Genomic DNA, 72,089 nt, shown 5'->3' with positions numbered 1-72,089 from the left:
GTCCAAGTAAATAGTTGTATATATTTTTTTAATTTTATAAAAATTATGTTGTTGGTTCAGTGGTGGGAAAGGGGAAGCCACTAATACAAGTTGCATAAACAAATGCGCAGGTTTTTAATGCAAACTGGGACAATTTTCAGGTGAAGACTTACGTATTTTCCTTTCCGGCAACAGTTGTTATTATCAACGCTATTGTGAACAAAGTTTATGATTCATATCCGGACATTACTCCCGTTTGTGAGCAAGGTAAACAAAATAACCAAACACAAACTTTATTAATTTAGGCTAATTTTGTTTCAAATGGTTTATCAATCAGAATCAAACTTAGTTTTGCTTAACTAACTGATCAATACTTTGTACACACAGGGTAAACAATCATTTGATTTGACCAGACCCAGCACGCGACTATCTTTTCACTATTCGTGATTTGATGAATGTTTACTAATCTAGGTTGAAAAGTATTTATTATTTTATTTTACAGGTACACAAAATTTTGAACAGTGACAAGAACAAATTAACGACTCTCACTCTAACGTTTTATATTTCCCAATTTTGCTAATTTTACAGCCGCAACATCTTGTTTTGCCCATACGATGCTTGCGTCAAGTGCTGGATCAAAGGCTACTCCTTCTACTTTGCTTTTCTTTTCCCGGTTGGCTGTCTTCTTTTATTGAACGTCGTAACTTTTGTTGTGGTTATTGCCAGCCTCACTTGTAAAAAACAAAACGTAAGTGTAAAACAAACTTTTTTGGTGTTGGTAATTGGATTGTTCAAACCAGTAACACGAAAGGTGCAGGAAAGCCACCGTTATCTACTTTCCGAGGCCACTCGTCACATTGACTTACGCTAATTCTATCCAAAACAAGTGCTTTGAATTATTTTTAGTTACCGGTATTATATTTTTTTTGTTACTTCTTTTTTAACCTTGAATATCTTCTATTAAAAATGATAGACTTTATACAATTTTTCGTCTTTTGCTGTAATCTCTAATTTAAACAAGTTTGTTTATCATAAGTGCTTCTTTCCACAGACAAACAGCCATCCAACCTCCACAATCTCTCCATTGCTATTACAATTGGCAGCACTCTTGGAATGGTTTGGTTCTTTGGTTATTTCATGATGATTTCTGACAACATTCAGTATTTGCAGACAATGAGTTGGCTGTTTACAATTGTTACTTCGCTCCAGGTATAACAATAGATCAGTGTTTCTCAACCTTTTTACCCCAGGGCGCACTCGTAAACCTTTCAAAACGCGGCGGCGCACCTGACGAGCGAGTCGACTGCTAACTCCTACTTTTATTATCTATAAAGAAGCCTGCGGAGTCGGTTAAAAATAACCCGACTCCAACTCTCGAGTTCGGCCAAATGTGCGATTTCGTCAAATTCTGAGTCCGGCTGCCACTCTACAGCCTTTATTTCACCCATGTACGCAACTAAATTAAAGTGGATTTTCAACTATCCCCTCATAGGAGTGTCATATATCTCATCCACCCACAAACCATTGCTGGAAAATATCTACCATATGCTATTCCGCCTTTTCAATTTGCAGTTGGCGGCATTATCAGTTTTAAAATTGTTACTGCGCACGTCGGACTCGGGATTCCGCACTCAGGCAGTCCGACTTTAGCAAAACAAATCGACTACGGTACGTAGAGTCCCAAATCTGACTCCGACTCCACAGCCCTGCTTTAAAATACGATGTGCTTAATAAGACAGGCCTAAATAAAAAAATAAAAAATAAAATAGGCCTTTTATGTTGTAAATTATAAAAACACACGGTATGTTGTTCGATGGAAACACAGAATAAGCCCCCAAAGCAACAACATCTAACTCAAAATAAATCCAAAATTTAACGGAATAAGACATAAATGGGCAAAATAACGCCCAAAACAGTAAAAACAGGGTATGGCCTGGGACGGTTAAGGGACATCTTCTTGGCATCGGCCGTTTTGGTGTCAATGTTTGGGTGCCCTAGTTTAAAATGCCGTTAGGGCGCCGCTGTTTTGGCACTGCATTGGTTGCCTCTGTTTGGGGTTAGGCGCGAGTAATGGGTAGAATAAGAATTTGGTTTATGGTTCAAATTATTAGGGGAGTTAGTGTTGATATTATGGGTGGAGTTTGGGGTTAAGTAAAAGGTTGTAAAGGCCTTATTCTTGCAATTTAGGCTTTATTCGGACAAATTTAGGTCTTATTTTGATTTAAACGTTATTACGAGTATTAGGTATTAGTCCTATTTTGTTCTTATTCCGAACTGCTTTTTCTGCCGAAGTTGATGTTGTTTTAATTGCGGTCTTATGGCGAAAGCCCCGCTAGTTACATGTTGCAATAGTTCCTCTTTTTCTTTGTTAGCGAACATCAACCATTGGAACTTCAATAGGGGCTACGAATCTAGTCATATTGCTCAGTGTTTATTCACAGAAAATAGTGACTAGAGTTTATTTACAAACAAAGTCCTTTATTAAAAAAGATGAATGGTCATCTTTGATTAAAGAATCATCTCCAAATAGCCTAATTTAACTTTCCCTCTTCAAATCCCTAATTTTTTACGAAAAGCTTTAATTTTATCTGTGGATGAGTGTTTTCAATTTGATTCTGCATTAACAATTTTAAACTATTCAAATGTTGGAATATGTCATTTAAATTCTTAACTTTGAATTCCAGAATTGACCAACGCCATAATAAAACCCAATACATTTTCGGTATAAGATCCAAGTGGCCTAAATAACCACCTCATCCGCAGGAAATGGATATAAAACGATTAGGCGCCGCCACCACCTTATAAGGGCCATGTTTTTTAAACGGCGGTGTTTGTAGACTCTGTTTTGAAACTGGACTGTTGGTCCGATAGGGGTTTGGGTATGTTATCTATTGGTCCGTTTTCGATCTTATTCCGAACTGTGTTTTATTCCGATGTTGATGTTATTCTTATTTTGGTCTTATTGCTGGAATCCAATTTTAGTCGCAAATTCTAAAATAATACAGAATTTTTGTAACATTTTTCCCATTTTATCGCGGCGCACCTGGCAACCTTCCGCGGCGCACCGGTTGAGAAACGCTGCAATAGATTGTAGTTTAGTGTACGGTAGCTTATATACGTTGAACTCAACCGTCCGTCAGAAATTAGCGCAGTTCTAACCAAAAAGGTCTACGACAATTAGTGCATCCTAAGGATCAAAAAGTTCGACTTTTAGACTTTAAGGTATTGGACAATGCACTAAGTTGACTTAACAAAGCTGCATAAAAAGATTAAGTTTAATAATACTTGACCCACCCTAAACCAAACGCTAACCATTACCCTAACACAAATAATGTGCGTTGATTTAATAATTACATAAACGCTTTAGGTCCCAATACATCAATTTGTGACGTAACAATCCTATAAACCCTGGACTAGAAATTATTTTATCATGCCCACCAGAGTTTGGACTTTTTTCCCAGCGTTCAAATAATTATTAATTTAACGCACATTATTTGGGTTAGGGTTCGGGTTAGCGTTTGGGTTTTGGTGGGTCAAGTGTTATTATTTCTATCTCACATTCTTTTGTCTTCTTTTGCGAATTTTTAGGGAATATTTTCAATTTATCTACGCCAGGAGTTTACCTAAAGGTCTAAAATCAGTTTATTGCCACGACCTCAAAGTCTAAAAGTCAGACTTTTCTGCCCTTGGATGCCCTAATTGTCGTAGACGTAGACCTTTTTTCTTAGAACTGCAATAATTTCTAACGGATCGGGTGGGCGAACGGGTCAACTCCTTGTATAGAAATGTCATTATCTTTTTTGTAGATGATTTTATTTTATTTCAGGGTTTTTGGGTGTTTAGTCTGACATGCTTTCGACAAGGTGACGTGAGGCGTCTATGGTGCCTCGTTTTTGCAGTGCTGTAAAGATGAATGACTCCACTCAACAAGAACAGCTTGACTCGAAGTTATAACGAAACCAATTGAGGAGTAACCGGGGTTGGTGCCCCTGGTCCCGAAACTTTGTACATACAAAGCTTTTCTTATTGTGTAAACAAGATAAACCATCTTTCTATAGAGATACTTTTCTTCCACATTTGTAATAAACACGTATGGTTTATCCGAGTGGTTTTAACCTTTCATAATTGATGGCCCATTTTAAAGACCAAAGGCTAGTCAGCTAAAAATTTCTGGCTGATAATTTAACGCGAAAATAAACATATTTACGTATAATTTGTTTTAAAAAAGGGTTTAATTCTGCCAAAACCGATATTATTTTTTATAACATAACATATCGCGATACTTTTCCAAAGTACCTAGAGGGGAGGTGCGGGACCCATGGAACGGATTTGTTTTTTGGACAATATCTTTCGAATTACAACTCAAAAACACTCGCGGTTATTTTCTTTGAAAAGCTTACAGCTATGGGTACTTACATGGAAAAAATAATTGAAATCTGACATATCCTTTTTTTTTTAATATGAAAAACGTAACTTTTTGTTCCATTGGTTAATGGTGTAGAAACAATAGCACAAGAAAAATGTATTTTGAGAAATAAAATAAAAACACATGGAAACAAGCATGAAATGCTAAAATGATTTTTTTTTATTTTCGTTATAATTTGCAACCCAGGTTTATGATATAAATTGTTTTTCTTTTGAGGAGAACAAACCGGCAAATATAATAATAGTCTAATGTGCGATTTCGTCGAGTCCCGAGTGCGACGCTGACTCTAGACTCTAGAGCTTGTATTCCGCCAATTAACGTAACTAAATATGGATATGCAGCACTCCACTTGGATATGCAGCACTCCACTTGGATATGCAGCACTCCACTTACAGCAGGGATTCCCAACCTTTTTACGATCTCGTACCACTTGGACGCTCTGTACTGCCACGCGTACCACTTCTTGCAGAACAACTAATTTGATCCAAGCATATTTTTGTCGTACAACTAGCATTTTGTAGTAGTTGATATCTATCAAGAGCAATCGTTTGACATAACTAACGGCCACTGTCCCACAGCGTTGTACCGCTTTTCAAAGCAAATGTACTCCTTGTTGACAATTGACTTGACCTTTATTTTGAAGATCGTAATGATACGACAACAGGGATAGATACGTAACAATGAATAGGCTTCGGGAGAATTTTAAACAAAATACAAAGTTGTGTTGTGAATGCAGGTTTTTGTGAAAAAAAGAAGCTACTCGCGTACCACCTGAAAACCCTTCGCGTACCAGGTTGGGAACCCCTGACTTACAGGGATGTCATATAATTCATCCACTCACAATAAATGGTTCGAAAATATCCACCATATGCTATTTCGCAATTACAAACTGCAATTGACGGCAATATCAGTTTTTGGTACTGCGCATGCGCACGCCAGACTCGGAACTCTGGTAGTTTTACGTGGTCTTACTCGAGTCCGACTCTTTCGAGTCCCGAGTCCGATTCCGCAGCTCTGGCCATCAGTGAACAACCCCGTATTAGATGTTCTTGCCTTAAAAGTTGGTATACCAATATCCGTAAAATCTAAGAATATGATAACAAAATGATGGAGAGACCAATGCAGACTGTTCCAAAGGTCCTCTAATCGCCATTTTTAATAAAAACACTTGGCTAGCCAGCACTCTGAACCAAATTAAAACTTTCAACATGTACCTAGATATCCTCTCTCTCCACAAAAAAATATTCACTGCCTTACGATTACCTAAAGACTGACAAAACACCTTGGGAATATCAAGCTAAAATGTAAATTTTTCACCTAGTAAAGTGAAAAATTGAAATAAAACAACCATTTCGAAAAGCACGCTGTAGAACTTTTTGAACAAAGTTCTGTACACAAAATCTCACTCCCACAACCAAAATTTTATTTAGTTCCTCCAACAGGGGGCGCAATATGCCAGTGTTCCATTGGTCCCCATGTTCCATGGGTCCCGCACTTTCCCTACGCTCAATATAAATCATAATCCAACAAAACTTTCACACGCTCTCTTTGTAAGGCGTAGTTTGCCGAAGAACAAATAAATTAAAAGATTCAACAGTTTTAAAAATTTAATATTTGTATATTGATATGCGAAATATCGCGTCTTTTAACCCAAAAATATCCGACCAAAATGAGTGGAAGAAATCGTTTTCTCTGTTTGAAACCAAAAACATTGCATAGGCCTCTATCTTAGCTTTCTAGCGATGCCCCGCTTGTATAAATTAGTTGGGAAGTAAGGGTCTACCCACATTTATCGCCTAACTATTTTGGAATATTACTGAAACTCTTAAGCAATGGCATAAGCATGATGCTATTGGTAATCGTCAAGTAAAATATATTATGTAAGAATTAGTAAGGTCGTTGATGTTTGATAATTAATGTAGGTTTTAAATTATTTTTATGCCAGTAAAAATGTAACCAAAATATAACAAAATTATCTCGACCGGCGACCTATAGCAAGAGAGAAAGAGAAAAAAAAGTCTCTTTCTTTAAGAGAGTCTGCACATTAAGCACGCGTCTCAAGCGAGCATCATCGCAATACTAAAAATGGCCATAACAATTTTTATTTTTGAACGTTGGTCACCGGTGAAAGGTTTTCTGCTTCTTACAGTGTGCCTAACCGCGAAAAAGTCAGGCAAAATTTGCAGTATTTTCCATTTAGTGCGGCGGTTAAGTAATCAATTTTTTGGATTAAGTTTGGTAGCCAGATAACTGTTTTTTTTTGACAAACCGCAATTTGACTGCAACCATACGGGTCAACATAATTTGATTATGCAACAGGAAACTTATACGGATATCGTATAACAAACATTCCCGAGAATAATTTGACAGTGATTTAGGCCAAAACTTAATGGCTTCTTTTAGTGCATTTAACCACGCAAAATTTGGGCAGATTTCCAAAATTTTGCGTTTATGGAGGTGGTTTTACTTGGGGGGCATTTATAGTTAAACCATTTTAGACACAATTAGCGGCAAACGGTCAAGGGGGACAACCAGCGCGTTTTGTGTTTTACAATGCTAAATGCAGGCTACATGTTCTCCGATCACCGAGAAATGCAAAAAAGGTTCACATGTTAAATTTATAACAACAGAATGTGTATAGCGCAACGAAGTGTAACATCAAAGCATAAGAAAAAATGTCATGAGATTTAAAAATATTTTTATGCGATTTAAAAAGTAAAAATTTAGTATAATTTAGCTCCATGACGAAGATGTTACGCTAGTGATAACATCACTTGTTGATTGCATGTGAATTGTCAAATTACTTTTGATAAACATGGTCCACCAACAAGTTAGCAAATTTACACGGACACATTACAACGTAATATGCAACAGTGATCCCACAGCATTATGAATTGTTTCGTTTTGTTTACCCACGCGAAAGTTTAAACCTGCCTTCTATATGCTTTTCATTTAGGTATACCTAGATTAATTGAGCTATGTTTTTGCGTCTGAACTTTCTGCTTTAAAGTAAAAAATATTGAAACGTCATAAACTCTACATTACATAGAACTAGGATCGCGACCCAGTCGCACAACGGATTTAGGGGTCGCTCGTAGGGCTACAGTATAACTGAACCGACTCCGTCGTTTTGTTTAAAATAAAGTTCCGATTAGTTAGGTCTTGCACACGTTTTTTTTTATTGAAACAGCTGTTACAAAAGGTTAGGCAATTTTTTTTCATCAATGATATTTGTATTTTCCTTGACCATTTTTTCCCATCTTTTCAATAATCCGTTCTCTCCATCCACGCTTGTGTTGCTGTATGATCGGTCTGCAAAGTGGAATTAGATTAAGTTTTAAAAGCGATTTATTGAATCATGAACTGTTTCCAATCTACCTTATTTCAATAAATTTCCATCTAGAAATGTTTATAGCATTAAAAGAGCACCTGCCGTTTTTCATAAATGAGTCCACAAGCGCAAATGGACACAATTTGTAACAATGCGATTGGAATATTTGAAGCAAATGAGTTAATAGGCCAATGGAATCTTTAGTTATTATGAAAAACATTTCTGTAAACAGTGGTTCGATAGCTATTCTTTTTAAAAGTGGTGCCAATTGCATTCATGTTAAGTCGACATTTTGGACAAAATATTATAAAATTATCGCTCTTTTTAGACCAGGAGTCATCTTTTTAGACCAGGAGTCACCAAACTATGCCTCGCGTGCATAGGCGTAGCCAGGGGGGGCTGAGGGGCCATGGCCCCCCAAAAATTTATAAAAATTTATTCTTAATAATTTGTTTTTAGCATTTATGAGCAGTACCGTAACATTCGATCACAGACATACAACACCTTTAATTGTCATGTATTGTTACGTCACAAACGATATAGTTAATATTACGTTTTCTATACATTAATATAGTTTTAATACTTTTAGACAGTATTTGCTCTTTTAATGGTTTTGGGTATTGCGTTCACACTCATTCAGTTGCTGCTCGAAAAGGTTTGCCAGCATTGTTTTTGTGTTCGTTACAGGAGTTAATACAATGACAAAAGCTAAACAAAAAAGTCCAAACTTTTTGCCCCCCCCAAAAAAAATTTTCGGCTGCCTACGCCACTGCTCGCGTGCCAAATCCGCCCTTATTACTCCAAATTTCGACATCACTGAGCTTAAACCAGTTTGGCAGTCACTCAACTACACACGTGCTAACTTGCTTATTTTGGTTTACTGATTTCATTACGACTTTCTATCCAAAAAAAAAATATTGTGCACTTATAAGTATGACGTTACAATAGAAAATTGACTTCAAGTAAACTCGAAAAGTAGCGGGAATAAACAAAATGAATTGATTTACATTTTATTGTCTCAAAGTAAAGTGGTCGTAATATAGATTAAGAATATCTTTCATAGAAGTATTTTATATGAAAGGTTTTATACAGGGAGTCGAACCGGAACCGAACCGGAACTTTATGAACCGGTTTTGGGTCAATTCTTTCCGAACCTGAACCGGTTTTTATAAGATTTTAAGGAGCCGAACCGGAACTGAACCGATTAATTTGAAAGTACCTGAACCTTAACCGAACCCGAACCTGTAAACAAAAGCGGTTCGCTCCAGCATGACGTCACAACTTCTATTTTACAGAGTCAAGTTACGCCATGTTCGAAATTTTATGAAAAAAATATGAATATTAAATAAAAAAATCGTTCATTTTTTATTTTTTAGATATTTCAATATTGAGTTGCTGTTTTTTTAATAAGTCACGGAACTTAGATTAAATGACTACAATTCAAAGATTATTCTCTACATTTATTGACCCACATTTTGAGATTTAACGCAAATTATATTGTATCTGAACCGGAACTTTATGAACCGGTTTTGAAATAACGATATTCGAACCGGAGCTGAACCGGAACTTTCAAATTACTCCGAACCGAAACCAGAACTGAACCGGATTCCGAAAAAAATCCTTGAACCCGAACCGAACCTGAACCGGAAAAGTCAAGCGGTTCGACTCCCTGGTTTTATATTATTATCTCAATTTTTTTATTATGAATTGTTCAGGTGGGGAAAAATAATATTTCAAATGTGCATAAATGCTGTATAAATGCTGTGGAGTTTACCTAGTCTCGCAAAACGGATCTTCGGTGGATGAATGGTTCATATTATACAAGGTAAAACTATACGTTTTGACCATTAATCGAAAACAAGAGACTGACTGACTGCAGTAAAATGCAATTACTAGGGCCATTTAAAGTCATTAAAGTCATATTTTTTTCTGTGCATCAGTAAGTAGTGAAATCAATTTTAACGCAAAAACCGCATCCTTATGGGGTATATTAAGAAAGTTAAGTTGCAACACAATCTGTTCTACTTCTGTGCATTCAAGTGTGACGTCATGTGAATTTCAGTCAGTGGGTAGGCAAGCTAAAAAGCTCAACCTTGGTCTACTTATATACAAATACAGTACAACTAGTAGCAAACTGAAGAATATAACAGTTAAATATATACAGAGACTTAGACATAGAGAGAATATCTGGTTCAGCATGCCAAAAGTGAAAGAATCAAATGCAGCGAAAGTCAAAGCGATAGTAAATTAATTTAAGGACTTCACAATCTCCCCTACAGAGAAACTGTTCTGTCAGGTATGCAGTTGCATTGTGATTTGTGAAGCACGAGAAACGTTTTTTTGTTAAACAACATCTTGCAACACTCAAGCTTAAGAAAGGGATAGAAGCAAGAACGACCCGCTCCTCAGCTCTGCAACAAGCATTCATTCACCCGGTGCAACTAAACGATTTTACCAGTCAACTTGTTCGGGCATTTGCATCAAGTGACATACCATTGGTAAAAGTACAACATCCATCAATTAGAAAGCTGTTTGTAGATTTGGGAAAAACTGTACCCTCTGAATCAGCCTGTCGCCAAAAAGTATTTGAATTGAGTGAAAAATATATGTTTTTTGTGATGGATGAAACAGATTTAAGAGGCAAAGAATTTATGCACATGCTTTGTGGTACACTGAACAAGCCTGAATCTTGTTTTCTGGTTAAATGCTCTGTGCTAGACAGATCGCCAAATAGTCAGAAGATAATACATGAACTTAACGATGTGGTGAAAGAACTTAAAATTAACAGAGAGCAAGTAAATTTATTGATATCTGACGCAGCAGCTTACGTGTGCTGCGCTGGAAAAGTCTTAAAAGAGGTATATCCTAAACTGCTGCATGTAACATGTGTTGCGCATCTACTGCACAATTGCGCCTTGAAAATAAAAGCCTCCTACCCCGAATGTGGCATACCACCACAGCCCATAGTTACTCGTTTTACATTAAGAAGCGATTGGACAAAAACGATGTGAAACAAATTATGGAGCTACAAAGACAAGACATTTCACCAGCGCTTTATGCAAAACTGCAGAAGTGTCAACCCACATCTGCGTCTGTGGAGCGCTCATTTTCCTTACTAAAGTCATTTTTACGTCCAAATCGTAACTTCAAAGACTCTAACATTCCACACTACATAAAACTGTACTACAACAGTGGTTCAAAATAAAAATGGATGTGTATTACTGTTATGTTGGGTATGTTTTACTCTTTAGTTCCGTGAGTGACGTTGTTCGCATGTAAAAATACACGATTTTCACATAAAGTCATATAAAGTCATATTTTTCAAAAAATAAAGTCATATTATTGTTTTTTTAAGGTCATATAAAAACGGCCCTAGTAATTACCACAATTATTAGACTGGTGTTTGCTCCATTTTTTAGTTGAATTGTTCTTTTTTCTTGCAAATGATGGCAACCCCCCCGGTTTGGAACCACTGACCCTAACCAAGTCGTTTTACAAGCTATACCTTGATTTAACGAATATCGAGCAGCTAACCACACCATTATGCCGATGACGACATTTTATCGACCGTTCGGACTAATCGATAATATGATTTCTAATAATTTAAACTATAAATAAAACTTGTTACGTTTAGCCACCGAGAAACGTCACTTACGCATGCTTGCCCACAGAGAAATAAAAAAATGTCGCCTTTCTGCAGTAATATACATAGTTGGTACCGTTTCTGACCTCTTCTAACGAACTGATCCGTTGTATAAAATAGACATTTAACCGTCTTTATGATACAATATAAATCAAAACCAAACATAGTTACGTGTCGTTAGATGATAAGACTTTCTCCAATACCTTATTGAAAAATTAAGATAGTTTGGTGTTACAACATGGCTTCTTGGGCAAAGAAGTTTGACAAGTTCCAATAAACCCATAGACTCCAGAATGATACTGTCGGTTGCTGCTGTTCCTTTATTCTTATTCACTCGTGACAGGATTGCGTTCATGAAGTTGCAGGTCTCCCAGTCCTTGGCAATCTTATCGGAGGCTTGTAAAAGTAGTTCTTCGTCAGGTTCTTTAACAAGTTCGCCTATAAATGGCAAAAGTACATACAGTTCATTGCATTGCAGGGGTGAAACTACAATATTGTTCTTCCTGAAACGTATGAAAGAGATAATGAAAAAACAAAAAAAACAACAAAAAAAACAAGGTTATCGTTCGATCCTCAAAGAGACGGCGGGATGAACTAGTGATACCAGGGCCTGGTAAAAAAAGAACATTTTTGTAGCGGTACGGCCTATCCACAAAAATAATTTTTACCTGAACGCAGTATCGTCATATGGTAAATTATCTTTGTTTTAACATGGTCGATGTTCTTTATAAGTTTAAAATCCACACTGAAACTAAAACGCAGTGTTGTAATAACATAAGTCAATTACTTCAATAAAGTTCACTTTTTAACTTGAACTGGGACACGAGGTCATGCCCTTACTAAATTATATTTTTGCAATGCAAAAATTCTGTTAGTCCCGATTTAAGTTTAAATGCATTTAAACAAATTGTTTTCAGAATCTGCACTTGTTTTAAACTGTCTTTTAAGATACGCGCACTTTTCCACTAATGTGTAGCCTACATGCCAATGTTAGCAGGATTAGAGTTAGAATATTAAAGTCAGAACATTTAATGTTTGGAGAAAGAGTCTAAGAGTCAGAATTGGATAAAAAATTGGGGGAATAAAGTAGGAGGAACAGTCGGAGAGAAGGGATAGAGTTGGAAGAAGAATTCGATTGAAATTCTGAGAAACTGTCGGATGAAGAGTTGCTGGGAGAGTTGAAGGAACACTGGGAGGAAGAGTGCGTAGAAAAGCAACGATATTCCAGGAAAAGCAACAATATCTTTAGTGGAATTATGTTTAATACCATAGTATTAAAGTAAGACATAATAACAAACCAAACGCGTAATAATATTTTGCGGAATTTCGACCCGTTGGAGTAGGATCGAAGAATTTTATGGAAATTTTCAAAATGGCGTCAAACAGTTACGTGATGAAGTGACGTCATAATCAACTGATATTTCAAAGCACTCATGCGCAAATATGTGTCTAAAGATGTTAGTCTATTTGCGCAATGCATAAGAACGTACCGTAATTTTTAAAAATTAAACGGTAAAAATTTGAAGTAAAAATAGACTAAGCATAAAAAGATATTTGCATATGGATCATCGATTAAATGTCATATATTCACAATTTGCAGAAACTCTAGCCTACTTTCAAATAGCCTATATGAGTACAAATAGCGCAATTTGCCACAGCAGGGTGTTTTCGTACTACTTGAATCGGTCATCCGGAATAATGACAGGAGGATTTTTTTGCATTTAGGCCTATAAACAGTAGGCCCCTAGTAAAAGTTAGCAAAACCATACATCGGGACCATTGCCTGGTGCCACCCAGGAATTCGCCCATTGTCCGTTTGGGTCCAAAACTGGACCGAATTCAGGTCATAAATGCAGGGAAAGTTCTTAACTTGCGAAAATAAGTCCTAAGCCAATAAGAATGAAGCCTTAAAAGAGATATGTTATTGGTGAAGTTAGTAAAGAAGTTCGCATGGGGTTTAATTGATGTTATTCTAATTGCGATAGTATTTCTTTAGTTCGTAATACGTCCGCAAACGTTTGTTGACAGTAGAGAGATTATATCATTCTTAGCATGATACCACGCCTGTTTGAATATTGACGTTTATACTTATGGAGGCTTCATTAATATTAAATGAGAAGAATTATTTTAAGGTGTCTGATCGAGGATACGCTTGTTTAGCATTCATTAAAAAAGTAATAGGGCTTAAGATGAATTCTAGAGACTAAAATTATATATTATACGTATTATTTATTAATATTCGACATTAAAGGTTAGGCCTTATGCGAAAATGAAACGCAAGACTTCGTATGCTTAGTTTATGAATCTTTATTTGTATTTGTTTTTTGCAACACCTTGCCTTTGTAAGTAGGAAAACCGAAGGTTGAAATTTTTTTCTGAAAATGTAACCTATAAACATTCAATCGACTTTTGCAAGAATTTGAAACACTAATAATTAGACAGGTTTTCTTAATTTTTAGCTAAAAAGCATCCTTAACAGGACTTTGTTATTCCAAAAGGATCACCAGATGCAATCGAGGCTTTAAGTAGGCTACTACTACGTCAAACTAGTGTGGATTTTAGTTACTACCACTAAAACCATTTTTTTAATTTAAAATAACATACCAGTACTGAACCAATCAATAAAATCTACGAAAATATTTTATTGACGTGAATGTCCCAACCTATTTATTTTTATATTATTCATTGATCAATACGTTAAACAATTGATTGCACACATCTTAAACCAAATGCATTAAGTTTTGTGCTATTCTTATCGTTCACTTTCTTCGTCTAGAAATCAACCTACCTTTCTATATTTTTCAAAAGTACGCTAAATCAAATAATATAGTTTGTTTCAGGCCTGCAATCCTGCATAGCGTAACAAACCAACTATTTTTCTTCTTTCGTTTTCTCCCATACCGGTACGTTTAGTTTTTAAAACGTTCTCTTACCTTTCGCAAATAACGGAATGACGCAGATTAAGCAGAGCAGCAACTTCAAAGTCTTCATTTTTTCAAGTGGCCTTAACATGACTAAAGATTGCGATATATCCTCGCGCTGTGACAGTTATATCAAATACACGATGAAAACGATGGTTTCGTCAGGAAGAAAATACAACGGTAGATTAACCCTTGAACCCGATGAAAAAAAACTCACGACCTCGTCTAATGAGGTTTCTGAAGACGTCGCTGTAAATCTGATTAAATATTTATGCTTACTAGCCTATTACGCCGCAAATGATGCCTTTATTGGGCGATACGACAACACATGCATTCAAAGAAGAGAAAGGGAATTGAACGTCAATTAAAACCTAAAACGACGTGCGGACGAACGCGATAAGGTCGTTAAGCCTCACAAAGTAGGTTAGCTGATTAATGCTTCTTCTTAGCGGGTTACAACTTTTTGACAACCATAACGTTGTTGTCTGCATAATGGCAACTAGCGCTTAATCCTAATCTTAATGCAGGTAAATCTTTTAGAGGATAGATTAAGAAATAATTATTGAATAAATATGGCATACCAATGTCGAATAAACAATTTACGCCGTTTATTGCATATTTTTAAATTTTGGAAAACAATTTTTTTTCTTGTTTCGGTAAGATCATCTTTAATACGCTAGGGTTTTAAAGCCCTATGCAACGTTGATGCATATGACACCCTTAAGCCGTAATAGCCGTCTGTTATTATGCAAAAGCTAGAAAATCGGCAACCACAGAATCTCGTTCAGCTGTTATAGCGGCAGCCAAGAACAATGTAAAACCCAACGATCAAATAGCGTCAAATGACAAACAAAGAATAAAGAGTAAATCACAACAAACAGAATTGAAGACACAAAAAGTGATTACATTTAACCTAGAGTGACACTGCAGTGATAGGGTGCAACAGAAACATCGTGCTAACTTCACAGTAAATGTCTGCCAATTTTCTTTGCGAGTAAAAAGTACAGTTAATGACAAAACAAAACTCTGGTAAAACGCACGTGTGTGAAAGCATATATAGGTAGGCGATTAATTGGGGGCCGCATAGCACGTTGATAATAATTCATGTACAATGTCTACATGAAACTGCTTTATACGAGGCAGAAAAAACAACGTACAATTTACCTCATCTTTCATTGTACCTGCTTTTAAAATCTTGCTCAAGAGCAGACGCACGTGGGGCGTCCTACTGATAGTGGTTCATGTGAAGCAAGCTGAGCTGGTTGAGGTCCCACGTGTCAGGGTATCTTAACACCGTATTCTGTACTTTTTCCCGTTGGCCAGGAAAGATACGCAGCAGCTCCTCTACCAGATGTTGGCGATCTGACAGAGAGCATTTTGAGGCGGTCAACTCTAAAAACTAAACGTCTAAATACCAAAGTTGAACCAAGTGCGATTTCGTTTTTGTCGATGTTTTTTAGCATTACTCAAACACATTTTTCAACGTTTAGAAAAAGGAAACGTTGAATATTGAGACCGGCTTTTGTTCTACACATTTTATTCGATGCTACAAGCAGTCTCATTGCAAAATTCTTGGCAGCCACAATGGGCCTTGCGAATGCATTGTACTTTCCATAGGTTTACTGTAAACAAAGATGAATTGCAATAGCACACGTGAAGTTTTTTTTTATAAAATTGGCGACTAAAACAATAAAATCGCGTAAATGCGTATTTCAAAGAACAAACCTAAGTATTACAGAAAGTGATTTGTGAAAAGAAATCGTGCCTTGACAAGCCACACAAGTGAAGTTATAATGCAACTTGGTAAAAACGCCACTTTATCGAAAAGCCAGTTAATCTTTTTCAACCACGAATCTTAGTCAAGAATGAGATTTTGAAAAAGTTTTATTAAATGTCATTGCCTTTTCATCGCTGTTTCTTTTACATGGCGACGCATTAATCGCCGGGTTTTTCTTTTAGTTTCATTCTTTACTTTGTTTTTAACATCTTTTTAAGAAAGGCCCTATGCCTCCCTGCGCGGTGTTTCGGGCGGATTGCCGACTTCTGTTGATCGGCAAGTCCGGATTCGAGGGAAATGGATCGCCTTCGCTTTTTACCTTTAGCTGCAGAGCGTGGCGGAGCTCTCCGCGGCTTACCAGCGGCAGGCCTCGTAACGGGAACAAGGACAGGGTTTCTGCGTTGATCGACATCCAGAAATGGACGGTGGCCAGAATTTTGCATATGCGGTGCTCTAAAAATCAACAACAAAACATCGATCTGGTATCTATAGGAACTAATAAAAACGTAGTGCATTGCACACGCGGTATTATATGATGCACACCTCGCAAACGAGACGGGAGCTGGGTTTCTGCGCTGATCGGCATCCATAGTGTGGCGATAGAAAGGGTTCTGCGGCGACGGTGCTCTGAAAGTTGAAAAAAACTTCACATAGCACTGGCCAAAATGTTTTTTAAATATACGGATCGATAAAAAAAGTTTTACTGCGGCTGCTGATGGAAGAAGGTCGTCCATTGCTTATATTTTAAATTGTTTATTTGAATTAGGTTTGATTTGATTGTATCATATCATGTCTTTATAGTGTAATGCAGTAACAGTTAAAACAAATGCGGTGCTCTAAAAATCAACAACAAAACATCGATCTGGTATCTATAGGAACTAATAAAAACGTGGTGCATTGCACACGCGGTATTATATGATGCACACCTCGCAAACGAGACGGGAACTGGGTTTCTGCGCTGATCGGCATCCAAAGTGTGGCGATAGACAGGGTTCTGCGGCGACGGTGCTCTGAAAGTTGAAAAAAACTTCACATAGCACCAAAATGTTTTTTAAATATACGGATCGATAAAAAAAGTTTTACTGCGGCTGCTGATGGAAGAAGGTCGTCCATTGCTTATATTTTAAATTGTTTATTTAAATTAGGTTTGATTTGATTGTATCATATAATGTCTTTATAGTGTAATGCAGTTACAGTTAAAACAAATGTTTTGGACATGAATTAAATATTAGCACTCAACTGACCGAGTTGTAATCTGAAAACAAAGAAACTAAGTTCAACGAACATAAAGAATGAAAGTAATTAAACATTTTTAGTGCTGGCAGCTAGCAGATAATCTTGTAGACAGAGTTACCATTCCGTGCTTATTTAAGATATTTGTTTATTTTAGAGTACAGTGTCTTAAAATACCAATGTGCTTATTTCCAAAATACGTGCTTATTTTTAGGTGTGTGCTTAGTTTGTCTTATTTTAGTTTCTGGGAACTGGTTTTTCGAAACGCGATAGCAATGGGTTGTTGGTTTATGTCTTGTAATCAAGTAAACTTTTCAGTCTAAATTACTTCTAGGACAGGAGTGGCAGCCAGTCAGAAGAGACACATTTACTACTTCGTTGACAGCAACGCGACAAACCCTAAAAATATACTTGACTAAGACTTTGGTTGGGTCATTTTAAAATTACTTGCCTAGCAACACTTTTTACACCCGTACCTTTTTTACACCCGTGCTCAGATAGATATAAAGTGGGTGTTGCACTAAAAATATTGAATAGGCTATATTTAGGCGGATTTTATTTACACTGCCGGATTTCTCAAATAAATGCTATCACGCTGTCAAAGTTTCTGAAAAACGTTGACTTGATTCTACAAAACGGAATAGAAACTGGGCAGGGATGGATCGTGTAATTTTGTTTGGGCATGTTAAAAATGTGACGCTATGAAATAAGTCACGTGCGCAAATATGCAACCTAAATCAAGATAAATACATTCAAAGGTAAGTTTATTTTGAATCAGAGTAATCACGTATATTAAAGTTAAACTGCTACGCCATCACCAAAGCGCAATTTCTGTATAAGTGTTATTATTTCGATAAATGTTGTTATGTATGTGTCTTAGGCGCCACGTCTCCTTTTAAATTAAAAGTTTGGCCAGTTTCAAACAAAGTGAGTTTTGTCGAGAATAAAAAGTGTTTAAAATTAATTTTCTTATGACGTCACGGTGGACGCAACTTTGTGGTGTCATTCCTGAAAATATGCATGAGCCCCAAATAAAAAAAACTTGGATCCGCTCATGGTATCACAATGAAGGAGCTGATTTTGTGGCAGATGGTAACCCTGCATGTACATGACTGGTACATGATCGCTTCACAGAAGTTGGGTATACCTAAAACACATCGCTCAAGAGACACAACAAAACAGCGTCCATAGCATACGTTGATTTGTATGTTACACACTTGAAGTGGGATGTTAAAAAAGAAATCCGAAAAGATACGGACAACTAGCAATGGCTTGTTACCTGTTTTCCAGCGACAAAAACTGGTCCAATTGTGGTCCGTATCGTCCAAGGGGGTCTTCAGGGGGCATAAAAATGTCGCCCACGTAAGTATACAGCAGCAAACGCTTGTCGATGACCTCTGTCCACTTCGGCTTCTCCAAACGAATGTCGCGATATTGGTCGTTTGAAACAATAACTCCATTAGTAATCGCTGCCAAATCAACAATGAACCTAAAAGCATAACATTTTGCAATCGTAAGCTGATTTACCTAAATAAAACATTTCGCTTAAAAATATATGAACAGCAATTTATGAACCATTGTTAAAATAAGTGCAAAAGCGTGTTAATATTATTTGCAAAAACAAGCAGCTCCAACATGCGTTTTTACATTACTACAGGACTACTGTAATACCGATCTGAGAAAGAAAACCTAGAAAGAAATAGTGTTCAAAAACTTTCTTTACAGGTTTGATTTTACTGGCCAAGAGTCCTAAAAGTAAGATACAATTTCCCAAAAACAATACGACACCTGTCATCGTAGCAGACTTGTGGCCGCCCGTCGACCTCACGAGAAGGAGTAAATTTGGCAATGTTCATCTTCTCCAACTCAAACAAAACCTGACAAAGTTAATCGGTAAGTCATGTCTCGAGTAGCGCACCTCGAACTAAATTAAGTCCGAAACAGATTTTCGAATGATCAACAGTATACTATAATAACTCCCTATTTTAAGTAATTAACAGAGTTTTGAAGTCTTCAACAAACAAGTTATCACAAAGGTATTAGTATATTTTAAGCATCCTAAATATTTAATTATAATTGTTCCGAAAAATTTGAAGGGAAACTTTGGTGCTTACGCCAAAATAAATTTTAATTGCAAATCAGTTACCAGGGCGATGGTTATTTGAATTAATCAAAATTTTTTCAACTATCAGGCCCCTGTGGTATAAAAAAAACATTTTTTTTAAGGAATACATACGTCATGCGTGTTACGTCTAGGAGCATGGAAAACCAAATAAACACCGTACACAATTGTAACGTAAACACTCGTCACTGTCACGTAATACCCGGTTGACAAATGGGACTAGCGAAGATGAAGACAAAAATCGTGTTATCCGCTGCGTCGCAAACTGACAAACGGAAGTTTCACATCCTAGGACGTAATGTGGGATACAATATTTTTGTTCGATCCAATACACTAGAGTACAGTTGTTTTACTTTGCTCGGTAAGCAAACATTAACAAGGAACAGCATAAATAAAGCACTTACAAACTGCTCGGTGATCGGTGGGTTTCCTTTTAATCCCTTGCGGAAGTTGGGCACGAAACACGTGATCTGGCGGTGTCCGTGCATCCAGAAATACCGCACACAGATGGCCAGGCCCCGGCAAGAAAATGTTTGGCCGTTTCCGTGTCTGCGGACAGCAGCAGGAAACTATGAAGGGTCAGTAATCTCTAGCCGGAAGTCGACGGAAAACGTGACATGTTTGCGGGCAGTTGACAAACGACACGCTTTTTTTTATAAAATATCTATACCAGGAAGTCATCCAACTTTTTTTTTTTTTTTGTTTAAGGGTCGGGTAACTGTAAAGCCTTTTGCGGGCCAGATGTAAAATTTGCTGTTAAACTTTAATAACTTGATTATTGCTAAATAGAAGGTAAATTAAATTCCTATTTAAAAACAAACTGCATTTAGATTTATGCAATTTTAGGTGTGTAAAATCTGATCAATTTATTTGAAAATTGCATCCGACAAATTTCAACTTTATTTTATGTTTATTAAGGGTTATATGCCGATGAAGTTTTTGTTCAAAATGTTTTCATGGACCTGACAACAACATATGTGGACAACAACATATAACAAAACTAATATACGGGATTGTTAGTTAAATAAAGAATCTCGATGCGATGTTATAACAATATTTTCGAAAATAGCAGCCAAGAGATTTGAAGTTGGGGGCCTATATGCATTGCAATCTGCACGTGCGGGTAAAACCAGCGAGAGCACCAGTAAGTGTGCATTTGATTTATGTGAAAAATATAGATCTTAATTTCATGGAATTCGTTTAGAACACAACAAGCTTTCTTGTCACGTAGAAACAACAGCAACGTTTAGCGTCATAACATAAAAAAGGGTGTGGCAAGGGATAGACAAAACGGACAACTATTTAGAAATTCGATGTTATTTTTATCGCACGACGTGAACGGCAGATGGCTGATGATGACCGGATGATATGTTGAATTATGCACGTCCGCACACATTTGCACGTCGCATACGTGTACGGACGCTAAATTGCTCCGAACTGATAATTATCATTAATTGTCAATAAGGCACCTAAAATTGTGGATTTCATTAATGTTATTTGCGAAAACAGTTTGCTTAATGGATATTCTGCATTTACAATACGAAAATACATAGCGACTTTGTACAGCGACCCTAGGTAACTGCCGTACAAAAAAATCGGTTAACTTACGAACAAGCCACGTTGCTTCCGTCTATAACAATTGGACGGAGGTGAGACTTTCCGGGCGTCTGGGGAAGTTGAAGAAGCTGCCTCGTGTTCATTGAGCTCATATCGGGGGAGGAAGGGGTTGGGGCGCGACCTGGGTTGGCAACAAACGGCTGAGCGGGGCGAGAGCCGGTTTGCAAATCTGCGCAAAAAGTTGAGAGGTATACTGAGAATTAAACAACAAAACATAATAGTAATCCAATGTATTTTACAGTGAGGTATATACTGTACCTAATGTTTATAATGTCAACCAATGGTTCTTAAACAACTATGTGTGTTGAGAGCTTCAAGTGTGCCGCAAAACTTTTTATATTTAAAAAAAATGACATACTCGTACTATCCAGGTAAACTTGAATACAAATTATCCATTCGAAAACTTACAATTTATTAAAATATTTACTCCTAATTGCTTTTTCGTACTTTAAAGGCGATTGTTAAAGCATAATTGTGTTGTATGTAAAAAAACGCCTGCGAACGTTTTTTATATTTTTTTTTGTGCCGCAAAATAATAACGTGTACGAACCACTGATGTCAACAGTTAAATATGCATATTTCAAACCATCGCGAGGGAAAATCTGCAACGTTGGTTTCTCCTTTGGAGTTGAACTGGTAGGTGCCGCAATAGCAGAGTGGGTCGGTAGTGTATTTCTTATCCAGCTGTTAAGGTCTTCCTTTGAAGTGGACGGTACCTCGGCGGAGGTGGTCTTAGCTGAAGTAGAACTGTCCGTCGTTCGTTGCTTGATGCACACAAGGCGGCGTTTTGCGGTTTTACCGCTCGCTCCTTTTGACTTTACTTTGCTGGACAAAAATAAGAAAATATATACCGAAACATAAAACTGATGACAATACTAACACAACACGACATAACTTTAATAGGTCGTTTTTCATTATAAAAAGTTTTTTTCTCTTTTTTTTATAATAAGTTTTTAGTACGATGGGTGAATTTGCGCAATCTTTGATTTATTAAATAAATTTATTGAGAGTGGTTGGTTAATTGACTTTTTAATCTGTGGTTTAATTTACAGTTAGCTTTTTTAGTAACTTAACATGCAAATAATGATTTTAAAACGTCAAAACCTGTATTTGGGGTCCCGCTCAAAAACAGACTGTGCCAGCTTGCTGAAGAACTCGTTAGACAGATCTGGATGATCTTCCAGGTTGAAATCTCGTCGAAAGTCAGCCAGCATTTCCTGTTTGTAAATGCAATCACTCTCCACGTTGGTCACCTCGTAGTTGACCTGGGCGGAACAATTAAGCAAATGGTAGCAAGTTTAAATTAAACAATTTTTTTACGTTTTTCGCGCCAACTGGTTAACAGACACTGGTTTAGCGTATTTAGCTTTGATTGGCGGCTCATGGACCATGTTGGCTATAAGAAACCAAGTCTATTGTAAAAGGTGTTGTATAATGAATTAGACATACTATTTACCTCGTAAGGTCTTTAACATTTTTGCAAGACGCAAGTTTTTTCAAAAAACCTTCACGTAATACATGTGGTACGTGTACCACCAGTTAAGAAACAAATGAAAATTTTACAGTTTTAGTCTATAATTAGTATATAACATACGGTAAAACGACTTAGAATAGGGGAAATACGATTTACCTAAATATTTATAAAACCAACCCTATATAGCAGGGATTCTTAACTAGTGGTACAACGTGTTTCATGTCTCAAGCAGAGTATAGCAAAATTACCACGAGTGTAATTATATTCCAGCTGTCGTAGTGATATTGTCTCCTAGGCACACTAAATAGGTTTACAATAGTCTAAAATTTGTGAAATATTTTCTGATTTAATTCGACTTTAATTGTTACAAGTTACTGTAAACAAAAGGTTTCTTTTAAAACCACGGATGTGCAGCGAGATTAAAGTTTTACAAGGTGATACGTGACGACAAAATGCATATACAATCGAAGGATGAGTGTGATACACACTTGGAAGAGAGGGCTAGTAGATTAACCACGATAACACTTGATCAGCTATTGACAAGCTGTCGAAACCGCTGAACAAGAGATTAAAAGGTTTCGATTTCTTTCAGGTATCGTGCATATTTAATGGTTGCCTTTCGAATTAAAAAGACAATTTGATTTTAAAGAAACGTGCCACGAGCATCGTCGACTGTTATAACAATTAGAACGTTTTCCTTAACGCAATCCTATAACAATAACGACTGTATAACTGTAATTTAGGAATTACACAGGATCTAAATTTGTAATAAACCTAAACGTTTAAACGAATTTTAATCAGGATCGAGCTAAAAACCAAAACGACAATCGATCAATAAATAAAATATAGTTTTCAATGTAAGTGTTTTTAAATGGCCCGAAAAGCGCGGTAATTGTTAAAAAGACGGGCGCTTTATACATAAAGAATGCAAAAACCTACTATGGTCTTGCGATTTTAGGATGAGAACAAACAAGCGGCGCAGTGTCAGAGGCACAGAAAGCTTACGTCGAGCCAGCTTTCGATCACCATGGTCTGCGGTAAGCGGGGCTTGGGGTCGGTTTCCCCGTCTTCCTTGTCGTGGTCGCGGTCAGCTAGTGCAAGGGGAGATGGAAGACTGGCGCTCACAAAAATGATCGATGCGTCGGCGTCCGCTTCATCGTCGGAAATGAGAATGGTCTCGACCCCTGAAGCCACAGCGTGAGATGTTTACTCGTTGTAAGGCTTGCTAACGCCCTTTGTTCTAGTTTCCTTTTTGTTTTAATGTATCTTTGGAAACAACCGGCCAATCCCTGCTATAGGCTCATGTGCCCATTTCGTGGCACGTAAAAACTTAAACAACGTTGGCAATACGTTAGGAATTAAACGAAATAAGTATTTATTCGGACAAAAAACTTGCAAAAAGGAGTTTTTGTACGCACAAGACTCGTTGTATATTTAATATATTCTATCTAGTATTTACTGCGATAGCCTCGCTAGAGCAGCAGCAAAGTCACGACAATTCGAAAGCGTGTGATTTTACTTAGAAAAATCATAAATTATGATATCAGAGCTAGAAATTTCCTGCGATGGCTAAACTATTTTATGGTCATAACAAAATGTTTTTACCGTGCGTATTTCAAAAGCGCTTTCGCACGTAGGTTACTTTGACGTGCTACGTAATGCAATAGAAAAGTCACGAAGAACGATTAAGTGTACGAACGCGTCGAATTGTAACGCATCGGAAAATGTATGTGACACCGAAATCTAAAACCTTATCAAAACAAACGCGAAAATCGGTAAACGTACACAGACTGCAGCCAAGTTTCGATGCTTTTAAGTTTAGTTGCTTTGCTGACAAGTGCGGCGAATTCGTTATCACGTCAAACGTAGAAGCAAGGACAAAATGTCTAAGTGTTCGAAACAGACTAAAAAGATATTTCTTACCTCTGTTTTGTATGGACGACATTTTTGAATTGTTTTGAACAGCTTCGATGGTGCCGTCCTGCGAAAAAGACAAACCGAATTACATATTTTGGAGTTTTTCTCTGATCGACCGAAATTTGCTGCTTAATATTAGCTAATTTTTAATTTTTTAAATTTTTAAATTTTGTAGTATGAGTTAGATTAAATATATATGTTATAACAATGGAAATTTACGCGTACAGCTTGTGACAACAAATCCGAGAAAACATTTCGGTTTTAGGGGACAGTCAACAAGCTATAAATCATTTTTTATACTGTTGCAAACCTCTTTTTTTACTTTATATTTGGATTAGAAAATGTTTCACAGAACTACTAAACCATTAATATTATCAGGGCATGGTTTTCCGTATCCGGTCTTTTGACAACACTACAACCTTTTACCAGGAAACGTTTCTTTCATCAAAAAGGAAATCCGAAAACTAAAAGCTAAGGTGAGAGAGTTTGCTGCAACAGCAAAGATTACGCCAGGTAGTTAATGTTTAAATGGAAGGGCAGATTTCTACACCAGCTTAGTTTTATCCGATATAATTTAAACCAGCACATAATTATTCTACTTTGTTCAAAAACATCCTACACAGCAAATTTTTACAGTATTTACGCACAATTGGTTAAATTGACTTAAAATTTTTTTACATTTTTGGGTCTTGTGGGCATCTTGCGAGGTGAAGTTCGTCCGGCCGATCCTATAAAAAAAGGGTACAAAAGAATCTGTCAGTAAAAAGTTTGCAGGTGTGAGTAGCAAACTACTCCATTATAAACAAATAAAACTCAAAGTTTAAACACCTAAAAGTAAAACCAGGGTCAGGCATTTTGTTAAAGGAATATATATTTTGCCTACACTGGCATCGTCAGTTCCTTAATTCGAATGAATTATAAGTTTGGTAAACAAATGAGGGTTATAATTATTACACAAGGCGTATACATATGCCTGTTATGAATGAAAAAGTTGCACTTCCCCAGTCATTAGTATACAAATAATATAAAGTTTTATAAACTGTAAATATCTTTTCGTTGTACGCAACATGTCAAGAAGTGTAAATTGTTATCATATGGCAATGTAAAACGCGCGAGGGCGCTTTACAGTGTGCCGATATATTTAGTTACCGTTTAAGAGAGTGTGAAAGCAAGGCCGGAAAACGGAAACATCACGTTTTCATTGTCGCGCTGTGCATGTGGTTACGTCAGCGTTGTGACTGTACGTTTGTGTAAGTATGATGTTCGATTTGCCTGTTGAGGGTGCTTGGTTTACTTTCGATTGTTGGATTTAGTTGTTAAAGCTCTGTTTTACAATTAGAATAGGGTTTGGGCCCGTTAATCTAATTTAAAGTTTCCGTTTATACGCATACACAAATGTCCAAACTTTTAATACAATGCGTACACTTGACATATGCATGCAACGATATTATAATTAAAATGCTGGCTATACTTCGGTCAATGATATTGGATAGAAGAAAACCATACCATATCTTATGACAATGTACTCGGTAAAAAATGTTAATTTCGAAAACTGGACACGCCGGTAGAGCCAAAACCTTTGAACAAGAGAAATAGCTTTAATAATAACGACACAACTTACACCTAATTTTATTTAAGGTTAATATACGGCTATGTGGATATTAATTATTCGTATGTTTTAGCTTTTTTTCGGTTTATATCAGGTTCTTGATTGGGTTAGGATTTTAATCAGACGCTTAAACCGATTGGCAACCCAAAATTGTAATGGTCACTACAATTCTTAAACCCTGGAGACTACAAAAATATCGCTCCAGTTTCATTTTGTTAACCTAGTCTGCTATATGGCTGTAGCAAGTGTAGCATACATTAATAAGGTTGCAGTATACAGAGCCCACTAGGCCATAAATAAAGTCGCATTAATCATTTGCATGGAAAAAAATAGACAACAAAAAACAGACGATTGTTAGGCGGCGTTTTGCGGCATCCGACCGAGAGGCAGAACTAGAAAACGCCTAATCAGTCGGTGCATGCAATGACAGCATACAGTGTAGGAAAGCTTTTCCATTATTTTGCGAGTCGCCTGATAGCGTATTGTTTGCAGTACTATTAGGCGCTGTGGTGTTTTCCCTTTTTTACTGTTTGACATTGTTTTGAGGACCCTACTTCCTTATGTAAAGAATTAACAACGGGATGTCTCCATGGAATTCGACGCCACGGTTTTTCCCCATATTCGGTGTATGACAATGTTTCCTAGGGATCCTACTTCCTACTCTACTGTGTAGAATAAGTTAATGAGAGAGGTCGGAAAATTTCGTGCGTCGTTATTTAGGAAATGTTTGGCCAAGGATTGGTGAGTCGGTTTTCGATTAAAATTTTGGATGCTGTTGAAGAAGGTCAAAACGCGGTCTTAAAAGGGCATTGTTAACAATTAGGCAGATTTAATGTAGAAAGAAAAGGCTGAAAAAGATGAAGCGGCGTAAATTAAAAAAATAAAAAGCGGCGAACCTTTGCTGGGTGCTCCTCTTTCCGCTACAGGTCTTCCCGTGTAAATCTGTGCAACACAAAGCGGTTGTTGACGGCACTCGTCCGACAAGCTACTTTGCGCAAGGCTTACCACACGTCAGAGTTGACGCTGGTCGCTCAAGCGTTGGTTTTATTTTAAGGGAAAGGGAGGATGTATTTCTGTAGTTGACGGGAGAAAAATAAACAAAGCGAGCTTTAGACAAAACGGCGTTAGCTTCACCCCTCTAGCTGTCGGATTTTAACTTGAGTGCCGGGGGCTATTGGAAAAGCGAAATTGTTATGCGAAAATTACCGGTTCGGTTAAGTTTACACAGGCACGACAAAATGCCGGTATGATATTTTCGTTATTAAGACAGTATGACAAGTTTTGGTTAGTGATGTCGCTTAGGTTGTTGCCCCTTTAGCAACGCTATAGAGAGAAGGCCAACGTTACACCAACGCAAAAAAAGTGCATTTGGTTTGCATCGAAACAGGAAACGCAAAACATGTAGGCCCATCACGACAGAGCAGATAATGGTGAAACATCCTGGCCCGTCGAAGCTTTCGCGGATGATGCTTAAGCAGATGAGGCGGTGGGGGTGCAAAGGTAGGTCGGCCGCAAGCAAACAACCGTGATGTGTCAGTTTGTGCAATATGACGCCTGCCGATTTCATTGGTGACAAACGATCGCGCTCTGATTCTGCGACTGGACGCGTGACAATATGCGTTGGTTTGAGCTCGTAAAGCGTGTTATTGTTGTCAAATGAGAAAAGGCGATGTGACTTTTTTGGCAGGCTGCCTGCGTTTGTTGTGGATTTATCCAGATTAGCAAGACGCACGGTAAAAATCGCAAGATGGCAGTGAAAGGGCACCTCGTGCAAAGTAGCTGAGTGTCATGATGTCAACGGTTTAGCTCGACCCGAGGTGACACTAAATCAACCGAAAAAGATAAAGCAGACGCTCCTCCAACGAACAGCAGCAAAAAGAAGGATATTTTACGATAAAATTTATTGCCTGTTTGAGCGTCAAGCGAGATCAGTTCTACAAATCTGATGCAGCTTTAGTTGGTGAGCCATCTATTTAAAACAGTGACTGTACATAATTACTGTTACTGAAAAACAACAAGAAAAAACAATAATGAATTAAAAAAATAATAATTTGTATATTATTATAAAGTAATTCAACGAAACTAATGCTATCCCAACAGAAAGGTTACAAACGTCTCACGGTTGGTACGATTACTTATCGTTGTCATTCCAATGACAGTTGCGTTTTGACGGGCAAGAGCGGAAATGTTTCTAAATAAAGGTGAAGTTACCCATACCTTTTCAATAAAAGCTGACAGGTTAAGTTAACGGCAAAGTAGGCGAATCTTGTGGGGCTTTAGAGCAAAAAAGACAATTGTGGTTGTAGTAGGATCGCAAATATTAAACGTTTGGTTTGTGAGAGACTAAAAGAAGTAAAAACGTAGTACTATACTTATTAAAGAAAATCCCACAAACTTGCCTCAAACCATTTGATAAGCTTCGACAGTAGATAGATGTTAACACGCAATGTGTAAAATAAACTTAATTGTCATAACGTTCGATTTGCTCGTTTTCTTTTCAGACCATTGTAGCTGTATAGGTTTTACAAACGGTGTTTGAAAAACTTCAGGCCAAACAAAATGGCATTGACTAACTTTAGCGCAGAGTCGAAAAACGCAACCCTGAATTCGACCGAATTCTGCATTAACGAGGAGTCGTGGGGAAGTGCTATTACAACAGTGGCGGCAGCCGTGATTACAGTCGGCAATGTGCTGGTAATTCTCGTCCTTATCAAATTCCCGTCGCGGCGGTTTCGTCCGCTCAATTGGTTCATCGTACAAATGGCGGTGGCCGACTTTGGAGTTGGCATTGTGCTGTTGTGGATCGGAACGTTTACTCGCCTGCTGCTGGATCAAGTGACACTGACGAGCAGCATATTTGTGTATGGAGCGCTCGCCTCCACTACCAGCACATCGACGCTTGGGGTTACCTTTATCGCCGTTGATCGCTACTTCTACATTATTAAGCACAGTCGCTACAAATCGATCGTGACTCGCCGCAAAGTAGCGCTGTCCATCGCGTTGGCGTTTGTGGTGCCTTTCTTCATATTCATAGGCGGTCCGGCCCTGGGATGGAACTGCATAAGCACGTGCAACTGTCGATTATACAACTTAAACCCAACCGAGCAGTATTGTTTCGGCGCGCACTGCTCGCAGATGATGACGCCGTTTCGCAGAGAGACAGTTCTGATAGGAGGGATCAGTCTCGTCACCTTACTAGTCGTGTCGATTGCTTTATACACACGGATATTTTACAAGGTAACATGTGTTGCTTATACGTTTTGTACAGGCAGGGGCCATAATTGATCGTATGTGTGTAGTTATGAAGTAGCAATCCGTTAATGGAGAGCCTGGTTTCTGTGTTAAATAACTATATGGCGTAAATTAAAATTCAAGATATACTACTACTAAATATCTAGTTTTTGTTTATGTTCGACCCGTAAAAAATCTCTCACTCAGCTAAATCGGTACCAATGAATAAGCCTTTTGTTATTAGCAATCGGACGAATTTAAATCACCAATCATCACTTGCAAACGTTGCCCCGCTGTGTTTCAGGTACACTTTCAGAGCAATTGCGTCATCCACAGGACGCGCCGCAAGTCGGAGCTTCGAATGATCAAGACGATGTTGATCGTTCTCACCGGATTCGTTGTAACCGCGGGACCTTTGGCGGTGTGTTGCCTTGTTTCTTACGCCTACAACGCCCGACAGCTTCACTTTGTCATGCGTATCCTGGTGATAATTAGCACGCTGAACTCGATCCTCAACCCATTTTTTTACTTCTGGCGCATACCGGACATGTACAGCAACCTGCGCTACATGTGCCGCGGCTGCCTGGTGGCCTGCATGCCGTGTTGGATCAGTCCAGGCTTGCCGCCGCGCAAAACCTCCGCCAACAAGGTCGGTCAAGGTGGACAGGGAATGAGCAAGCGCCAGTGTCGATACAGCGAAACGAGCTACTACGCCCAGCAGATGCGCAGCCACGACAAGGAACTCGGCAGCAACCCACTGACGCGCAACTCGGGCACTGTCGACTTTTGACACTCGCCGATTTGTTTGCGTCGCTCTTTGCAAGTGGTGACGCTATAACCCGCAAGTACATCCTTTTCGCCTGCATTTATTGGTTTATTTTGTGTTTTTCTACCATTGCGTTTCCTACCCGTCACGTTGAGTTTTCTATCACAACTTTGTCTGCACATGTTTTTGCCCATTTTACGCAACTCGTGAAAACTATAAAGAAATTTTATCGCCTTCAGAAGTTGGCTTCGTTGAACAGTTGAATGTGATCAGCTTTAGACACTACTTCAAAGCAGATAACGTGCAAAATAGGTTGAGTAAAACTTACCCAAAGTGCTTTAAATAGGTTTAAATTACTGTGTTTTAACCAACCGTATGAATCATTATAAAAACATATGCCATAAAATCAAAACGTGCAACAAATTATTAACACATGGCACACGTACACCATCTAGCGGATTTATATATAAGTTTTATACCATTTAAAACGTAAACAGGATTGCACGCAGGTAAATGAGTACCGTACGGTAAATGCATGACAGTATTGGTTACTTACATTTAGCTTGGGGTCTGTTGCATTGCTTGCGTCTGTAGCAAGAACAGAACTCATTTTGGGTGACCTGAAAAAACGATTCAATTGATTCATTAACAATGTAACAAGTGATACAAAGAACAATAGTACTCACCTCTTCTTTTCGTTTTCTAGCTCTGTGTTTGCCAAATGATGCTTGTTTTTCATTCGAATTTTAGCGGGACTAAATACCCTTCCAGCTTCAAGCATCATGTTCAACAAGTCCTGTGTTTGAAAACATGTATTTACCAGCAGTTCACAAATTGTTATCCGGCATACAGGGGGCCATAAAACATTTCAGTTTTAGTAGTGAGTTCAATATTAAAAAGTATATTGTCTTCACTGTAAACTGGAAAGAAAAGCTTTTTATATCTCTTATGTAGAAGCTCAACAAATATTCTTACTTTGCTGTTTCAAACAAAATCTTCTTAAATTTTAATAAAGTTAGTAGCAAACTACTAAATATAGTAAGTTTACATTAGATTGTACGCAATTAACTTAAATTTAAAAAGATGACATCACAAAATACGAATGACAATCAAATTTCTAAGAAATCTCGTTTTGTTTATCAAATTCATGTACAAAGGCGAACATTATTCAATGCAGATAGTGACAAAGCGTTTGTAGGTTTCGTTTAAATTTGGAAAATTCCTAAATTATAAGGAGACATGACATTCAGTGTTGTATCCTAAGCATTTGACAAAATTGTCCCAAAGCATTTGACAAAATGTTGCACTCTTGCCTATACTTTATCTGGGTGAATTTTTGTTAAATGCTTGGAAAGTCTGTATGGCTTTAGCGCTTCATTGTAAAACTTTTTGTGATTCAGAATTTGGCGCTGGAATAAGTCCACACTGGACTGTATTGCCTGCATTTTCGTTTGGCTGAACAAATTATTTAGCGCTTTAGCTAGGTACCGACTCACTAACAAAAATCTAAGAGTATTGCTATTCACAACCACAGTAACTTCCTCGTGGCTTAAATACCCTTTGGCATCTGCAACATGCAAGAAAAACTATGACTAATAATGTATTTAATTTTAGGATTAACCGAAAATTCTCAGACTATGCAATCGAAAACAACAAAGTAAAATAAGTAATTTGAAGCATAAAACTATTATATAAACAGCGCAAATGTTTACTTTTGCACTATACTTTTTACTGCCCAATTTATTATCAGCGGCCATCAATCGCCCATTTAGTAGTCAACAACCACTTAGGAAACCACTGGCCTGACTTGAAAGTTTTTAGCGAGAAAAAAGGAAGAAGGATTGACTTAGCGTTTTCATTATTTTGTCGAATACACCCTTGCTAATCAGCCAACTTGAACAATAATGAAAGGCAAAAGAGAAAAAAAAGGGAACTTTAATCAAACACAAGTGAATCATATTAGTGTATAAAAAGGTAAAACTGGATCTTGGAATACAGGATAAAACCAAGGATGACTATATAAAATATTCTTACTTTTTTAATTGCAGATCGCAATTGTAGAAGTTCATGCTCACATGGATCGCAACATTCTTTTACAATCCTGTCAAATTTTTCTACAAAGGTGGAATCCTAAAAAAACATTTTGTTTGCAATTAAACCTTTAAACAATATTTCTATGCAACTAATAGATTAATTCAACTCAAACCTGGATATCTTTTTGACATGCATTATGTAAATGCATGAAAATTGAAACTGCCCGGGTGACATTTAGTTGAGTTCCTTGAATGATGAATTTACTGTGTTGGTTAAACTGTTTTATTACAGCTCCATAAGACAATTCTATCCAATCCAACCAGAACCTCTGATGTACACAGATACAAAATAATTATCCACCAAAAGATAAACTTTATATACAATAGGTAAAAAACAACAACAGAAGCCAAACACGTTAGGGATGTTCAAAGTAGAATATTGAATCCTTGGATTTGAATCCAAATGGAATTCGCAACCAATTCTGCTGGATATAGTACAGTTTACACCAAGGGTGGGCAACCTGCGGCCCGCGGGCCTGCCAGTGAATATCAACCGGCCCGCAAACTCTTTTTAAAACTGGACACAAGTTCATGCCTCATAGTTCTGAACTATTTTAACCTTATGAAAAGGCAAATGCGTCACATTTTCTTTAAAATTAAAAGATTTGCCAAGTTAAACCGAACGGGTATTTTTCGCGCTTCGCGCTTGCTACCTTTTTAGTATATAAAACTTATTTTCAATTGCATAAAACATTTAGGTCCGACCCTGATTAAGACTCTTAAAAGCCACATGTTTTTTTAACAAGACGGTCAGTGAAAATGTAGTACAGACCTTTTTAAGTTTAGATTAGGCCGTGAGAAGCAAAAGTTGCCGGTTTACACAACAGCTTTAACTGAAAGCTGTTAAAAATGTTAAACTTAAACATTTGGCAATTTATTTTTTATTACAATATACACATAGCAAATTGTTTTGTGACTTATATTGGTGTGACTGTGGGCCCTGTAGGGTATATTAAACTTAACCCCTCCCCCAAACAAAGTCAAGGTTAAATTATTAAACAAAAATTATACTAGGATTCAATATTCTTGATTAGTTATTTTAGATTTAAAATCTAAACTTCTAGAATCCCCAGGGATTTTACATTGAACATCCCTAATTGTACCTTTTCTTTGTACAGTTTATCATAATCCTATTTAACCAGTTAAATTTGAATTGTCATGTAACAAAAAATGAGCCTTTTCAAAAATTTACAATGGTCATATCCCAATATGATAAAACAGAATAAGTTTGCATGTGTGGCCCACAACACACCTTTAAACCAACAGCTATACAAGATGGAAATCCTGAAATATGTAAAGTTTCTTGGTGCTCAGGGTTACAAAGTGCTTTGATATAGACCTGAAACAACATTAAACAAAACAAACAATTACCGTGATTTGAAAAATAAAAAAATAAAATATGATAAACAAACCTATTTAAAACTTCAGATAAATAACCAATTTTACAGATTTAAACAAACTCAACTTTATAAACAAAAACAAAGCAATGTTAAGACACATGTGATCAATAAAATAGTATAGTGTATATAAAAAGTGATGCGTAAGTGTGGTTTGGGTAGACGCTGAACTCGAACATTTGGGTAGATCCGACAACTTTATTAAATAAAAAACATTATAATATAAGACCCACCCTCACCCAAACATTAACCAACACCTAGGCCAAATGTTGTGCATTGTTTTAATAATTAATTGTTTCATAGCTGCAGTAGCATAGTACAAGAAATAATTCTATAACCATTTACCGAACTTGAAATGCCTAATTTTGTATACCGCCTCCTTCTTTTATACATGGAAAACGGGTTGGTTATTGTACTTCGAATTTGGAAGTTCAGTAACAGGTTGCTGGGTAAATAGCCTCTTCCCACATATATAATAATGTTTTTAAGTTAAAATAACAATAATTATATACTTTGCATCGGTGAATACTTGAAATTCGTCCTCTTAACTTTATCCATGTATTGTCTTTATCCTCAACAGAAGTCGTGAAGGTCATTACTATAGAAAAACGCTCCTCAATTTGTAAAGAATCTTTCCGCAGCAGCTCAGATTGCTCTGTGTTTACAACAAACTCATCCACAGAATCATCCATTTTGTGCGGTGGTAAAGTGAAATTAATTCACCAAACTGTAATTTTAAACAAAATAAGTCTGATAAGGCAGTTTCACGAACCAAAAGTTTTTTTTAGACCCACTGTCGCCAAAACACTAGCCACCCTAACCAAAAATAATGTGCTTTGCTTTAATAATTGTTTCAACACTGTGGTAGGATTCTAGACCAGCGCCCAATATACCTTCATGGTAAATAAATTCTATTTTTTTTTGGAACCAAAATAACCGGAACGCAGTACGTTACAAAAAAATTACTGTACAGATGTTTGTTCCAGGATGCAGCAAAATACCGTAAGGTACATAGAGACAACTGCAACCTGTTTGTACAAGATCGTTTCAGGAAGTTACCATTACCATAGAGTCAGTAATATGAAAACAAGTGCGCTCGTCTATAGAATCCTACCACAACGAACATTATTTGGGTTAGCGTTTGGGTGTGGGTGAGTCAAATAATAGTATTAAATAATAATACTTGACCCACCCTCACCCAAACACTAACCGACACCCTAACCCACATATTGAGCATTGGGCGCTCTTTCACTATTATTATTAATAGTATTATTATTATTTTTTTTGCATACCTTTTACGTACAATAGTGAAAGAGCGCCGAGCATTGCTTAATAATTATTTAACAGCGTCAAAACAAGATATTAATGTACTTCAATAACTTTTCGAAGCTTTCAAATCACCTCGAAACTGATTATTGAAAATACAATTTTTTTTTGTTTTGTAGAATTAAAATACTAGGACGCAAACAAAGTTGAACGGTTCATGGTCAAACTACGGTCATTTATTTGTATGATCATGGTTGGTTGACCCTAGGGAATTCCCCTATGTTAAAGTAATATTCACTTTAACAGTGGTTCTTAACTTAACCCTGGGACACGTACGCCATTGACATGAGTCGCGAACAGTCTAACTAGAATTTTGTGTAACGTAACAATGTGACGTTATCAAACAAGTAACCTTAACAAACTTTTTGTTCCCGGGTTATGTGCTTCGAAAATGTCTGCAATCGATTTTAAATACATATTGCCAAAAAAATCCATAGAATATTGCACCTGTATCGCGAAAAAAAATTCGTTAAGTTGGGGGTAAATTGACAAAATACTTATTTAATTCTATAGGTTCCGCTTTCGCGTCAATGCATCTAGCCTATAGTAGAATGGCGAACCACTGACGACCCCGAAATGTTATAAACCATTTTCAGGAAAGGATAAATTAAAAAAAATAATTCATCGGTAAAAAGCACTATAGGCTAGGGTTGCCATACGTCCGGATTTCCCCGGACATGCCCGGAATTTTAGTGTTCAAACTGCGTCCGGGGGGAAATGCCAAAATATGGTTAAATGTCCGGCATTTTTTTAAATTGTTTGTTCCGGTACGGATAATAATTTCATTGTTGAGTCATAAACGAGAATACAGCGCTCTATTTGGGTTACATCAGTGGTTCTCAACCTGTGGTACGCGTACCACTAGTGTTACGTAAGTCATTTTGGGTGGTACGCAGTATGTTTTTAAGTAAAATTACAGTTTTACCAAAAGGTTAAGCATTTTTTTTTGTATTGTAATAAATACATTTATCGTAATTATTGTATAGCTAAATATTTTATGCTTTCACCAATGATAGGAACTATTATCTTTCCGGAACATCTATGCAAATTTCTTTTATGACATCATAGCAAAACAACAAATAATCACAAAGCTTGACTACCAGTATCTTGCAAGTTAAAAAAAGGGAAACTTTTTTGAGAGTAGTGGTCCGCATTTGTTTTGAAATTTCCGGGTTAACTATAATTAGCTAATCCATCCCTGTTAATAATCCAACATACATTTCGAGTAAAATTGAGTTTTTTGATAATTGGTGATACGCAACAAGATCATAGAACTTCGAGGTGGTACGCCGTGAAAATAAGGTTGAGAACCACTGGGTTACATGGATGAGTGGAGCTGGGCTAGTAGCTGAAGGCCTTATATCTTGGTCGATATTGCAAAGTTTAGAACATGTCTGAAACGATAAGAGCGTATATTCGCTGAAGAAAATTATAAAGCAGTGGAAAATAGCGCAACAAGAAGTCTGTTGCAGACCAAATGAGAATACCAAGGAAATTGTCGTTTTGTTTAATGCTTAATGAGAACTTGCATCCGTGTATTGCAATACAATTCAATTTTTTTTCTGTTTGTGTATAGTTTCGTGAAAAACAATGGCGATAAAGTACTTTGGTAATATTCTAAAGTTGGTTTACCATGCAACTGAGTTTACCATGCAAATGATTTTATCATGCAACTGAGGTAAACTTGTTATGGATTGGGCATTATCAAATATAGTAACCCTGGCCTAGAGATCACCATAGGTCAAATCAGAGATAACCCAATATGTATGCAATGAATCTAATATATGGAACGTATGCAATGTACGTAAGGTATATGTTTTATGTATTGTATTGTAAGTAATACAAGAAATGTCAATTATGTAATTTGAATTTAGCATTCCAATTTTATCGTTTTTTCGAACTGAATCTAAACCAGGAGACAGCTGACTCGATGAACCTTACAGTCTTTCGCTGTCTCCTGGGAACGTCAAATATTTCAAAACATTGTGATTTCGGCGATTCTCGTTTTTTTTTTTTTTTTTTTGACGTTTTAAATAAAATATTATCCTATCCAATAGCCTAGTAAATTCACGACACTATGTTCAAAAATCTACTCCGGTATGGATAGGCAAAGCATTGCTAGTGTGACGTCATATTGACAGACAATGTGTTTATACCTCACTTTAAAAACCGCTAGTGGGGACTAAAGAGTGTCCGGATTTCAGGCCACGAAAATATGGTAACCCTACTATAGGCCTACTGTGTAAACTATGGCTGCCCAATCTGTGGATCGTCCGAAGTGTTTTAAGGGTGACTACAGTATTTTGTTCCGTAAAAGGAAATTAAGAGCTCTCAGCCTAAAAATTCTAAAAACCCTGGTTGAACCATAAGGCTTACTGAAAAACTTTCTGCTAAACTGCAGTAATCCCATGAAAAATGCTGCAGAATTTGTTAACTACTTAGGATTCGTGGGAATCTACATTTGAAAAATTCATGGAAATCTACTTAAAATTCATGGGAAATAAAATTCACCGGAACTTTATGAACCGTTTTTTGGCCAACTTTTTCCGAACTGCAAACGAACCTAAACCGTTTTTTGTGAGATTTGAAGTTTTTTTGCAATATTTTGATTTTATTTTAAATAAACGTAAACCTTAACTGAACCCTAGCCTTACAACAAAGGAGGCTCAATTCAGCATGACGTCACAAGTAGTATTAAGTTATGCCATTTTAGAAATTTGATGAAAAAAATTGAATTGGCTTCTGATTTAATTAAATTTTTATTTGTTGTGTTTTAGATATTTCAAACAGTAATGAAGTGGTTGTTTTTAATACGTCACGCAGCTTTCATTAAATATGTTTTTAATACGTCACGCAACTTTTTATTTAAATAAGTCACAATTTAATAATTATTCTCTATATTTAATGACCCACATTTTAGGTGAAACACATCTCATATTGTATCAGAACCGGAACTTTACCGTTTTGTCAATAAATTTAGTCAGATCGGAGCTGAACAGGAACTTTTAAATAGCTCCGAACCACAACCGGAACTAAACGGAATTCCGAAAAAAATCTTGAAACCGTGCCGAACCTGAACTGAACGGTTCGATTCCTTATTTTCATTGCGGTTCGATTCCTTATTATTTCATTGTGAAGCTTATAATTCAAAAAGCGTTTTAATTAGTCCACCTTTCATTATCTGCATAACTTGTTTTTCCAAATTAACTGTTAGATTGGACTTCCGGCGACAAACTTTGTATAGGGCCTATTATCACATTCTATCACATTCTTTGACGCAGATACTTGTAGATTTCTTATAGTCTCGCATAGTGCTCTACAACCAGTTCACCGCGAGACAATGGCAGGGCGATGTTTCTCTGCGTTTTTTGTTCAAACGTATAATTTGTAGAAATAACACGAAACAATTAGACCGGTATTTTGACCGTATGCAAATAGCCAGATGTAACTTTATAAGCAAAACAATGCAAAGCACTTTTCGAATGCTATTTGAAAAAAAATAAAGTCATTTAATTCGCTACCGTAAGAAAGTATGTTTAAGGACTTTTCCAGTTTCACGACCTGAAATATTGTCAACATGTCACTGCTGCGTTTAGCCAGCTCAATCTAAAGCAGCGGTTCCCAACCTGGGGTCCACAGACCCCTTGGGGGTCCGTGAGAAAGCATTTGGGGGTCCGTGATTACCTAGATGAATTTTGGGAAAACACAAAAAACGATCTTTTTACTTTCTTTTCTCTCTTTAAATGCACATGTTTCAAGCTCAAGCCCGCGAGAATAAACTGTACCGGTATGTATTAAATTAAATCTATGCTGCTGCCTACAGTGTGTACATTGGCTTAAAATATGCCGCCTATACCGGTATTGTACGGCCGATTGTGCATGGCACTCAGCCTAGGCTTGCTTACAGTTATCGAAATTATATGGACTAAATGGCAAAAAAATGACTCACAACAAACTTCACTATTTTCAAGTTGTCTCTGATATTTCATTGAAAATCCCGAAGTGCTTTTCGTAGGGGTGTGCAAGGCATAGGAGAATTACCAAAAAGGGGCGCGGCTGAAAAAATGTTAAGAACCACTTTACTAATGGGTTTACGCTCGTAGACAAGCAGCACGTGGAAGCGAAAGATTGTTTATACTTATGTCAATTGTTTATTCAACTTTTATGCCAATGGTGTATTCAACTTTTGTTCGTTCGTTCTGTTGTTCTTTGTCTTGTTCGTTCTTTCTTTCTTCAACAACAACAATTTGACACATAACAGTAGTTGAGTAGCATAATTATTACAATAGTCAACAGTATGTTAATTGAGTTTCAGGGAAAATTTAGGTAGGGGTCCGCAGAATTAATAATTTGTCTAAAGGGGTCCGTGACAACAAAAAGGTTGGGAACCACTGCTCTAAAGGTTTTTGTACAGACATTTTACTTCCAAGTCAGATAAAAACACAGCATGGATGATGCAAATGTAAACCGATTAGGGAAGGGAATTTACAACAAAATTATGTAATACGTCGTAATCGTCTATGAGAATTTGTTTACAATCCTATACCAAATTCGAATAGGATTGTTATCCATGATTGGCTATCTATAGCGCAGTGGTTTTAACTTTCTAAAGTAATTTTTTGATTAAGCTAAACTTCTTAATATTCTGCCAATTCTGGCCTAATATAAAAAACTACTGTTACACGTTTCCATTTCCTTTATTTGTCTTGGTTGAGCTGGTCATGACGTCATTTGGTATCGAATCGGAACGCGATACTTTATTGTCCGTAATATCAGGTATCGGTATCGGAATAAAATGTCAATTGTCTAACACAGGGGTTCTTAAACTGGGGTACATGTACCCCTTGGGGCAGGGGCGCCCGCAGAAAATTTTCCAGGGGGGGGCAATCAGGAGCGTAACCAGAAAATCAAAAAGGGGGGGTCCTGACTTTTTAACTTAGGGAATTCCCCTATTTTTCGTCTGACGTTATTGAATGATGACGTCATAAAACAGTGACAGTATGACGTCATAGAATGGTGATTGCAAGACGTGATAAAAAACTAATTAGAAATAGCCAAATACGTCCAGCAAAAGCGACCGCGTACGTCGTCGACAATCCTGTCAGGCACCAGCTGCGAAGTCACTGTGTGCAATCGTTAACTTGGGGAGAAAAAACAAACAAAGACCGTGAAATATGTGTGATTAATTGTAGTACAATCACACATAATTCGACTATCAGTGGTGCAGTTTTCTAGGTCCATGAACGGAACGAGCGCTAAATTTCAAGCACGTCTTTCACCACCTGCAATACTAAACGAAGATCGTTTTTTCCGGGTGTTATTGTGCCACGATTAGCGCAACATCTGCGCCGAGCTGTGAGCCAAGTCAGCTAAATTACAAGCTGCGGTTGAGGTTAAATAAGTTGTGTCTATTGCACACTTAGCACGTGGTCTTAGAGTATACTTAAAGAGCATAATTTTGCGTTAATCATCATTACTTAAAAATGGAGACTTTGAAACGCGCACGACAGTCACCATTATACCTCCTTTTAAGAATCTGCTTCAGCTAAACCAGAGACCGAACAGCGAGGAACATCAGGGTTGCCAGATGGCAAAAATAAAAAAAGCCAAACTTGCGTCAAAAAAAAGCCAAATTTACTACAGACTCTAACAAGCCTATGTTTTTCCTTAAATTAATACAAAATGCAATAAACGGACATGCTTGTACATTGAATTTCTCTTTTTGCAGCAATTTTTCTAACTTTTGTCGGTTTTGTAAAATTTTCTCAATTTTTTTCTCTTTTTGTAAATTTTGTTTGACAATTTTTCTCTTTTTGTGTTAGTTTGATCTCTTCTGAACATAACCCTCATGTTTTTTTTGAATAAAACAAAAAAAGCCTAAGAAAGCCAAATTTCATTTGGATTTCAAATTTGGCTTTAAAAAATCCCAACTGGCAACCCTGAGGAACATACTGCGTATAACTCGACGTTCTTTAGCGAGAAAAAAAAAAGAAGGTTTGACTTAGCTTTGCCAATTGTCGAATACACACTTGCTAATCAGTCAACCTAAACAAGTAACGAAAGAGAAAAACTATCCAGCGTTTACGGTCGACCAAACAAAAGACGAAAAACGGCGTTTTGCGCTCGATTTTGGTTTCGCATTAGGTTGAGACGCGTGACCCAATAACTTAAAAAGCACGCCGCTTCGAACAGTTTGTTAAACCATGACGATAATATCACTTACAAAAGGGGGTAAGAACTCCCGCGCCCCTGGATACGCCACTGGGGGCAATGGATAATGTGTGATATTTTTAACCTTCATAAGTAATACATATTACACTTATAAATAATACTAATAATCGCATTTTGAAATTCCAGGGGGTACGTGAAGTAGTTTTAGTGGTTAATGAGATCCTAATTAAAAGATTAGTGTATAATTAAGAAGTAATCAAACTTTCAAAGAAAAATATTTCAATTTTGCTCTGAATGGTTTCACTCTTACATTTTTTGACCGGAAATGGCAGATTTCTATAGTTTATTTGTATTGTGACTTAAGTTTATGACGTCATCTTTAAAAATTTCTTCCCTAACGTGGTCCATGCGAAGCAAAAAAGTTCTTTAGGGGTCCGTGGTAAAAAAATTTTAAGAACCCCTGGTCTAACATTACTATGTAGCCCAGTGGTTGGCAAACTGTGGGCCGCGGCCCGAATGTGGGCCGCAGAGTAATTTTTGGCGGGCCGTGAGTTACTTTTGGATAGTTTAGTGTTGTCATGTAGCTGTCGGCCGCGTGATAGCCGTAAATTCATAACACTGTATTTAAAATTGGTGTGGCCCGCAAAATTTATCTCGCTTTGCAGGTATATATATATACATTTTATGGTGTTTTATGGTATGGCAGTGTTTTAGGCATAAAGGCGCCGTGTAATATTTCACCTTTTATTGGTGTCAACAGCCTAATGCTGTGTGAACTTAATAAGACTCCCCGCAAAATGCAATTTCTACCAAAATATATGTAGTTGAATATAATTTTCTATTCAACTTAATATGGCTATTGTATCATGAGTAGCATTTATCCAAATTTTAAAACATGACTAACGTAATGGATTTATTTTACGTGTTTCGTGCAAACGTTTTACGTGATTGCGGGTGCCGCCATTCAGCTTTGTAATTGATATAATGTTTATCTTTTATGGATTTAAGTACTCGTCTATGGTAAGAGATTCGCTAACTGAAAACAAATAGACGCAATTTTTTTTGCTTTAGTTACAATGACTTGACTTAAGCGCACTTAAGTCACTGTTTTCAAACGACTTGACTTGTCTTAAGTCTTTCGGACAAATGACTTGACTTGACTTAAGTTATTTGGACAAATGACTTGGGTTAAAATGAAGCGTTTTTTTCAAGTATTTTTTTATAAAACTGAGCTATTTTTTAAAATTTTAGCACATAAAACAAATTGCTTGCCATATGTTGCGTTTTTTCTTATTTTTTAGTTCAGTTATTGCTCATAATCATACAAATTTAAAACTTTTAATAGTTCAAAATTTTATTTTTTAACAAGGACATGACTTGAAGTTGACTTGCTCTAATTATGACTTGACTGGGACTTGACTTGCGCAACTGATGACTTGGACGGGACTTGACTTGTTATTTATTCAAAAACACTTGACTTGGACTTGTTGTTTTACAATTAACTTGACTGGGACTTAAGTCAATTTGAAATGACTCGTTTACAACACTGCTGGTTGGAGAACAACATGCACGTTTCTTAAATTACTTGAACTGACGTCAAATGTAGGGTTATTATGTACTTTTATCATATACTTTAATTAATTCAGCCCAAAAGCACGCATTCTATAATTTTTTACATCCTGTGACTCATAACTGTACAGTCCATTTTCTGTTAAATGTTACTATAAATGCCGCTATGATGAGAAATATTCGAATTCTTTTATGCGACTTACGCGTCACATAACCTTTTCAATGAAGTTTTGCCAATGTAAAACCAATCAACCTAACTATATTTTTTATTTTTTTATACACTTAATCAAACTGGATTTTAGCTTCATATTTGCGCACGAGTGCGTTCGAGAAAAACAAGTGTTTCTAACTTTGTAACGTCATTCTAACGCCCCCAACTTAAAACTAATTTTCTGACACTGTTTTCATGTGGTTTTACGTAGTGGGACTTGAAGAGCGCCGAAAAAAGTACATTGGGCCGCGACGAAAAAAGTTTGCCGACCACTGATGTAACCTAATAAAAATCGATTAAGCCATGACCCAGTGCGGCAGCCGGAAACATTTAATAAATTTGAAATATGCGGACAAAAAAAACTTAATCGAAATCGGTAGCGTAAATCAGAGATAGAGTCTAAACACGCAAAGCTCATAAAATGTGTTTATTTCGTCTAAGGTTTCAATGTGAACATAAATGTTTTTTTATCAATAATAAAGGATACAAAACTGGAAGATAAGATATTATGGGGCTTAATTTAACAAAATAAAATGTCTTTGCTCTTAGCTGATGTGCTTATCCGTGCTAGTTGTGACAATACTTTGACTGTAGTCATGTCTTTGTATTAAATTCTTGTGCTTTCATCTCAGAATTCCACCAGCGAAGTAATACCAAGATGAATAATACAAAAAAGAGGAAGATCACGATCACTGTTCCAATGGCCAACTAAAAATAAAAGGTATTCGTCAAGTCGCACTGATATCGAGGGCTCTATTTTTTTAGGACATGAAGCCAGTACAGTATAAAGTAGGGCCTATTCAGCAAACGGTGCTAAAACGAACAGTAAGTACACTTTTGGTAGCTTATCCCAGTGTTTCTTAAACAGGTGAATGGTTCACCCCAGGGTGAATAAAATTTTTGCAGGGGTGAACCAACCAAAAGCGGTGAATAAGGTTGAACCATCAGAAATGGATAATAGTTCTGCAGTAAATCGATGACTGAACTGTTTTTTTTTTGGTGTTATTTTTGGCTTATCGTAATAATGAAGTAGGTTTGCACTGAGTGTATAAGAACAAAAATTTGGTGATGTTGTTTTGTGCATTTGTAGATTTATATCTCTGACGGACTCGAAAAATTGTAGATTTGCCATGGTAAAACTTAGCTTGAGTTGATCTGAATAAAAATCGAAACAACCTAAGTCATTTTGTGCTGTTATATATAGAGGAGATAGTTTTATCATATCATGAGATAAGGGTGAATGAAATCTGGTAATAGATGCTAGGGGTGAACAAAACTATAACGGTTTAACAAGCACTGGCTTATCCTACTTATTAAAGGCCTGCCTATTAATATAAGGAAAAGGTAGCCTTCTTAGCCTAAAGTTGTCCATTGCTGTGATTGACTTTTTTTAAGTAACTCACTTAAACCAGTTTGTGATTAAGACTAACGAAAGATTTCGTAATCATATTTTGCCTTGACTCTGTAATAAATATATTACTATAGTTTTGAAACGAAGCCAAGTTAACGTAATTTTGTGTTAAAGTAACTGCGAATTTGAAGCAAAATATACCTATGTGTAAAAAAATTGATCGACATTTTCTGTTTAAATAATATAGAGCTCTGTTTCATAAAGTGATACGCATGTTAGCCACCTTCGAGAAAATATTTTTAAGAAGGACAAAAATTAGGCTATACAGTATATGTTGTAAAATCCTAAAATTGTTGTAAATCCTAAAAATATGAGAGAGCTGAATTAAATCACGGTAACTATGTTTTAACAAAAATAAGAAAAAAAAAATACTTTTGTTTTCACTCAAAAAAATTTTACTTTACATTAGTATTAACGAGTTTGGTTTGCTGGATGCGCTTCGCTTTTAAAGAATATAGGCTTGTGGCAGCTTTCATCCTTTGGCGATTTTCGAGCTAACATTGCCCGTTGTTATTAACTCTGGTTGTTATCAAAATGCGGCATTTAGTTTAATCACATTAATTACCTGCAAGGGAAGATTTTCTACTGATATATAAACGGACTTTGACGACATAATGCCGTTATATTTCGCCTCACAGGAATATATTCCCCCGTCAGCAATCTAAAATAAGTATAAGTAAAAGGTTAGATATACACAACCCTTACGGTACTTAAAAAACTCAATATTAAAAGCTAAAATAATTCGGCGCTTTTAATCTAACCTTCAAAATACAAACAACCAAAGGTTTCCATAACCTATAACTTTTTTGCCATAATCATTGAAAGGAAATATGAGCTATAGCGTTAAATGAGGCTTTCCACTTTTTTAACGTTAAAGAGCTGACAAATTTCGAATTAGTTATTTGGTGTTGCGCATCCAGTGGTGAAAGTATGCCAGAACGGCCCACAACGGCGTCCCGGAAAAAGAAATTTTGCAGGTACGCCGTACAGGTAAAAATGTAATGTTTAATGTTATTTTTTTGTTTACTACATCGAACGAAAATCACAGGTGGCGTATAAGGTTACTTCTTTTATTTAAACTTCCCGTTATGACGAAAGTTTTCATGCGTTCCGCTAAGTAAATATTTTATTGTTCCGGTAACAAAAATTATTCGACTTTCACCCTGGATTGTAACCATCCGTTAATATAGTTTAAATATGAATATTTAAACGTCAAATACAACTTATCGTTTTATGTATTAGATTCTTTTAAATGTATATATATTTTCATTTATAAAGTTACATTTTCTTTTGACCAATGGCATAATTAAGTCAAGTGAGATTCTTATAGCGAGCAATATGTGCGTTTAACAAAATATGAAACTTCTAAATTAAAATCTGTCGAGAAACATAAGGTGCAGTCACAAAAAAGCCAAAAACATACTGCAATTTATTTTCAACAACTCACCCCAATATAATTTATACAAAAACTGCCGTTTTCATGTTCAATAAACCTGTCTTGTTTTTGCTGATCGCCTTTCGCCGCTTCAGGAACATTCCACGTTATGTTTGGCTGATTAGGATTTTCCCCTAAATCTAACCTCTCTGTTTCCAAATACAGGAATTTATAAAGGAACAAAGCAATTTGAAATAAAACACTGTTTCAATAAAAAACAATTTGAGACAACTAAGCTATAGGAGAATTGCTATAAACGTACTTACCATGTTCCATTCCAGAGCCATTCATTCCGAAATAACTATCATTTTTGGTAGCAATACAGTGAAGACAAATCTAAAAAAGTTTAAGCCAGCAAACAATATTCAACTTGAATTGATTAATGCTATACTGTCTGATAGTTCACTGAAAAGAATTTGATAGGCAAAGCTTCATTGTAAAACAGAGTCTCATTATTTGGCACGCCGCGAAAAAAAGTTAAGAAATAGCATTTTAAAATGCGTAATGCTTCCTGTATCAGGTAAAGGAATTATTGCAGCTTTTAAGGTGGTGCTTGTGAAAAGTCAACTGTTACAGTCAAAGATCTATTTAAATTAAATTTAGACAATTTTATTAAACCGCGAAGTATAAACTGCATTTCAGGGCTACTGTTTGTCTAAAATTTGAAAAGCTGTACAGTTCGTAGACCTTTTGTTTATCGTACGACGATACTAAGCAGTAAAAGCACAAGCTTTATGCACAATCTGAATCAGGGTGGTCCAAACCTAGGCTTATAATCATTTCATACAATTTCGAACGTGGCATATAACTTGACTCGGTAAAATACAACTTGTTACGTCATGCTGGCGTGAACCACTTTTTTGACAGGTTCGGTTAAGGTTAAGGTTCAGGTTCGTTTAAAATATTCAGTTCTGTTCCGGTTCGTCGCCTTAAAATCTTACAAAAAACGTTTTAGGTTCGATTCCGGTTCGACTTCCTGCTATAAAGTGCAACTCATACTAAGTTAAACTACAAATGTCTTTATTTCAAGGTATATTCGAATCCCTTTAATGTGCCAAAGGCCTAAAGCGTCATGTATCCTTTTGAATTTAAAATTTGCAAGTTCAACGAAAATAAACCCAATTTTTTAACCTGATTATAACTGGTTTAAGCTGCGGTTTTCGCTTGATAACAACAAGTGGTTTCAAGATTAAGTGTTTTATGACGTCATGTTTAACGTAACTTGTGACGTCATACCTGACAACTTTCATGTTCCCTCAAAACACCAATCCTGTGGCAAAATTTGGGGTTCAACGAAAGCTTGGAGAATAACATAGGGGCCCGACATGTTAGCAAAGGTAAAGAACCACTGCTATAGGGTGTCATTTTTAACGTTCAAGGGTGCCGAGCCCATTTTTTAAGCTTCCGAATACACTTTTTTGTGTACGATAAAAGTGCCAAAAATTAGGCTTTTTCAACCTTGTTGCACAGTTAGTGTGCTGTTACAATCTTGCTTATTGTAATGTTACAGTTAATCACTCAAAAAAAAAAATACGAGCAAGAATGTCGTGAATTGTTTATAATTTCTGTATGGTGCCGCAAGCCAAAAAAGGTTGCGAAACATTGGAATGAAAGAAATATTAGAATTGTTTGGTTATGATTACATTTTTCCGGTTTTACCACTAAATAAACCAGTTTACTATCGTTCGTCAAGTTGGGATCCAGGGGTGGCAAAAAAGACTAGTTTTTGGTATGTTTTAGACCGGTTTGAAAGTCACAGTACGTCCTATATGGAACTTTTTAAATAGCTGTTTTGCAAAATTATAAGTTCTATTTACGTTTTTTTTTTCTTCTCAATATGAACATAACAAAAAAGTACGACCCTAAAATAAATGACAATTCTTGCAACTTTAAAGTAAATAAACAATAAAATAAATTCTGGACAGTATTGTTTTACAGGTTTTCACTGTGACTAAAGGCCATCGCCCTGACCCTTTTCATGATGCAATTTCAGCAAAATTGATCTAGTTAAAAACATTCCACGCTTATAAAATGCAGTCATCTAAATTAAAAAAATTCGCGCGCGCTATTTTGCCTGTTCATTATTACTCGATTTCATTTGCGCACAAGTTCGACGAGAGCAGCAAGTTTTTCGAGATTTTATGTCTTTCGACGTTACTTTTTGACGATGCTTTGTGACGTCATCTTCAAATATTTCATACCCCGACCAAACAATAATCGTTGGTCCTCCCCTGGAACGCATGTAGCACTTTATGTGGCCCGCATAGAATATGCAAGAAATACTGTGGCCCGCAATGCTGTCAACCTTGGACCACCCTGATCTGAATCAACAAGTGCAAGGTTGTACCTCTTTATAAAGACTGTTGGCGATCTATTCTTGCTTAATGATATACAAAACTATAAGTTATTTTACACCATTACAACAATGCTGATTTTCGCTACGTTTATTACATCATTTTGGGTTACTTACGTTATTACCAGGTTTGACGTTGACATCGGGACTTATAAAGCAAATGTCGATGGGTTTTAATGAGGTAAAGTTTCCGCAACTCCTATTTATTTGCATCACATCCTCCTCTATCATCAACGGTGTTGGTTCTGGCGAACTTTCAGTTTTCCAGTTTTCCGAACACATTGTCTGAAAGTCTTTACATTTATAGCGTTTTAGTTTTATTAGCTATTTAATTTTTCAGAATACATTATATAAATTATTTCATTTAAAAATTGCTTTTGAGAAATTCATTTACAAAGTGAACGCAATAAAAAAACATTATTTACATTCATGGTCTTATAATACCTTTAAATGTGAATCCTTGAATGTTTCTTCCAACCATATTGTTGGGACTTGCACAAGTTGGTATTTGACCTTGAAGCTGTTTTCCCGATTTCAACCAGATAAACAAACCTAACAAGCTAAAGAGCGTTTTTTAAATAAAAAATATGTTCGTTTAGTAAAACACTGTTTTATCAGAAGTATTTTAAAATATGTATAAATCTAGTAATTATAGGAATATTATTTTTAAGTTTAAAACTGCCAAAATCATTCCAAGTCAAATCGTTTACAAGATGCTCTTTAATGGTGGTTTCTAATTTTTTTTTTTTTATCTTAAACGTTTGGTTATATTTATCTGACCAAGCCCTGCCAAACGAATACAGAACCATTTGCATACACATTCATTTATTTTCACAATAAAAAAAGTTATTTTAAAGTTTCTTACTCGCAATCACATTTTAGTGGATTGTTGGCCAGGTTTAAACTTTGTATACCAGTAACTTGGTCAAAGAAGTCGCTGGATATGCCCTCGAGCTGATTTCCCTCCAGGTTTAACGATCGAAGACGCGGTAACTTTGTAAAGGTTTCCTAAAGATCGGTTAAACTAAGTTAAATTGCTCACACCAAACGTTTCACTTTGCAATAAAATTTCCATGAGCGGATTAACTTACAGCCAAGGGCAGTGATTTCTCACCCAACTATGGGGCCTGGCAAAAACACACACATAATATAGGTCTGGTAAATCTTGACATCCTTGACAAAATAAGTGGGTCTGGTTTAAAGATTTTCAGAATTATCAGCTTAAAGATATGCGTCAGCGAATCCAGGATTATAATTTAAGTTACGCCATACAGTTAGGTCATAAAACAAACAGCATAAAGAAAGTGTGTTTGCTGCGAATAACTTTATTTTATTCGCGTGCCGCAAGCTGACAAACTATAATGCGCAGATGAAAAAGCATCTTAGTATTTTTGTTGTATGTTTAGGGGATATGTCCCAAAACGTCAGAAATTAATCATGGCTACGTTATATATATATAGTGCATTTGCGATTTATACTTTGTCATTGTGCTTACCGGATCTAAAGAAACAATTTTGTTTCTGTTGAGGTTAAGAGTTTCCAGCATATGCAATCCATTGAACGCTCCCGATTCAAACGACGTGAGTAAGTTTGCACTTATTGTCAATTCTACTAGTGATGTTAGGCCCTGAAATGTGTCGGTCTGCAAATAGATCCAGGAGTTTTTGATTAGGCTACATGATGCTTACTTAGCGGACGACCAACAGAATAATACAACTCATCATGAAAAAATAAAATAAAATAAAAATAAAAAAATAAAAAAATAAACTTTTTTTCTACAACCTTGATTGTCGTTAACTGATTTTGCGAGAACAATAAACTCCCAACCGACTGAAGCTCTGGTATTTGAAAACCATTCTTCGGCAAAGAGCTGAAACGATTTTGCTCAAAGTTGATCAGTACTAATCCACCCGGCCATGGCTCGGTGGGAAGAGATCTAAATTATAATTAGTAAAAAGTTTAGTTTCGATTTTATCATTATTCCTAAAACGGGTTGTAGCCAAATATTGATTTCATTAAAGGATTGCAGCCAATATTGATTTCATTAAATAAATGATTAAAATGAAACATTATCATGAACCTCATGGTTTCATTATAAAAATTTTGCTAAGATAATGCAGTCTTCTCAACTTTTTCGCATACCGGACCTCTTCGCCACATTTTTTTTTATCAGTTGATGCATTTTGAAGATTTAACTGTAAAGAAAACCGTTGAAAGTTGCACGCAACACATGTTTAACGACTATTAAAAATCGAACAAGTTTATGGTTACTGATAAGCTTTGATCGGTGTTTTCTAAAATGGTTCGTAAAACCCAAGTCACACCTATAGACCATCGCTCCATCTGTGCTACGCAGGCTCACATTGGTGGTCGAGAAACAACCATGACGTAGCGTTTGCTGCATTCTGTTCTTCCGCACCAATTTAATTCAAGGCACCAACCATCAAGTCACGAAACATTCATACATATTTATTGACAGATTTTGTTAACCCCGTTAAACCCTTCTGGAGTAACTTGACAGGTGAACACGAACTGTTATGATCAGGACCGGATTAAGGTTTTTATGGACCTGGGGCTGTAGGGCATTCAGAGGCCTATTGGTCTATTTTTATTATGCGTATTGTTCCAACCAGAATAAACATGAAATACAATTTTTGATTCACTTGTCAAACAGATTCATTTAACATATTTTCTAACTTTATATAAAGCGAAGCCGTTAAAAACTTTATAGCTGTCTATTTTTTTCCAAAATCTCGAGTAGAGCTAAATAATGCAACCTTTTTTGGTCCATAGACGAACGCATTTGGTTTAGTACTCTTTTAAGGACTGAAAGAGCGTTTGCCTGAACAATTAGTAATCATCAGACTATGATGCATAATCCCACAGATACGTTAGAAATCCCACAGATACGTTAGAAAACGCTTACATGAACTTATTTTTATTAATAAATCTAAACATTTAAGCTCCTTTGCTACTTTCGACGTAAAATTGGCGTTCATTTAGCAGGGCAGAAAAATGAATCAACATTTTAGGCAGTGATTCTTCCTGGTCATCTGGGTAATACTGAAGCAAGGTTATTTCTTGAAATTTTCTCAGTAATGACAGACACTTAAAATTGTACCTTTTTATCAAAATTCTTGATATCGGGACTTTAATGTCTAAACAAAATCATTAGATCCTGAAGCAAATGTGTCGCCTTATTTAAAGTCATTTTGCTACTGCAGTGCCGGACTAGTTCTAGGCCTATGAGACCGTTCCATTACAATTTTTTGATGAAGGTGAATAGCACAGCAAATCGCGTACAAAAGAAAATCGAAATCTTCTGAATAAGACGTAAATCTGCCGGAATACGTCCTAAATTCATTCGAATAGGCCTAAATATCTAAAATTTCCTGAAACTGTAGGTAGAGGGTATGGGACGATCGGGGCCGTCGGTCAGGCATCCGCCGTTTTGGTTTGGACGCCCTAGTTTGACCGGTGCCGTTAGAGCTTCGCTGGTTTAGCACAGGATTTTTGTTTTTGTTTTGGGTTAATGGTGGGTAATGCTGGGAATATAAAATGGCTTAGGGTTCCGTTATTAGGGAAGTTAGTGATGTAGCCTACTTAGGGGTGTGGTTTGGGGTTAGGTAAAGCGTTGTTTATAGGCCGGATTCTGACCTATAGGTCTTATTCCAACGGATTTAGGACTTATGGCAATATAGACGGTAATAAGGTATTGGTCCTATTATGGTCTTATGGCTGGAGTCCGTTGTGATATCTCTAGAACAGCGGTTCCCAAACTTTTCTAAAATTTTGCTTGGTGGACCTGTTGGAAGTATTTTAATATTTCGCGGCCCTATAAAAATTTAAGGGTCAGTTGACCTATTTTTCTTGTAGTACTCTAGTGCGGTCACGTTTCTTTCTAAAGTAACAATATTAACTTTCTAACTAAGGCGAACGATTCGCTTCCAACGGGTAGTACAGTATAATAGATGATTTGTGATGTTACAAGAGACATCATAAAACACGCTATGCTATATCATCGAATAATAAAGTATAACTAAAGACAATAATGGTGACAGATAAATGTTTAAAACATAGACTAATGTTAAAAAACTTAAAAACTAATTCTCCTTGCGGACCCTCTGAAACTGCTGTACGGACCCCAGTTTGGAAACCGCTGCTCTAGAATATAACTTTTTATACAAAGATAACATCGGTTGGTCTTATTAAATTGTTAGCGGTGGGCCTATTTTGTTGGTGGGCCTGGGGCTGCAGCCCAATCAGTCCCCGCCTTATCCGCCCCTGGTTATGATTGGTCAGGGTTTCAGTACATGGAAATAAAACCAGTGGTGGGATTCAGCCGGTTCGCACTGGTTTTTAGAACCGTCTCACGAAATTTTATGACATCAGCGAACCGGTTAGAATTACTGGTTACTGTCAATGGATTTTTTAGATCCAAGTAGCTCACGTATTTTTTTTAATGTGTAAAGGTCAAGTTCGCACGTAACAGTTGTACATTGTGTTAATTCTCATAATTTTAGTCATTTTTTTGTGATTGTTTGTCTGAAAATTGAATTGTTGCGTCATAGGTACAAGTCATGAGACGACCTTTGCTTTTTTGTGCGACTGTTGAAAAATATAACTTATGTAATAGAAGCGGCTGACAAAAAATTGAATCCAATCATTGCCCCTAGGTACATCAGTAACTCTCCTAAAAATTGCAACCCTAACTCTTTTTGTAACCCCACCCATTACCCACCAATAACACCAAACATGGCCGAAATTCCGGTGCCAAAACAGCGGCGCCCTCACAGCGCCGGTCAAACCAGGGCGTCCATGAAAACGCCGATCTAAGGCCCCCGTTTGATCTATATAGGCCCACCCTCTCCTACAGTTTCATGCGTCTTTTGGGACATTTAGGCCTTATTTGGATAAATTTAGGTTTTCTGACAGATTTAGGTTTTATTCAGACGATTTCCATATTTTTCGTTACTGGATATTACAGCATATTTCGCTTTATTATGTTGTTGGTTTTAATACGTTTTGTAGAATTTTCTGCTTTAGGCATATGCCTGCCACCTGATACAGTGATACTAATACAGCTATAGGCAAGGTCGGCTTTGCTGTTTAGCTATATATATACCTGCAATGAACTTTTAAAATAAAAAAATGAGCAATTGTTCGAAATAAACAAAAAACACAAGGCAAACCTTGTGTAGAGCAGCCCAGATGAATTTTTTGTTGACATTAATTGCAATCAGTACTCAATTATTTGGGCTACATGGAATATCTGTTCAGAAGCACTGTTTTTATATTGTAGTCAGACAACCTAAACTTGTAATGAAGCCTATTCGTGGGCGTAAATCTATATCGCCATTTGCAATATTGAATATAATAATGCTCCGCGGGCCACATACAATATTTTTTTAACACACAAGAAACTCAGAATTTTGTGATGTTTGATGCCGTGGGCCACTGGGCAACACCTAGCCTGAATTGCCCCCTACATCTTCTGAAACGGTTTTTGATCCCCGTTGTATTTATTTCGCCCCCAAGGGGGCCTGCCTCTTGCATAAGGCAATAGTCAACCAAACTTTTATAGCAAGAAAAAATTGCTGCTGTACTACCGACCTTATTTATTAGGTAAAATGTAACAAGTTTAGCGGACCGCTTCTGAGGCTTTGGTCGGCTACATCTAGCAGATATAGGTGTACTTTATATAGTGTTAACAAGACGGTTAACTACAAAACTACAAAAAACTAAACAAAGACAGTTTGCAAATTTAGGAAACAGCGTGCCAATATTTTGTATGCAGGGCTCAATAACTTACGTGTGCCTGCTTTTATTCTTGCTATGCACAAGTATCCTAAAATTACCAACAAAATAAACTTAGGTGTGTAATTTCCTTACTGTTATGGTTGTGTTAATGCAGTATTTGTAAAAGATTTGACTGAAATTTCCGAAAAGTTTGCTAAATGTGGTAAGGTTTCTCAAAGATTCTGTTACGTCACAAGCGACTTGAAACAATGTTTTTTTTGCCAGGGTTTTTTTTACTTTTTTTGACATATTCGTTCAATGTCTTTTGTCGGGAACGACAGAAATTTATGGCGGAAGCGAAAGCTATGTTTTTTATTCGAATCCACTCGAAACTGTTTGCGCCCTTCAAAGGGTTGTTCGGCATTACGTTCGATCTAAAGCAGCCTCCGAAAGATTGCCAGGCTTTGCAAAAATGCTTCTATTCAATGGTCCCGGATTCATCGGAAAAACTGAAGACCAACCTAGCTTTTAACATCGCTATGTTGCTGGTCCCTGGTCGGTGTGATAATGTTCATCACACTCTTTGGGGATGGATGTGTTCTCGTGCAAAGGTAAATATATTTCAAGTTACCACACTTATACTGTATTTATTTAAATGTTTTTGTTTCGATAGCCATGTAATGTCACATAATATACACTTAGTTTGAACAGCGATATTTTAGTTGCAACGTTGTTTAGGTTTGTATCCTTTCTACGAGGAATTGTGCATTCCAGGAACTATGCACTTAAAAAAGGCTTGAAGGTAAAGCATAAGTTATACCAGTATTTCAGTTGTTTGGTCGGAATAGCTGCATTAATTTAAGTTTTATTACAAAAAAAGTAAAAATAAAATTCTGAAAAATTCTGCGGTTGAACTTTTAAATGCGATGTTTGCTAGCTTTATAGCCTACTAAAACTCAACGTCATCTACTAGCACAGTAGTCGGCAAACTGTGGGCTGCGGCCATTTTAAGTTCGCCGCGAGCTATTTTTTAAATGGGTTTGTTTGGTCATGTAGTTATGTGCCGCGTGAATGCTGTACGACACGTATAGTGTATTGTAAGGTATTTTAAAAGTTGTTGTGGCTAAGAATTTTTATATTGTCTCACCGTGGTTAAGGCCGCGTGGTAAATGTGGCACAGTGAGGGCCCGTCGACTATATCATTTTAACTTTAACTATATATGAACGTAAAATTTTTCGCGATTTGCGCGTGTATTTTTGTTTTGTAGTATGTTTTACATTATGGCATGGCAGTGTTTTCGGCATCAAGGCGCCATGTAATATTTCACCCTTTCTTGGTGTCCATAACCATGACGCTGTGTGGATTTAGACTTCCTCCAAATACAATTTCTACCAACGTTTATCAAGTTAATACATTTTTTTATTCAACTGTAATATTGCTATTATATCGTGATTAAAATTTATCCAACTTTTACTACAAGATGAACCTTATGTATTCCTTATGTGTTTCGTGCGTTTATCTTTTTACATGATTGCGGCTACCGCCAATCAGCTGTGGAGATGATATAGTGCTAATATTTTATGCATTAACACGTATAAGGCAGGGATTCTTAAACTGGGGTCCATGGACCCCTTAGGGGTCCGTGAACTTGGTTTATGGGATCCATTAATGCCTGATTAAAATATTAGTGTATATTTAAGAAGTAATCAAACTATCAAACAAAACCTGCCTGTAATATTTTTTTTCACAAAGATTTTAGGCAACCCAAACAACGATAAGTTGCTGACAATTTGCATTCCGGCAAGAAAGAATATCGAAAATATAGGATTGCGAGGTAATTGCTGTGGTATTTTATATTGATAGATTCCTTTGGCTTAGTTGTACATCTTTTTAACCCATCTTTGTGTATTTATAGGTCTATCAAATGTCGCCGAAAAGTCCATTGCCAAACCTTCTCTGAAACTACCATTCGAACCGTTCCTGTTACCTGCTGACATGGTTGTGTTTCTTCCAACAGGATTCCCGACCAAAGTATCACGCGTGAATTTGATCATCACAACCGACACGTTCGAAATATTGTTTAAGGATATCTTAACCCCATCACCTGATAGTAGCCAAAATATCCAGGTCGTATCTAAATCACCGCAGCAGGTCTTCATTCACTGCACGATTCAACCTGTCAAGTCCTCCGTAAAACGCGCAATTACCTAAACCTGTTCAACCCAGACGGTCAACTCGATAAGGGCACATGTCTGCATCGCGACAAGCCAACCCGAAATCATATCTGACTCTATACAGACAAAATCTGTAAAATCCCTATCCGTAGCCATCCAAACCTTGTAGTTTGTTGCAACGCCAATTCCAACGCAAACCATCAGAAAAAAATGTTTTATGCCCGCCCGCATCCAAACCGTAAATCCGATTCTAAAGTCTATTCAATCCCAGACTTCCCAATCCGTTGTTAAACCCGCATCCACGCAGACCTCTACTTCAACAACCGCCCCTTTTTCTACTCAAACTTTTGTACAGGATTCGAAAAGTTCAAAGTCACTAGTTGTGTCGACTTCAACTCAAATCTTTCAACGTCCCATGCTCTCAGCGTCAATGTCTACTCAGACTTCCAAAAGTGATGATATGACTGTTTGCACCCAGACTGTAGAACTTGGCAGCTCGCCTGTAAGCACACAAACAACAACTGAAACTTAGCCGAGTGATCACCTTACACTGTAAACCATTTTGGGTAAAACGTCCTATAAAATTTTGGGTATTTTTGGGTAAAATGGTTTGATGCCCATCGGTTTTTACCCAAAATAAAGATGCTCAAAACTATTTACCCAAATATATTGGGCAACAAATTGTTTACCCAAAACCGTTTGGGTAAAATGGTGTTTATACTATACCCAAGGAATGTGGGTAGTTTTCTTACACTTTTTTTCTAACTTAACTCGCTATACATCGGACACTGGAACCCTAAAAGAACGACAAAGGCGCTACTACCAAGAGGAGTGGGCAGAGCAGGCGAAAGAAGACGCACAACGGCTGGTGAACAAGACAAGATCTAAAAAATCAACAAAAGATAGGTCTTCCATTCCGTTAAATTTTGTGGAGACTACTAAGACAAAACAACTTGCTGCTGCTGGATGTCACTCCAAACTGCCCACACCAAACACAATCAAGACAGCGAAAAAAGTGAGCACCTCTCAGTTGTCCGCTGCACCCAGCTTTCACAAAGCACCCAATGGTCCTCCTTCTACACTTTGTCCACCAACATATTTGAAACTCCGTGCGCCGAACAATCACAAGGCTCAAATTGTTGAAAAGAACTAGCCAAGCAAGTTAGAGCCACCTGAGTCCAAGCGTTATGGATCGAATCATCAGATCAAACCGAAAGATTTTGACTAATGCGCTCAAAATGGTTCCCAAATTTAAGTCGTCACAAGTTTTCGATTCTTCAACTTTCCGTGTACCAAAACTGGATAGCAAAAAAGAGGAAGATTGGATAGCAAGCATGCAGAGAGCCTTGACAAGGAAGAAGTTGTTCAGAATTTATGATGACCCTGAGCATCGCTGCACCTCTTCCTCGGTCGTTGGCAAGATGACGAAGCCAATAAGGATGAGGAGGAGAATCTTGGAGGAGGTTGATTTTCTAGATGAAATAAGGGAACTGGCGGAACCTTTCAACCTTGTCCCATGCATGTCCGGTGCGGCTCGGCTCATCGCAAAAATAAAGGTAAAACATTTTCATTCATTGGTGCTAATTCAATATGGCGCTGAAAACACGCTTAAAAGTTCATTATTTTGTATTTCATGACTATTTTCAATAAATGCAATATTTATTTTTGTCTTTCTGTTAATTTATAGGGAATAAGCGAGGGGGCGAATAACATGCGTTCGACATTCCATTCAAACTAAAGTTTAGACCGCAGACTCCTGCATTACCGTTAGTGTGTTCGATTTAAATTTGTAAATATTGAATTTGTATCTACGTTTGCTCAAGGGCGTAAATTTTAACTAGTTGTAAATGTGCCAAAAACTCCCCAAAAAAGTCCCCCGAAGAAATAGCGTGTTTAGACTTCAGTCATAAGACCTAAATAAGAACAACATCAATGTCGGAATAAAACAAAGTTCGCAATAAGACCAAATTATAACTAATACCTAATAGTATTAGCACTGTCTATATTGGAATATGTCCTAAACTCGTCGGAATAATACCTTAATTAAAAAAATATATATTACCTAGGCCAGAATCAGACCTATACAACACTTTACCTAAGCCCAAACCCCACCCCTAGGAAGTGGTGGGATTCAGCCGGTTCGCACCCGTTCTATAGAACCGTCTCACGAAATTTTATGAGATCAGCGAATCGGTTAGCATTAAGGCCCGTTTACACTACAGCTGCACTGAGCTGAGCAAAGCGTAATTTGCATTTAAATTCTATTGTGGCGAGCGTTTCACGCTTTGCTAAACTCAAGCCCTGTGCAGCAGCTGCAGCTAGATTAAAGTTACGCTTTGGAGCGATTTTCACGCTTTGCTAAACTCAAGCCCGCAGTGCAGCTATTGAAACACGTTACGTTTAGGGACGATTTTTACGCCCAGCGCAGCTCACTGCAGCTGTAGTGAAAATAATTTCACGCCCAGTGCAGCTCAGCTCCGCTCGGTGCAGCTGTAGTGTAAACGTGCCTTAATGCTACCGGTTGGCTGATCTCATAAAATTTCGTATACTGGTAATTACTGTCAATGGATTTTTGAGATCCAAGTAGCTCGCGTGTTTTTGTTAAATGTGCAATGGTCAAGTTCGCACGTAACAGTTACACATTGTGTTTTAATTCTAATAATTCTAATCATTTTTCTTTTGTGATTGTTTGTCTGATCAATTGAATTGTTGCGTTATAACAAAAGCGAAACACAATTATAATCCTGTATGATTTAAACAATCTAACCTCTTTACTACCTAGGATACTTACTTCCCCCATTTTTTTACTTTTAACCCATCCATTGGCCACCTCTAACCCAAACCTTGGGCAAACAGTTCTATTCCCTTACAGAGGTCTTACTATGTGTTTTCTTTGAACTAAACAGCAATCGAAATTTGTTTGTTTATTGTTGATCTTTCAGTAAAAAAAACTATACCCTACTACGACTGTGTGGAGTCGGTTAAAAATAAACTGAGTCCGACTCCGGCCAAATAAAGAAACCCGAGTCCGTGTCCGACTCCCGAGTCCCGAGTCCGACTCCGGTCAAATGTGCGATTTTATCGAGTACCGATTCCGGCCCTGACTTTAAAGCAGAGGTTCTTAAACTGGGGTCCATTAACCCCTTGGGGTGCGTAAACTATTTATAAGGGGTCCATTTAAGTAATCATTTTTCAAAGAAAACAGTTTAATTAAAATAAAACGGTTTTGCACTAACTGTATTTAAACTCCATTTCACTTTCACACATTTTGGACAAAAATCAGCAGATTTATGAAGTCTATTTGTATTGTGAGGTCAATTTATGTCGTCCTTTTTTAAAATTTTCTTCCCTGCCGTGGTCAACGCGAAGCAAAAAAAATTTTAATGGTCCGGGGTGAAAAAAGTTTAACAACCCCTGCTCTACAGCCTGTATTCCGCCAATTTACGTAACTAAAATAAACTCCCGAGACCGACTCCGACTCCGCAGCCCTGCGCTACTGCAGCTGGTTAGCTAACTTATGACTATTTGTTCATTTTATGTGATACGGCGATCAAATGTTATATACACCACACCGTAACAAAACTACCTACAATTTATTGAAGCAAAACGAAACGAATATGCGAACCGATCTGCCGGTGTTTGTCTTTTATATGGACAAACGCAGCAAAATTCTGTGTACCGGAGGTTAGGCGTGAAATATTTCGTCTTTCTTAAATTTAAATAACCCGATAATGTCCGTTATTACGATTAGTAAATCGACTACCAAAGTAGATACGTGATGGGTGTATTCTGTAGGTCACCTCGGAGATGTTTTTAGCACTGGTAAATAATCACTAATATTTCCTAAACAAAGTTACGACATGAGTCTTAAAAACTGCTCAATCTAGTCCAAGGGTTCTTAAACTTATTTTTACCGCGGACCCCTAATTTGTTTTTGCTAGCGTAATTCGCGGTACGCAAGAAATTTGTAAAAATGACGTCATGACGTCACAATACAAATAAACTTTATAAATTTGCTGATTTCGGTCCAGAAATGTAAAAGTGAAATGGAGTCTAAGCACATGTCCCGAGGCAGATATTACCTTACCAACTTGATTCTAAGCCAAAAAATGTTTTTGTAAAAATAAATGTTTGCTGAAAGATCTGCTTGATCTTTTAACTAGATCTTGGAAAACACGAACATTGCCCATAGCTTGCATATTTCTGTTCGCTTACACGTCGAACGTAACCAAGCAAAATTACGGGAGATATCGTTGATTTTGGTTAGTAGTTCAAACTTAATTATTGCTTGTGATAATTCGGTGCTTTATTTGCTTTATATCAATTTTAAGTCAATGTAAAGAAAATCTACTAGTTACCTCATTCCTTTTTTGGCACAATAGGCTTGCCCTTGTTGACATTGGCACACCGTGTTGCATATCGTTCGCTCTGTTACCAAGAAAAAATTATGCACAATAAGAAAGCGACAATTCTTCTTATATAATGTTTTTCTGAAATGTTTATGTCTTACGTTGTGGTATGCGTCTTTGTTGATTCAGTGGGCGACCGTAGTTTGGCTGTCGGTTTGGCTGGCGGTTTGGTTGCTGGTTTGGTTGCTGGTTTGGTTGCTGGTTTGGTTGCTGGTTTGGTTGCTGGTTTGGTTGCTGGTTTGGCTGACGATTTGTTTGTTGCTGCTTAATTGTGCATAAAATGTTCACCAAACGTTCAAATGTGTAAATAAACAGTATACCCGTGACACACGTGTATATAGGATGATACAAAACCACGAACGATAACAACAACATTTAAAAATCCACCAAAAGCAAAAACCATTACAATCCTACTTTGTTTGGCATTTATTAATTTCTAACACACAAACAAAATAAAAAAAATATCTTACCTGACGCTGTGCGGTTACAATTGCGCACACAAACAAGAAAATTGTATGTCGCAAGAGCATTTTGTCGTTTAAAACATACCAAGACACATTCAAATTGAAATATACTAAGAATGGCAACATCGGACGAGTGCGTTTATCCGTTATTGTTCATCCTACTTGAGATGTACTTGTTGCACAGGTGAAACGACGTACTCAATTATACTCGAGATCTTCGTAAATGACATAGGGTGCAGTTTTATGGAATGCTATGTCGATGTGCCGTTATAAACAAGGACAAATTTTAAATATGATATATTTCTTAAACTATGTCTTATTGTGTTTACGAGTAAAGTCGTGGTTATCTTTGTTTTAATGTGAATCTATGTGTCAGATCAACCGCCAATTTAGCATTTCAAATATATTTAAATTGATTACGTTAAATAAATCATTTTACCCCTTCTTACGCTATCCCTAGCATAATTGTTTTGTTACTGTTAATTTTCACATTCATTGTTTATAATAATCGGCAATAACGCGAGGCTATAGCAAGTAGACAACGTCATTACTTTAGTCAAAAAGAGCCCACACACGATGGATTCCAACATTTTGTTTAACCTCGCAAAATGTAGGTCGATTGTGCAAATTACCGGGCTTATTGCAGCGGTTATTACTTAGCATCGCCGGGACAGTTTACTAGCTATATAGCTGGTAAATGCTCAATGTCGCGCATTTCGTCTAGAAACTAGATAAGGAATATCGACAAAACCAAGATCCACAAATTTTTTTTTCACATGAGAAATAAATATTGTAAATTACACCGGAAGCCATTGCAGACTAACCGAATCTGTCAAGATAACAACCTGCTTTGTGGTTGCAAGTTACGACCACCGGACTACCGAGACCGTCGCTCTACGAACTAAGCAACACAGGGAAACAGCGATAGATAGCGTACTACGATACGAAAGCTGTTATCTTACCCTATTAATAAAATTTACCTCTAACAGCTTTATCGTCCCCACAAATATTTAACTCCTGTTAACAAAATAAAACTATTCGGTTTATGGTTTATATTAGGTTTGCACCCTTGGCCCTATCCAAAAAACTCTGTTTTCCAAAGCAAGACACGTTTTCCACCCGCCTTTCCACCTTTCAATTTTGTTTTTATTTTTATTAAATAATAGCATATAGCAAGCAAGTAAATTGTTATTTCTTACAAAGCCCGGAGACGTTGTCTGGTTGCCATATTATATGCACTGTCGCTCCTTAAAGCGGTCTATATATCATCATCCCCTGCAATTAAAAATACGGAATAAACGTAATTATTTAAAACCAGACGAAATACCCGCCGTTGCCCAGGTTAAATAGAATATTTACCAGTTATTTTAACTGGTTAAAAGTTAATTACACCACAACTATCACCATAATGTGTTTCAATCCAACATACTGTGGGCTCATTTTTACTATTGCACGTTACGTTGTTGCATGTTAAATTGCTGGCCTCATGTTATATACCATGAATATGGAAGATAAATATGGTAATAAAAATATACCCAAAAAGTAATGTTACGGATAGCGTAAGAACTTCCTAAAAGGCATAAATAATGCAAACATATTTTTTTTAATGTCATAACAAATTTGCTTATGCCTAAACGTTTGCACTGCGTGTCACTAAATATAAATTTCAAATCATGTGATGTGTTTAAAATCATGTCATATCGTGTGTCTAAAAAAAAGGTTAACCTAATGCTTCCCCACAATCAGAGTAACACCCACAGCCTGTGTTGAAGCGGCATTAATGGAATGTTGTGTTTAATTATGTGACTGCGTGGCTCTAAAGATTTAATTCTTGATCTCCGTAAATTTTGCATTTGGTTAAAACAGTGTAAATTAACGTATAAAAAGCAGTTTTGTGTCTAAAATAGGTCACTAAAGGTAAGGCGCGAACGCGCTCTGACCATTTAATCACTAATCACGTGTTACCAGCATTGTATAATCTTCTTCCTGAAGCCACTTTATGTTATAGCCGATAATTTAAAAAATACATTTAACATCAAACCAAATTACAACGTTGTGTGTTTTTTAAATGGAGCTACTAAGCACACAACTTTGGCTAAAGACGTCCCGCATATTTTACGTAACGAAAACCCGTGACATATGTCGATCAAAAATTACTAACAAACGTGAAAAAGTCGTAGCAACAATTGTTTAAATCGCGCGAAATTCAAGCAAATACGTAATCACGGTAGGTACCATGCATCCAACGAAAGAAAATCCCATTTGAAAAGTAAATTTGCTTAGTGTACAAACCGCTGCAATAAACGCGATATTTTGCAAACTCAGTCCAAATTTTGCACTAAACGTCAAATCAAGCTGCGTCCAACGTCAGAAAAATCCGTAGCCCTTGCTTTTTACGTAATCCCGGTACCATACGTCTTCCAACGTAAGTAAAATCTCGCTTGAAACTGAAAATGCATGGACTAAAAGGACTAAATATAGCCATCGGCTAAGCACGTCAAACATCTGTTAAGTTAAATACATTAAAATTTATTTTTGATTAGGGCAATATACCTAATTTGATTTTTTATGAAACGCAGGTAATTGCGACCCCAAAAAAAAGTTTTGCGCGGTTACGTTCTAAATTTTACGCGGTAAAAGACATCAATAAGTTCCTAAACTGAATAGTCTTTAGTTGGAAACATTAAACTTTACTTTGTTAAGGAAATATACCTACGTTGATTTTTTTATGTCCAGGCAGATAATTGCGCTACTTAATTTGAATTTTTAAGTCCAGGCAGATAATTGCGCTTTTTACGTAATCCCGGTACCATACTTCTTCGAACGTAAGTAAAATCTCGCTTGAAACTGAAAATTGGCTACTATTAAAACCGCTGCAAGGACTAAATACCCAACGGCTAAGCACGTCAAAAATATTTTTGAAAACAATAAAATATATTTTTGTAGGGGCAATACATCTAATTTGATTTTTGATGTCAACGCAGGTAATTGCGCTTGAACAAAAGGTGTTGCGCGGCTACGTTAAGAGGTTTGCCATATACCACGCGCGCGCCCGGGAAGAGGCGAGCACACGGCGGGGAGTCGCCGCTCCTTTTGTTAGCCGGCTCTGCCAGCGACTGTTAGTCGACGATGCCGTTGCTCTGCCAACGACCGACCGGGCGAACATCTTGCCACACACACACACACACATACACACATCTCACAATTTAAATTGGTTACTGGTGGTGTGATAGGCTACAACGCTTTATGTACGATAACAACTCTTTGTGTGGGCGCTGTACGTCATAAAACGTTGGGAACCACTGAAATCTACCAATCACAGTAAACTTGGTGTTTTTTAAAGTATGAATAAGCTTGATTGATTTTCAAGGCAATTGTAAAAAAAGATATACAGTAGTAGGCCTATATTTTTATCAGGCAATGTGCCCCCCAGGCAGTGTTTTGATGACTTAAATTGAGTGAAGTGCTCTTTTGTCTCTTTTTTCGAATGACTTGACTTGAGTCGTTTTGGACAAATGATTCAACAAGACTTAGGCTAGGCTAAGCTATTTGCGCGTAAAACCGTTAAATTGCTAAATGTTATGTGTTTGATATTTTTAGTTGAGTTGCGGTTACCAAGTTTAAAGGTTTATCGTTCAATTTTTATAGCAGTGATTTAACTTGGTATAGTTATGACTGACTAGCTCTAGTTATGACTTGACTTGGGAAATTAATGACTTGGACTTGACATGTTGTTTTTTAAAAAGACTTTTACTGGTACTACGCTTTTAAAAATAACTTAAGTGGAATTTTAATCATTTCAAAATGACTTGTTTACAACATTGACGTACGATTTATATCTTTATTAAAAGGTCTCAATGTTGTATCCTGACATTCGACTTTTTAATCATAGTTACCAGAAGTGGGTCTGGGAGGGGGCAAAGCCATGCATCAAACTATTTTTTTTTTGCTATTCCACTTACATAATTAAGCCTAAAGATCAAATTTGACGTTTTTAGAAATTTGACGTTCTCCACCCAGTTAAGGTAAAATAAGTAAGTCTAAAAAATGGAATAGAGCAGAAATAGTTGATTTTCTAAAATAAGACATTTAAGACCACACATTTTACTGTAAAATAGTTACAGTTGTTACCTGTATACCTTAAAAAAAATAATTACTAGGGCGTCACCTAGCGGAAAAGTTGCGACATCAGTGGTGAATATTCTATAATAATTTCTTTTTTCACGAGCTCTTTTGACGTAAGGTGTTGAACAATTTTTGTATACTTATTATAGATGTATCAGTATAAATCTTCTCGAGTGTTATGCAACAGTGTTTTAATTTTCTTGTTTTGAACTGATTAGTCTTTTTTAGAGTATAAGATAGGTTCATAGCAGTTTTTTAACTGCACAACAATATTTTGAATTGTTGCTGTTTACAGTTTTATTAAATAATTTATAAAACATTTTAGTAACCTAAGTAACATAGAAATAACCTTACAGGTCCATTAAAAACTAAACGGGATTGCAGTTGTTGTAAATTTTGTCTAAATTTTTCAGGGCCTTTTTGAGGGTGGTTTGTCAAAAAGTGTCTTTATAAATATGGTTATTTACCAGGTTAATTCTTGTAATACTATATATCCGCTTTGTTTTGTTGGTTCAAGGGTAGGGATGTTCAAAGTAGCATCTTGAGGTTTTGAATCTAAAATAACAAATCCTGAATTTTAAATCCTAATATATTTTTATTGAATATTCGCACAATATATTAACATGTGTTTAACAATAGATTAGCATTAGTTTATTGTAATAAAAAATCTCCAAATGTTAAACATTCTTGTCATTTGAAGCAGTTATGTAAACTGTAATACATGTCCAGGTTGTTGCCAAAGCTTAATATTTTGCCAAAGTATGTACAATGCAACATTACACAATAAACTGTTTAGCAAGTCAGTTCTGTTTTTTTAAATGTTGTTGTGTTTTAGTTGTACTTTTTTTGACTAACGTTATCATCATACAAGTTACTATTGCCATAACCCATGGCGGCAACTTACGGCCTGCGAGCTGGACCGTGACTGGTTTTGCCCGACCCACAGGCAGTTTCCGTTTTTACATGTTACTGTGTCCGCATCCACAGTCTGTCGCAATCCCCACTACATGCTTACTACGTCGAATAATAGTGACTGTTAGTTATTTTTTAGTGCTTTGTGTTTTTAGATTTCTTGTTTTGAGTTAAATTCAGTTTTAGAACTTACAATCCATATTATGCCATGGATTTTGCCAAGAAATGTAAAATTGACGAAGCCTTTTTACCATGAGTTTACTGATAACAAAAATAAATTTGGTTCTGGAACTATTTTAAAATGGTTCTCAAACTATTTTAAACAAATTACGCAACGGTCCCCTAAAAAATATACACAAAATAACATATTGTTTTATGTGGTATCAAATGGTACGGGCGCACTTGTAGTCTGAGGCTTGTTGTTACTGTAATTAGTATTGTAAAGCTAACAAGATCACTATTTGAGTGAGGCAATCACGAACAGTTTTGAAACCGTGACCATGCAGCCCACAGTGACAGAACAGCAAGCTATAAAAAAATTCCCATTAACACAAAGCAATACTATGACGTCACAATACAAAATTCAACTTAAAGCTTGTAATCACGTGAATGAACAACCAATTGAAGCTTGTGATGACGAGCGAAAACACGTTGGAATTAAGTTAGCGTAATGTCACTTAGCACATATGTTTGCTAAGCTTGATAAAGTAAATTGACTGAAAATTTTAAGAGTTTTTGTTCCCTAGTTTAACGCAATGAAGGGGACACCAAATATATCTTCCAAATCCGGTCACTTGACTGGTCAAATACTCATAAAATAAGTCAAATATTGGTCCAATATTATACACAGTATCATAATGCAATTGAAGTTAAAACTAAAAATAATTTTTGCAAAACCATGCCCATCTTGCAAGCAATACTATAGCAGTATTGTAGTAATTTAACCACCAAGTTAAGCAAACAAGTTTCTTACCGAAATTTAACAACAAGTAAATGTATCAGTAAAAAAATATTTTTACTCCTCGTCACAACTTTTGTCACTCTGAATTTTGTAAATCAGCGTGGTCCAACATCTTTTCATTGCGGGCCGAAAACTTTTTTTTTTGACTTGCGGGCCAATGACATTGTCAAATATTGCTTTATGCATGGCATATATCAGGGGTCGGCAACCCCTGGCCAGATGATTTAACGCGCACATTCACCTTAAGAACGTTCAACAATTAGATCACTACCACATCATTAACATTACTATTACATCACTAACACTAGCGCTAACTAAATGGTTGCACACATTGCCAGTTCGTGTCACAAATAAGTGTCTTAACTGTGTTGTATTTAGTATTCAATTTTTGTGGGCGTTATACTTGGTATTTACCACTAAACGTTCGCATTACGTCACAATGCCCCAAATTTGGCTTAACGTTTTCAACGTTAAAACAGGGCATTCTACATCAGTGGTTCTCAACCGCCGGTCCGCGTCAACTTTCCTACCGGTCCGCCAAATGTATTACAAATTTATATCTCCGTTGCAAAAAGCAAGATGTTGAAGGCGGTTTGTCCAGAACTTAGTCATTTCCGCAATTTGCAGCATTGTGACCTAACATAGAGTTAATGGTCTACTTTGGACTTTATCGTACGTAACAATGTTGCAAGTGTTGTACTCAACTGTTTAAATGTAGGCTACAACTTGTTTTAAGTCTTAAACTTTAAGACCAGTTGTACGTGAAATCTTCAATAGAACCACATAAACCACGTATGATATCAAACAGACTGCAGCAAATTTCTCGTTGCATTGAAGCTTTCGTTATTTGCTTTGGGGTTGCATACTTTTGTCATAATTACATTTTGAATAGATTTTAATTTTTGAAAGTCCACCGGCCCGCAAAATTTGTTTTATAATTTCAGTAAAAAATTTCGTAAGTTAAAAGGTTGAGAACCACTGTTCAACATTAAAAGTAAGCAGTGTGTTTTTGTGCGACTGAGAAACCAACAAAAAGCGAAACTGATAGTTAACACTTCTAGGTATCGGCTTAAAAGCATCAAAGTATTGTTCAAAAAATATACGTAAATTAGATGTCAGATCACAGCAGGGCTGCTGAGTCGGACTCAGGGAGTCGAATAAGACCAGGTAAACTACCCGAGTCCAACGTGTGGGCATGCGCAGTACCAAATTTCGAAACTGATAAGGCAGAAAACTGTAAATTGTTAAGGTGGAATAGCGTATGCTCGTGGCGTATTTTCCATGACCCTATGAGTGGATTGCGGAATATCCACCGTAATTTAGTTACGCAAATTGGTGAAATACTGAGGCTGAGTGAGACTCTGGATGCGATGAAATCTCATATTCGGCCGGACTCTGGTTGTTTTTAACCAACTCCGCAGCCCTGATTGCCAGTGCTAAACCAAACATAAAAAAAATGAAAAATGTTTGGCATGTGAGTTGTTAATATTTTGACATTATTCATAAACTGGCACACTGCGTACGAAAGGTTGCCGACTCCTGGCATATATACTAATTTGTTCAGCTACGGTCAGCAGCACAATTGAAGTTAACGAAATAGGATAAATATTCCATTACATGTGATATTATACACTTTTGCTTAGTCGTGCTACAAATCACAAAGGATCATTCACAAGTTTTTTTTGTCAATTACAATAACAAAGAAATACAAAATTGAAGTGATATTGCTAGATGAAAGCAAAGCTGACTATCAGTTGGCGGGCAAAAAAAGCGCAACTCGCATTTTGGCCCGCGGGCCTGCAGTTGGACCACATTGTTCTAAATCATCACCATTTGTTTTAAATCATCACCACATTGTTTCTAAATCATCACCGTTCAGGTTGAAAAGTAAGGCCAATTTCCCTCTCGGCCGCGATGGTCGGGCAATTCATGTAATTTTCATAAAAATTCACTCAAACGCACAAAACTTTTGTCGTGTTAATGGTTTTCAGTGTAGTACTTTATTGTCAGTTGTGTGTATTTTTCAAATAACGTTATTACAGCCGTGCAAATTCTGGCAGAAATCGTATTTCATCTCCACAATTTTAAGCTGCATAATTGTCTCTCCCTCGCAAATAAGTTTTCAATCTGGAGAACGGTTGACCTCTAGTTTCTAAAGCAAGTTGAGAAACAAATATTTGTTTTTCCAGGTATGCCACACTCTGATGCAAGAGGATCACAAATGGTTAAAGGAATGTCATGCCGTGGAGAAATAACTGTAAATCAAGCAACAAGGAGATAAGGATTTTTTGGACAAGCTCATTTAGAAGAATGAAATGGTGGAAAGGGAGGTTAAAAGGTGGGTGCAAATAAGTTAATTAGAAAAAAATCCATGTGTCAATCTTTTTATATTTCTCTTTGTGATGGGAGTTTTTGCGACAAGACCAACCCTAAAATTTTGTTTATTATTTTGAGATACTGTAATGAGTCTTTACTAAACATAGATTACCACATTTATTTCAGCTAAAACAGTGCAAGTTGATTTAGAGCCTGGAATAAAATATTTAAAAAAACTTGAATTGAGATTCAAGTTTTTATTAATTGTTTACTGAAAGTGACAACTTTCTCATGCCAAGATTAACCTTTGTTACTTTTAATTATCCCAACACACGGGCGTATCCAAAAATCCAAAAAAAGGGGGGATCACGAATTTTCAACTTAGGGAATTCCCCGTTTGTCTGACGTTAGTTACGTCATGAAATAGTAACAGATGTGACGTCATAAAATAGCGATTGTAATTACGTCATAAGTAATATCATAAACAACCATTAACGTCCAGCTAAAGCAAACTTTTAGCTGCAAAGCGAACACATGCGTCATCCACATTCATGCCAGGCGCCAGCTGCAAAACCGCTTATTGTGCAATCGTTAACTTCAGGAGGAAAACAAAAACAAGACTGGAATATTTGTGATTGATTTTGGTAGATCGTTTTTCCCCGGTCTTATTTGATTAGCGCAACATCTGCAAAAACGCCACTTCAATAGTTAATCTATTTGATGTTTATATTGACATAACCTGTTTATATTGACATAAATTTAACCTACTCCTTTAGTTGACACAACACGCAACTTTGCTTTTTCGGGGTATATTGTAATTTTCATTGTACACTGTTTTACCAAAAAAATGAACCTGAAAGTTTTATCTTCGGAAAGTCTTAACCTTTTAAGCGTTAAAAAACAGCATGAAAAGTTCTTTTTTGCAAATGAAAGCATATCGCAGGTAATTGTAACAATTTTGTTTAAAAAGTTTAAAGCTATTACGATTTGAGACTCGAGGTTTTTTATATAAAGCAAGTACTTTCCTATAACACAAAACATACAGTGCAAACACAGATACCTTTAGCTAAAAATATCTCCAAATTAGGAATACAATAAAGTTGTAAAACGAAAGATTCGCGCGTATTGCAAAAAAATTCCAGCTACTGAGAACCATAGCCTGGTGTCTAACCTCTATGCAAAACTTAGATTCCAGTCAACTGTACCTTGTACACCTTGTTTAGACAAACTAAGCCCAAATCCGTCATAAAAGATTTTAAGATGAGTTAAGTGAGCCTATTAGAGACACCAAAAACTAATCAAAATTAGTAGTTCAAAAACTTGCCAATCGCAAAACCATGAACCAAATTTTACAGTTGCTAAACTACCACCCGATCCGGATACGGCAATTAGGTCATCCAAAGGATAGAAAAGTCTGACTTTTAGACTTTGAAGTCTTGGGACAATGTACAAATTTGACTTAACAAATCTGCTTAAGAAGATTAAATTTAATAATACCTGCCAGCCGAGCCCAAACGCTAACGAGCACCCTAACCCAAATAATGTGCATTGTTTTATTAATAATATAAACACTTTCTGTCCGAATACATCAATGTGTGACGTACCCATCCTTTATAACCTGGACTAGAAATTATCTTATGCCCACCAGAGTTTGGGCTTTTTCCCAGCGTTTAAATAATTGTTAAATTAACGCACATCATTTGAGTTAGGGAACTGGTAATCGTTTGGGTTCGGGTGGGACAAGTATTATTAAATCTATCTTGTAGTTTTTTGTGAGTTTTCAGCCAACATTTTTTATTTATATCTGCCGGAAGTTTACCAGATCCAATTAGTGCAAATTGCCGCTACCTCAAGGTCTAAAAGTCAGACTCTCCTGCCTTTGGATGTCCTAATTGTTGTAGACCTTTTTGCGTAAAACTGCACTAATTTCTGACAGATTGGCTGAAACTACACATGCGTGTAACTTCAAAAGTAAAGCATAAGACACCGAATATAGTTAGAAATCACACCGGGCGTAACATGTAACCATAAAAATTACTAGCAGAAGTTGCGACGCCCTGAGAATTTGCCGGCGCTCTATTTGGGTGTGTGAACGCCTTCCCTAGTAAAGAAACACTTTTTTCGCACGTATATTTCAAAGCAAACTAATTAGGTCACTCTTTTAGTCGTACGTAGCTCAAATAAAACTAAATTGGGCACTTTTTTATCCGTACGTAGCTAGGATAAAACTAATTGGGACACCTTTTTGTCCGTACGTAGCTCGAATAAAACTAATTTGTGCACTTTTTGATCTGTGCGTAGCTTGAATAAAACTAATTTGGGCACTTTTTTTTCTGTACGTAGCTCGGATAAAACTAATTTGGGCACTTTTTTGGTCTCAAATAAAATAAATTTGGGCACTTTTTATTCTGTACGGCGCTTAAATAAAACTAATTTGGGCACGTTTTTGTTCCGTACATAGCTCGAATAAAACTATTTTGGGCACTTTTTTGGTCGTACATAGCTCGAATAAAACTATTTTGGGCACTTTTTTGTCATACGTAGCTCGAATAAAACTAATTTGGGCACTTTTTTGGTCGCACGTAGCTCGAATAAAACTAATTTGGGCACTTTTTTGGTCGCACGTAGCTCAAATAAAATAAATTTGGGCACATTGAACAATTGTGAGCAAAGAACAATTGTGCATTGTTGTAAAAAACTTGTCCGCATTTTTCTCACAGTTTGGCAATATTTTTATGCAACTATTTGCAAGCTTAAATTGCATTTTAAATATTAACTTGATAAGCTGTTATCACAACATTATAATAACTTATATTTTGAAAAAGTTAAACTGTGATTTATAGTTAAATAGTGATGGCCTACCGAATAGCTTAAAAGGTTGTCAATAATTTAATTAATATTAAAAAAAGTCTTTTGGTTTATGCAGAATATTCCTTCTCTAGAAGGCTTCATGAAGAGGGTGTGACATGGATAAAC

At 36.7% G+C, this 72,089-nt stretch overlaps 3 protein-coding genes across 4 annotated transcripts; 1 reads left to right on the top strand and 2 right to left on the bottom strand.

Moving 5' to 3' along the window:
- Positions 1 to 14,617: 14,617 nt before the first annotated feature.
- LOC146138007 (uncharacterized) lies at positions 14,618 to 34,333 on the bottom strand. Of its 2 annotated transcripts, XM_083393580.1 has the most exons (20): positions 34,049 to 34,333; positions 33,392 to 33,478; positions 32,253 to 32,408; positions 32,081 to 32,176; positions 30,733 to 30,842; positions 30,603 to 30,666; positions 26,946 to 26,991; positions 25,119 to 25,168; positions 24,447 to 24,504; positions 23,529 to 23,707; positions 22,154 to 22,314; positions 21,636 to 21,874; positions 21,041 to 21,218; positions 19,837 to 19,981; positions 19,099 to 19,187; positions 18,590 to 18,799; positions 17,004 to 17,087; positions 16,621 to 16,704; positions 16,397 to 16,530; positions 14,618 to 15,662 (listed from the first exon to the last, which is right to left on the bottom strand). In XM_083393580.1, the coding sequence occupies exons 1-20, from the start codon at positions 34,226 to 34,228 to the stop codon at positions 15,526 to 15,528; spliced, it is 2,487 nt and encodes an 828-aa protein (XP_083249706.1). In that variant the 5' UTR covers positions 34,229 to 34,333; the 3' UTR covers positions 14,618 to 15,525. The 2 variants fall into 2 exon arrangements, with proteins under 2 accessions (XP_083249706.1, XP_083249707.1); XM_083393581.1 differs by lacking the exon at positions 17,004 to 17,087.
- Positions 28,555 to 30,231, top strand: LOC146138008 (adenosine receptor A3-like). The gene is made up of 2 exons (XM_083393582.1): positions 28,555 to 29,286; positions 29,585 to 30,231. Exons 1-2 carry the CDS (start codon positions 28,609 to 28,611, stop codon positions 30,068 to 30,070), a joined length of 1,164 nt encoding a protein of 387 aa, XP_083249708.1. The 5' UTR covers positions 28,555 to 28,608; the 3' UTR covers positions 30,071 to 30,231.
- A 9,074-nt stretch (positions 34,334 to 43,407) lies between the features above and the next one.
- LOC146138006 (uncharacterized) lies at positions 43,408 to 60,865 on the bottom strand. Its single transcript, XM_083394498.1, has 12 exons — positions 60,806 to 60,865; positions 60,437 to 60,578; positions 60,285 to 60,354; positions 49,795 to 49,948; positions 49,508 to 49,654; positions 48,878 to 49,020; positions 48,457 to 48,572; positions 48,130 to 48,305; positions 45,926 to 45,995; positions 45,672 to 45,808; positions 44,790 to 44,885; positions 43,408 to 43,521 (listed from the first exon to the last, which is right to left on the bottom strand). Exons 1-12 carry the CDS (start codon positions 60,863 to 60,865, stop codon positions 43,408 to 43,410), a joined length of 1,425 nt encoding a protein of 474 aa, XP_083250624.1.
- Between the last annotated feature and the right edge of the window lie 11,224 nt (positions 60,866 to 72,089).

This window comes from Ascidiella aspersa, chromosome 7 (genome assembly GCF_963924565.1).
Source record: "Ascidiella aspersa chromosome 7, kaAscAspe10.2, whole genome shotgun sequence".
Lineage (NCBI taxonomy): Eukaryota > Metazoa > Chordata > Ascidiacea > Phlebobranchia > Ascidiidae > Ascidiella > Ascidiella aspersa.
The sequence above is the reverse complement of the archived record's forward strand: the minus strand, read 5'-3'. Positions and strand labels throughout refer to the sequence as shown.

Coding starts and splice junctions, on each gene's coding strand:
- LOC146138006 (XM_083394498.1), bottom strand. CDS start 60,865: ATGCTCTTGCGACATACAATTTTCTTGTTTGTGTGCGCAATTGTAACC. Junction 60,355..60,436: donor ACAAAGACGCATACCACAAC/GTAAGACATAAA, acceptor TCTTGGTAACAG/AGCGAACGATATGCAACACG. Junction 49,949..60,284: donor TGTGCCAAAAAAGGAATGAG/GTAACTAGTAGA, acceptor ATTATAATTTAG/ATCTCTTCCCACCGAGCCAT.
- LOC146138007 (XM_083393580.1), bottom strand. CDS start 34,228: ATGGATGATTCTGTGGATGAGTTTGTTGTAAACACAGAGCAATCTGAG. Junction 19,982..21,040: donor GGAAGCAACGTGGCTTGTTC/GTAAGTTAACCG, acceptor TGCTGTCCGCAG/ACACGGAAACGGCCAAACAT. Junction 19,188..19,836: donor CACCGATCACCGAGCAGTTT/GTAAGTGCTTTA, acceptor TAACTTTGTCAG/GTTTTGTTTGAGTTGGAGAA.
- LOC146138008 (XM_083393582.1), top strand. CDS start 28,609: ATGGCATTGACTAACTTTAGCGCAGAGTCGAAAAACGCAACCCTGAAT. Junction 29,287..29,584: donor ACACACGGATATTTTACAAG/GTAACATGTGTT, acceptor GCTGTGTTTCAG/GTACACTTTCAGAGCAATTG.